A 72,089-nucleotide genomic window follows, 5' to 3' on the forward strand; every position below is an offset into this window, starting at 1 on the left:
GAAGCAGCCGCGAAGCTGCCTGGCTGCCCTAGCTTGAAAAGCATATGCGTGTGTTGCTGAAATTCGCATGCTCTCGAGGAAGACGATCGAGCGGTCAAATTGCCGATACAATGGTCGATCACATCCATGGCCCATGGGTGGCAAGGTTATGTGTAACCGTATGAAGAGATATTTCCATGGCGTAGCGCCGTAGCATGAGCTTTTTGAGGAACAAGATTGCAGAGAGACTCTCTCGAACCTGCAGCAGCACTGAATGTCCGCATCACTGAGGTCTGCAAGCTGATCTCGCTGATTTTAGTTCGTAGGTCCCGATTAGGTTTATATACTACTGCCGCTAGATTAATGAATATAATGGCATAGTACGGGTTACCTAAATAGAATAGTAAAGCACATATATATCAGTACCATTTTCGGTCTTACTGCTTAATTTCACTCTTCAGAAGTGATACACTGTATTTCTTTCAGGAAAAAGAAGAACTGATATCTGTATGTAAGTACGTATGACCACTAAAATTAAGTTTAGTGCATGCCAACCACATTGCGAGTACTGCTTAGTGATCGAATACAACTGGCTCTATGCAGGAATGAGATTGACAAATAGAGAGATGAATGTACGTCTCAATATTTTTTTTATGAAGTTGATAGTCTTCTTCTATTTGGATCACTTAACGTATCTTAAAACTCAAGTGAAAACAAAAATAGAGAGAAATTTTAACAAAAAAAAATTAAGGCAACACGACTCCAGAGATAATATATAAACCACATGTTTCATTTAAGATCAATCCATGTATCTTAACACTCGAAAGATCATAACTTAAAAAAATAAAAAGAAGATGAACACCGAGCAACGAAACTCTCTAAGTTGATTGTCAAGAGGCAGGGAATTCAAGATCTCATCATATAAACGTGTATATGCAAATTTTATGTCTCTAGTAATAAGAACAATGACTTTATAAGGTGCTGAAATTTTAGCCCAAAAATCAAAACGAAAATCAAATCCGAATACCGAAAAATTTGTAAGGGAACCAATAAAGAAAAACTAAAAGGAGATGAGTACAATAACATGAAAAAAATAAACTTAATTACAACAGAGGTTAGTCGTCATATTTTAGACAGATTACAACGATTTTTTCTTACAAAGCTCTTACCTAATACATAATCTAATCACTCATTTTCCTCTCATCTAAAATTCTAACACAAGACTCTCATGTGGATGACACAAGAGAATTAAAAAAGCTAGTTTATCTCCTCCTATAGTCGTACCCATCTATTTATAAGTCTAGAATCATCTATTTATTAGTCATACCTCCATGTGTTTAACTAGGATCATCTTTGACTCTGCTCTGCCTCTTTGATCGTCCGACACCAAGTACTCCGTTTGGTCCCGATCAACCCGACATCGACTATCAAATTACATCTATCATCTGCGTACCATGAGACAAGCAAACATATATCTCCAACTCTAATTTCAATTAGTCAATAATCAATATGCTCAAATAAAATTCCAAATCAATTTTAAAGCTTATGCAAAACCGAAGATCATCAAACTAAATAAATACTAGTATCAATTACTAATCACAAATAAATCAAAACATATTTCAATTTAATTTCTCACCGTACCTCTTTTCGCCATATGTATTCTGCTGGCACGCATCAACATATCTGGATATAGTGGATAATATCACCCATAAGGCAAATTTAAGGTAACCATAAGGCTCGAGTACAACGTGTCGCTTTGACTAGGCACTCGCGATCGATCGCGTGAAGGAGCGAGGCCACCAAAAAATCAGGAGAGATCCGCAGTGCAACTTGCTCCACGAATTGTCGATTACACAACCTCACGGCGACTTTGCACCGATTTGTTGCGGACAACCATTGGACTTTCCCGTTTTTTCTTCCCCTTTCTTCTGTGCTTTCTGAAGTCTTTCAGTTTGCGAGGCAGACCCCTTTGTATTGACAGGGCAACACACTTTTTCTACTGGTGGAAGCCGATGGCCACAGCTCCTTAGGCAGTGCTAGCTATGAAACTGGCCGCTAGACCCCCACCCCAAATGGAAGATGTGATCTAGATGATTGTGAAATGTATGGTGCAGAAACACTAGCCCTATTGACATGCAAGGTCACACATATCGGCTAGCTAGGTCTCAATTTAATTAGGCTGCCGATTAGCAAATGGCGCCAACTGATGGCGATTAGACATATAAGATCATGCAGCGTGCTCTTTGTTTAGTGCTTCGCATGATTTCATGGCTGAAATTTGAGGGATCGCCGTGCTCTTTTAATCCGTAGCAACTAATATCTGGTATGGACGTATGGTACATGCGCTTTTCTGCTTTCTGATGCCACTGGCATTCACATAAGTAGGTTGCCTAGTGACTAATGTGCACTTACCACTGATGCCACTTTAAGCCAATCAAAACTCTCTGTTAAGCTTGAGAAGGAACTTTCAGTTATCTGTTTGGCTCTTTCGGTCTCCCTAAAACCTATAATTGCCTCATGCAATTTTGCGTCCAATCCGACTAACCAAGCTAGGCTTAATACCTGCAGTTTTCAGTGTTTGTGGACAATTGAGCAGTGTTACTGGGACACAACTGCGGGTGTTAGAGTCTGACTCGGGTGTGGGTGTTCGATTCGGCAAACTCTAGAAAAATAATTCGCGGATTCATCTAATTTAAATTAATTTTATATTAAAAAGTACATATGTGTAATTTTTAGTACTAAATAATATCAGTATATCTTAAATAACACATGTATTTATAGTTAAAATGTCTCAAAAGTCTAAAAAATATTTGAGTATCACTTAGTAGCACCATGCACCTTTCATCTAGAGATGATTAGAGAAGAAATAAGAAACAAAAAAGAGCTAAGCGAGGCGGGGAAAGGATGACTACTTAGGTCATCTAGCCTATAAAAATCCATCAACACGGAAGCCCAAGACAACCAACGCCTCTCCTTCCTCGCCACTACCTTCTCTCCTTTGACGCGGCCTGAGGTATCCGATCCACGTCGTACCATGTCGAACACAAGTCAACTCGTGAATACGTGTCAACAAACTGAATTTGGACACGTATGTCCAGGTAACACTGTAATTGAGTAGTGTGGTCTTGTTTAGCTTAGGGCTCACAACCCATAGATCACGGATTCACATCATAGATTTTGTTTATTTTCTATAATAATGATCGACCAAATTCATCTTGTCATGTAGAGACCGGTATATTTTCATTAGCTTAATGGAATAAACTCCATTTTATCTAACAAAACATCACATATTTTAACCACAGACATTAACCACAGAACATGGGCGCTTAACCAGCGGTAAGTGGGAATCAAACTCTTATCATTAGCTGGGGCAATCAAGGTGACACACTTGCATGTAAAGCTATGCAACAGTTGGCTTAAAAGACGTTTCTGTTTGACGCATAAGGACTAAAAGGCAAACGGGTAAGGTAACACTGCAATGGAGTAGCGTGGTTTCGTTTAGATTGGCTCACAGCCCGTAGGTCACGGGTTCACATCACAGAATTTTAACCACAGAACATGGGCCCTTAACCAGCGGTAAGTGGGAATCAAACTCTTGTCATTAGCTGGGGCAGTCAAGGTGTCACATTTGCATGTTGAGCTATGCAACAGTTGGCTTCAAAGACGTTTCTGTTTGACGCATAAGGACTAAAGCAAACGGGTAAGGTAATCGACACTCAGAAAGCGTGTTTACGTCAGAATTATCTCTCTAACTATAATGAACTACTAAAGTGGTTGCATCAAAATTGTGCATGCTTAGCAACAAATCTGATGGGCTGGGTTCAAGACTCTACTGTGTCATTGTCCTAAGCAAGCAAGCAAGCAAAAGCACCGTCAAAGTCCTCACAAGATGTACAGTACGGTACAGGTACCGGAGGTTACTGCCGTAGTCCAGCCGACGAGCACCAACCAGTCGCTAGCTAGCCAGCCAGGCGGCCAGCCACTGGGCAGAAGCGGAACAGGAGCACTTGGTGTTGGCGACGTTGGCGTCCACGAGCGACGAGAGGGTGGCGGTCCGGCCAGTAGGAACACGGGAGAAAACATAGAGCAGCAGTGTGAAGACCGCAAGGAGAAAAGGCGTCCCAGATCGGCACGAGGGTCTTGCGCGAGTCCACCCGCGCCGTTGACCCGTTCACAACCCGCGGCCTGGTCTCGGCCGCGGCGCTGGACCGACGTGGCACGAGGGCCCGCACGCACGCCACCGCGTCGTGCTCGCCAGCCTATCATCACAGCGGCTGCGGCGGCGGTGTGCGGATCCAATGCTCCCCGTGACCCTGTATCCATATCTAGGGTTGTAAAAAAAACTCTAGGCTCGCGAGCTACTTGAATTTGAACCACTGTAGGTTTGAGTTAAGTTCAATGGAAGAACTTAACCAGTCAAGCTCAAGTTTAGCTACAAGCTCAAGAGCCAGACGAGCTCGAATAGTTTGTCAAAAACTCGGCTAACTCTAACTACTGTCCGTCGAGATAAATCCGGTGTCCATTCACTTTAACCAAGTTTATTTTTTTAACCTCACTATCTAACCAAAAATTCAATCGTCCAACCTCAATACCACGTGACTATATACACATATGACTCATAGATAGGGCTATAAAAAAAACTCGAGACTCACGAACTACTCAAACTCAACTCACTCTAGGTTCTAGGCTTGACCAGATCTTTAATTCAGACTGAACTCGACTCGAGTTTCTATCAAACTCAAACTTGAGATGATGAGCTCGCTCGAGCTCAGCTCGTTGACAGCTAGTCCATCTCCCACGTACGTACACCGCACCGAGTCCCCCCTCCCCTTGCCGAGCACCGCACTGCATCGCGGTGCTACTTCCTTAACCGCATTAGAGTCCCCCTGTTTTACCGTTTCAGCGAGCGATCAGCGTGGTTATAGAGAAAATAGTCATATTAGACCATGATTGTGATTTTGATGTTTAACGATAATATAGTCTTTGAGACTGTCATGTTTATCAAAAGTATATATTAGTAGATCTCATGGATGTAATACATCAATAAGCCACCGCAGTCGGGACAAATTTTGATTGAAATGGAGAAGTTATAGGAGAATTGACCTCATCGGATAGTCTGGTGTTCAGAGGTTGAACTCACTAGAGTATTTTGTCTAGAGGCAAAGTGAAGACTAATGACTTCACCAGATGGTCCGGTATTCCATATGTTAAACTCACTGAAGTATTTCTGACAAAGTGGAGAAGGCTGAGGGCCTCACCCGATAGTCCGGTGATCTGCACTAGGTAACACCGGAGTATTTCCTGCAGAGAAGAATGCAAGCAGAAGATTGAAGATCAACCCACCGGATGGTCCGGTTCTTGGTTGTGCACATCGGATTATAGCACCGAGCATTTCTTGCAGAGGCGATTGCAAACGTGGAATAATGAAGAAAAACCCACTAGAAGGTTTGGTGATCTGAGGATAAATACACCTGAGCATTTTATACATAGAGGTTACAAAAGGCTCAGATGACTTAAGATAACTAACTAGAAGATCTGGTGATAGATTTGAAGGTACATTGGAGTGTCCAGTGTTCACAAAAGTATTAAGTGGAGTTCCAACGGCTAGTTTATAAGGTTGTACTTACTAGATGATCTGATATTAGTACTACTGTTTCACCAGATCATTCGATGTTAACAGCTTTTCTGAGTCATTAGAAAAATAGCTAGTTGACAAGTTTGAGGCTACGAATACCACTCTACTCAGTCATTTGAATGTTTGGCATGCTGCTGGAGTCTAGGGAATCTCATAGCCACCAAAGTTCTTAGAGTGATCATCCAAGGTAATTAAGCATAAGATTAGTACGTGATTAATGCTTATATGCCTAGAGAGTGTTGTTAGGTGATGGCTGCATAGAGAGTAGATCAATGAGTGATCCGAGCTTGTATTGATAGGTACGCTGACACCTTAGGGTCTTTGTGACTCATCAGCATCTTAGGTCTTGGTGTAGAGCAGTGGCAAGACATGTATACGGGGACGCAGAGACCCTTGCCTTAGTGGCTCATGCTCTGAAGTGATCACGGTGGTAATGATTGGAAGAGAGACTAATGGTGAGATCTTGACTTGGTGGCTTGGTAGCTAATACGAGCATATCTTTGGTGGAGCTCCAACATGGACTAGAGATTACATTCATGTCATCAATACCACGGGATAAAGATCTCTTGTACCAAGTTGTCTCTCTACCTTATTTACGTTTTCGCATTTACATACTTGCAATTTACCTTACTAGAGTAGATTGCAATCCTCTTAACGGTAAAGTAAACACACCAAATAAATCTAGAGCACATTTAGATAGAAATTAAGATAGGTTTATCTTGTGAAATTTTTGAAGCTATTAATTTCTAAGTGTTCTAATTTACTCCCTCTTAGGACGTTAGCGTTCCTCACAATGGTGCGCCAACTTCAGGATTAGGGAGTAGGGAAAATATTGGCGCAAGCGCTCAGCAAATCACCGATGAAAACCGGTAGTCACGAGTGGAGCTCGGCCATGTTGGCCGAGGCACGACAATAGCGCGAGAGGGCGGGACGGGCGGGAGGGGGGGCGCTTTTCTCAAGAGATGTCTTTACGTCCTCCTTGTCTGTTACATATATGAAAGGTCAAGAATTAGAGCAATTCTAGAGGTCAAGTTACTATAGTATTGTTTATATGAGTCTCACTTACGTGTATGTATATATATGGCTGTGTGCATATATATATATATATATATGTATACATAATTTTTTTTTGAAATTTCAGAAAAATAGCAAAAGGAATAATAGTGATATTAATAAATCAGCTAAAATAATCTAAAATACATAGAAAAATATCTAAAACTCAAAAAAAACAAATTAAGTTAAATTCGTATTACTGTCGTCTACATATTAAAATTATGCATGCATGAAAGTATTACTTTTTTCTATAATTAAATAAATATATTAAATATTAATAAATTCATAAATAAATATTGAAATGTCAAAAATGATGAATCTAATTTTCTAGTCTTTTTTTATCATGCTCTATGTAAAAAAAAAATATGCCACTTAGACGCACCACTCCGCCTATTTTTCATCAAGAAAGAGAGGGAAAATACAGTGTGAAAACAAGGCCTCGGAGGTAGAGAAACGTGGCTCCTCCTGAAAGAGGAACGCCATGCCTGCCCGGGCCGAGGGGCCCGAGCCCTATTCTTTTCACTTCCGCTGCTTCTGCTCTTTTCTTTACAGTATCTACTATCATTCAAGGCGATGCAGAGCACGGGCCCACTCCGCAGTTGCATGCAAGCGTTAGCAGTGGTGTTGCAGCAGTACCACGCTCGTCGTTCATACGCGCGCCATGCCCGTTAGTGCTGCAATTTAAAAGCATATCTGCTGGGCGTCCACTTCAAACTCACCAGGTTTTGCTGTTTGCTCTGCTTTGCTGCTCTCCGATCCAAATTATGCGAGCCTGACGAGTTGCGAAAACTACAAGTGTAATTCCGCGGGCTCGCAGATCACATCCGGGAACTGTTCGTGCTGACGCGACGGCGTTGCTCGCTCGCTCCATCGATCTGCGGGCGCTTAATAAACATCCATGTCGGCATAAACAAATCGATCAGTCAGGGTCGCCATCAGTATAATCATGACGATAACCAACCACTGCGACAGAAACAGAAAAAAAAAAAAGAATCGGCACTGAGAGGCGCACGAGGATCACAATTAGCGGCGAGAAATTGGCGGGGCGTACGTATGCTGGACCCTGGAGTAGTACTTGTAGACTACTTGATTGACGTCGGAGCTCCCTTGCTTTTATTACCGCTTCTAGAAGTACAATCCTGTATGTATGTATGTATGAACTTGAAACTACAACGGCTAAGCTTGTTAAACTTTTTGAGGGAAACTAAGCTTGTTAAACTTGTACATATATACCCTAGCAAATTAAAACGAGAAAAATAAATTAAGAAACGGAGAAGAACTGGAGTAGAATAGCCCCGGAGGAGTCCAAAAACTGCATCTTGAGCGGAATAATTAGTTCTTTCTTCTTCTAATCCTCCAAATATTCTCCTTCAAAGCCGTTCCTTAGCTCTTCTCTGCTGTGTGCGTCCCCGGCGGTTGATTGCGTCGATCCGCGGGTGTCCACCGCCGATGCCGTGGATTTCCATGCCGCCGTAATGACGTTCACAGGCCCTGCGTCTGCGTGTACCACAAGTTTTCGTCCATGCTCCAGATGCTCTCGACGTCGAAGCTGCCGATCTCGAAGTCAGCAACGCCGAGCTCCGGGAGCTCGGACGTCGACGTCTCTCCGAGCAGGTACGGTTGCTGCTGCTGCTGCTGGGCGATGAGGCCCGTGTCGTGCATGGCGGCGGCGCTGGAGGCGTCGCAGGCGGTGGTGAACCACTCGGCGCCGTGGGCCGGGGCGGGCCGGGGCTGTGCCCCCGCGCCAGAGTCCGAGGACGGAGAGGATGATCCGGCCGTGGTGCTCGACAGCTCCGGGAGGGCGGGGTTTGCCAGCTGCCCGGCGGCGGTTGCGCTGAACTCGGCGGGCCAGCAGGCGTCGGCGGGCAGTTCGGGCGACGCGTAGAGGCCGTCGTCGGCGCTGTTCTGCCACGACGACAGGGGCGTGTCTGCGGCGGCGAGCTGCATCTCCCCCGCAGCGGCGGAGGAGGCGGCGGCCTGGATGCGCTCGACGAGGCGGGGCATCCAGAGGTAGCGCATGACATCCTTGAACTGCTGGCTGTTGACGTCGCACTTGAGCTGCTTGGCGTGCTTCTGCACGCGCGTGCGCCAGTAGTTCTTGATCTCGTTGTCGGTGCGGCCCGGGAGGTGCTGCGCGATCTTGGACCAGCGGTTGCCCCACCTCGAGTGCAGCTCGAGGATGAGAAGCTGCTCCTGCGGCGTGATGTTGCCGCGCCGGAGGTCGGGGCGGAGGTAGTTGAGCCACCGGAGGCGGCAGCTCTTGCCGGTGCGCTTCAGCCCTGCATGACAGGAACACACAAAATTAATCCTCACGTCACATCACTCCATTGATAGCTGCTAATACATATACATATCAGTATATCACCAACTATTAATTAGGTATGCAGATACGAGTATATGATGACAGGATGCATGATGTAATGGAAGGGAGTAAGTAAATATCCCTACGGCTGGGAATGATGCTAACCACGAGAAATTCTCTTTCTCTCTTCCTCACTGTAGCCTCTGGTTAGCTGGATGGCTCCTAGCCTCCTAGGCACCTAGCTAGTCAGCTATCTGTTTCCATATTACTAGTAGCATGTAGATGCAAAGCGACAAGTTTGTCAAGGTTTCGCGTTCCGCAGTTGGGCAGGCTTGTACGGCACGCGGATAGAAAACGAAGCAAGCATCTGGCGATTAGAAGGTGATGTGATAGAATTCATTAATTGTGCCGATACTAAATGATGCGATTTTAAGACGTAATTGGCCCTTAATGGGATCCTATATATCCTACCTGCTGATCGGGCGAGCGAGTTCCAGCGGCCCTCGCCGTGCGTGGCGACGTAGTTGACCAGCAGGAGGTCCTCCTCCACCGTCCACGGCCCGCGCCGCAGCTCGCCGGCCATCACCTCCTCCTCGCTGCTCGCCTCTCTCTCGTGCGCCATGTCCATCAAATCAATCTCTTCTCTCCTGACTACCCCCCTTGATCCGACCAATCGATCGACCAAGCAGCTGGATCGTTGAACTGGTGTGTGCAAGCTTCAAACTGGATCGATCAGCGTGCGTGGAAGGATCGATTGAAGAGGAGGCAGCAACTTGGAGAGGAGAAGAGAAGGCAGGAAAATGAAGAAGAGTGTGATGAAGTGAGCGGGAGAGGAGGGGGGCGGGTTTATATAGACGGAGCCAGGAGTGGGGAGAGGTAGGCTGGTGGACTCGGAAAGAAAGAGGCATGTGGAGACATTAGTTTATGCCTTTTGATTTCTTTCCCTTTTAAAGCCAAAAGTTTAGGGCGTGCTGGGGTCAATCGAGGGCGATTAAGATTTTTTTCCGATTGGGGCGAGGTGGATTAATTACTGGATTAACGGCTAATTAACCAGCGTACACGGATTGGGGGTTCCGGCGAGTTTGACCAGTTGACTCCATCGCGCCTAGCTCACTCGCACTCGCACTCGCACCGCACCGCACCGCACCGAACCGCGGAGCTCGCTTGGCACGCGCTCGCCGCTAGCGATGTGGACCTCGCTTGACGAAAGCAGATCTCTTGATTCCAGCGTAGAAAATACGATCCAGCTAGTGTGGATGCATGCAAGGGACAGCTCTCCAATGCACGTGCAGAGGAGAGAGAGGGCGAAAAAGGGCCAGTACTAGCGTACTACTAGCGTGTGCAGGAGCGTTAGTCTCGCACGCGTCCCAAAACCAACCACAGGACCCACCACGCCCCTCCTATGAGACAGATGATCAGATACGGATGAGTAAAAAAAAATTACATGCGGGATCGTAGCAAAATGTTAAAAGTTGAATTGCTGAATATATAAATTTTTGTGCTATCTTTTAAATGAGGTGGCAGTGAGATGACACGTTATAGCTAACAGCTAACAGCTAGCAGATAGTTATAACTGTTGCAGATACTCTAGTGTGGAGCAATAGAAGCTGGGGATCAGTGGGTTTCTTGGTTGTATTCGTTGTACCCAAATGAAGCACATGAAAACATAGCCAAACCTAGCGAGAAGTATTGGAGCAACTCGGATGGAAGGGCACATTTATATATTTCTCTAGAAATCTGGCTCTACTTTAGTCGTATAATTTTGCGGAGATACACAATTGACAACAATAATATATACAGAAATAGTATACGAGAAGTATACTTAGTTGCAGTAGCAAACTATATGGAAGAGAACGGTTGGGATGAGAATAGAAATACCGGTACGGCGGTACCGGTGATCCAAGGAACGAACTTGGCATTGTATTCTTCCCGAAAATGTTTGGAACATGTTCATTTCAAAACCACCGTCAGTTTGGAGTTTTTCCAGGTCCTCTCCGCCAAATCATCACTGGTAAGATCCCGACAGATCTTATGAAAAGGCCCGCATACGATTCTTGAAAAAAATGAGCGAACGTACACCAGTAGCTGTTTCCTTGATCACCGGGACAGCGACTTGTAGCCCCTCGATCTGCATCACTGCATGCCAACGTCCAAGCACACTGTCCAATCTGTGCACCTGGCGGCAGCACCCGAGTCTGCTCTACGGTGTGAATCTGCCCGTGCAGCTATGGTCGAAAGGTACCTGCGTTGTTGTCTACCGAAGTAATTCTACTCCAAGCATACAGTGTGGTCTACAAACAGCAGCACGTACGCCGCCCGTCCGCTGAAACGCTCGCCCACATCGCGCGGCGAAACCGGGCAAAATTTGACCTTTTTGCTCGGATGTTTAGCTCCGACAGGTTACCCGGTCACCGCGTGATCGAGCTCACCAGCGTGCCTGCACGGCAAAAATGACAGACCCCGCAGGAACTACCAATTTCGTCACGGTAGGAAAGCGAACACTACGTTTTTATATTTTTCAACAAACGTTTTTCTAAACTAAAAAAAAGAGCCAGACGCTTATCTATATCTATACTCATATAAAATACAAGTTATAATAGATCTTAACGATCTTTACTGTTCACCCTATTAAATGAGCATGATACAAAATAGGATCATATTCATCTTTTCAAAAATATTTTGAACCTTCTTACCCACGAATCAAAGGATTAAATACACAATTACTCACATAATTAATCATTACCTTTCATATTTAGACATATATTATTTGTCTTACATACCTACATAGTCAGATTTCTCATGAATTTTCATGTGTGTAAAACACATGTGAACTTACTAGTGTATAAGTGTGGTATTATTAATTGGGGGAGTTGCCTCTAATTATTATTGGATGGATTTTTGCTCGAGTCAACTCCCAAGTGAGTGAGTTGAAACAGCGCTGCCAAGTCCTCTGCTGAACTCGAACTGTGTGAAATAGTTTAAAATCGCCAAGTTGACGCTTGTATATGCCGGAAAAAACATTTGGTTGCAGGAGAGGAGGGCGGTGTGGTCGGATTCCACGCCGGGAGTTGAAAATCTCGGCCACTTCGGCTGGATTCTTATGCGCTAGTTTTTCAAGACATGCTGGGCTGGGTGTTCATTTCTTCACCGATATGACATCTCTCCAGCTCGATTAGTACTAATTTATATCGTTTGCTTGCCTACTTGCCTGAGAATTTGATTTGATTCTTCAGCTCAGTTGACAGGCTGCTGCATTGTATTGTTGCTCGGGATTTGGATATGTCCAGGTTGACGAAGTGTAGAGGCAGTTTTGTATTGTTGCTCTGGATTTGGATTTGTCCGTGCCGTCAATTGGAATTGAATTTTTTTGAACGGATAATTGGAATTGGATTTAAACAAACCGGATGCGGTCAGCTGGAGTCCATGGTTTGGTTCGTGGCCAGCTTGGCGAGGTTTTTGTAATTGCAGAGCTGTGCTTGTTGGCTAGCGTCGTGCAACGAAAGGTCAAAGTGTTGACTGAGTTGGAGTGGCGTGCTCGTTGACCCCCGACTGCATGCGGCTGAGGCAGCCACTTGCATGCAGCGGCCTCTAAATTATGCGAGAGTTGTATGTCGATCGCTGTCTTCATGCGAACCCAAGCGCAGATGCATACAACAGTTCGTGTCCACTGATCAGTACACTGAACGTTGCTCATTTTTGCGGTTTATTCTCGTACAGCCATTCTATATATATTATATATAGCTAGTTTTGATTTTTTTCCCTTCCCCCAATCAGTTTCCATTCCAAGACTCAAAACAGTACTAGTAAATTAAAGATAACGAAAATATATATCTTGGAAATATTTTCATGTACTCTTTAATATATCAGTCGTCAAAGCTTTAGTATTTTGATTGGGTCGATCACGTCGACCTGCGTTCAGTGTAAGAAACGTTCAGTGTAAGAAAGAGTCTTTCAAAAATTGTAATGCAATATTTGAACCGGTGGCACTCCAGCCCAATACCCTTCACCACGGTTCAGGCTCTCGCGCCGCGCGCGTACGCACGTAGGAAAGCTGACACGAACGTAGAACCACGACGACGGCATCCGCCGCGCCCGGGGAGACGACGCCCCCTGTGCCTGCGAGGATTGTGGCGGCGTACGTGGTTTTGGGCTGCTTTCTTGGCTCCAGCCGTCCAGCGTGTGGAAGCCGCCGGTGGCTATCATTCCTTGCCGCCATGGGGTGGTGCTGATGTACTAGTTTGCTGGTGGTTTTGTTTTGTTTTGGCGCTGTCGTTTTTTTGGGCCAGATTGAATGATGGGTTTCACGACTTTGACTACGATAAGTGGCAACCGTCCGCAAGCTGTGCACGATGGTGAAACATTCGTTCTATATGGTCACGTGCAAAATCTGCGGAGAAAGAACATTAGTTAATCATTATATATGCATCAGTAGTTTGTTAAATTATACTCGTGATGCCTAAGTTCTCTAATTCTGTTTCCTCTCCGTTTTTCGGCATGGAGCACATCTTTCTGTTGGGTACGTGTGACTAGCGGGAATGATTACGCAATTGCGCGGCTATAATCATCTAAATGTGCATGTATCATTATATCATTCTAGAGTGTTTTTATTTTCTTAGGTCATCTCCAATAGAGATGGCATTTTTGCCGTATCTCTGTTCGGCCATACTTTTGCTGATCACATGCGCTAAACAACTCCAATAGAATCGACATTTTTGCTTTTTCCTGTGCTACAGGGAAGCAGGAGGAGGCATTGATCGGCAAGTTTGCCGATGGATACAAGAGTCGTATCACTGTTCCTTGAGTATGCATGTGGATCTGAGGAGAGGAGAAGAGTAATGGAATGTAGGAAATATGGTACCTGTTGGTATCTGTTGGAGATGGCCATAGACTGTCTTGGCAGATGCCTATAATCTTAATAGGAAGCATGTTTGGTTGGTGTTTGATTGTCTGTATATATTTTTTTCTGTCTGCATGAGCGGATGTAAATATATGATCTCATCCTAGATGAGTGGATCGCTCTGCATCCGCTCATGTAGGCGGATCCACTTATCAGTGTCACAAAATTATCTCAATGTAAGTAATCAGTCACAATCTCAACTCTTCCACCCGCTCATCAACCTCAAATTCAGTCAACCAAACAGAAAATCAGCTTAGCCTGTTCAGACAGGTACAACCAACCAAGCACTCCTCTTTTCAATACATATAACTCCACTCAATATGTTTCCCCTCAGCCTGTTTATACGATGCAGCTCTACAAAACTCTGTTCGAGTAACCAAACACACCCCTAGTTTTATCACTAATTTATTCTTTATCTTACCATTGCTTGTCATTCTACCACTATTATGCTTCCTCCTTGATAGATATAATTCGAATATGAAGCGATCATAATAATATTTTCATCTATTCGAGCACTATCGTTATCATTTTGCACTATTTCATGTAGATTCTGCTTCCACATATACTTATTCTCATTTTTCTTTGATATTCCAATCAGATAACTTTTGTTTTGGTTGGGACATCAAACTTCATCATCTACGTGGTCTGCAGACTACGCCTTTCCCTATCGTCTTCTTAATGTTGCAACCTTGAGCTACATGGTTGAAGCCTAGTGCAACATAACCCGTACCTTCCTTTACTGTTTCACTCTAGCGTATTCCAGCGTACTGCTTTACCAATGTTCTGTGTCGCTACCAGAGGTTGTGGTTTCACCATCAGTAATATGTAGGCTACGTCTTACTCTGGCACCTGACTAAAATCGTGACCTCGAGCTATGGGCTCCAAGACCGGTGTAGTTATGCATGTATCCTCCCCTACCGATGATGTCAGTGGCTGTACGAGTCGATGAGCTTCTCTCTTTTCGTTGCATCTGCCACGGTCATTCGCCATTGGATATGTGGTCTAAGTTCGTCTCTCGCTAAGCTTTGTGACATTCTTAGCGTCAACATCCTCCCACTCGATACCGCACTTATCCCCTTCGTTGTTGCAGAGCGGGCAATGGCGTCGGCCAGTAGAACAGCCAGTTTGTCTACGTCATCTAGGATTCTCCGGGTTCTGTACAGAAATGAACTCGAAACTGAATGTAAAGTACGCCTAAAGAGTTCTAGCTCAAACCAAATGATATCGTGTGTTCCAAGTGATGATTTCGAGTAGATCTACGGAGAACCTACAATCAAATACACACGAACAAGTAGATCGAGCAAAATGCACAAGAATTAAGCAAGAAATCAAATGAAAGGGAACAAGAGAGGAGACGCAAGATTTGTTTCTCGAAATTCGGATTCACCACCGTGAATCCTACGTATCCGTTGAGGAAGCTCCAATGAGCCAGGTCTCTTTCAACTACTCTCCTCTCCAAGCTTGGTCACACTTGATCTTGACTTTCACTCTTGATTTCTTCCCTTGCAGAGGCGAAATCGAAGTCTTCATAAACTTTCCCGTGGCTCATCACAAGCACGGGAGCTCACCGGCGACACCTAACTGGTTAGGAGCTCAAAGCTCCAAGAGTAACAAACACAATCGAACTTCTTGCCGATGAACTCAAGTGCTCAAGATTGGATTTAGCTCACTTGTACTCAATCTTTCAATCTGACAATCCAACTCACTTTTCTTCTCAAATCACACACTAGATTGGAGTGAAAATGAGTTCTTTTGGCTCTAAAAATATTTTCTTTCGTGCCCTTGCAGCAGCTCCACTGATGGGGGTGAGGGTATAAATAGCCCACATAAAAAAACTAGCCGTTACAACACTTTTTTTTACTGACCTCGAGTATCCGGGTAAGATAAAGAAGGCAAAACCGAGCACCCAGACTCGGAACCTCACCCGGGATATCCGGATTCACCAGAACTGCCCACTGAAAACGATGATAACTTTTAATCATGAAGTCCAATTTCGATAATTTTAGACTCTATGAAAAGATTATTCAGAGGGCTACACATCCCAACCGAATTCATGACCTAAAACATGTAGGGTCAAATTAGGAACACTCCGAAACCTAATTCGGATAATTCTACACTTTTCGCTCCAGATTTCTAAAAAGAAACTCTCACATGGGTTTGGTTAGAAACTCTTGAGCATTGAGACACGACAATTAGCTCACGTTGTATCCCTCTTAATAGTACGGCATACCTATACTCAAATTCAAAGATAAAACTCATTTGAATCACTTTGAGCATTTGAATACTTTCAAGTACCACTTCTTTCATTCAAACATTGAGAGTTGCCAACTTTCATATATTCTTCACTCCATCTTTTCTTGATTCTTCACATGATTAATGTGAATCACTCATAGCTTCCCATAGCCTCATACGGTTCATTGGCGTAAAGCCTTCACTCGTTCTTCACCACCACCTTGGTCCTTCGGCGTCAAGCTATTTGCTTGCCCTTCACCATGGATGATCCATCGTAGCCGAGTCTTGCTTTTCCTTCACCGTCTTGCCATAGAAAACCACTTTGTATTTGATATCTTCAAGGAATTCATTTTATCAAATATGAAGTCCACTTTTATTCTTCACTCTTGGCATATATGATTTCAATTCAACTTATGCATTCTTATAGATCCTAATCCTATCTCACTCTCAAGCACAGAACATATGAGTTAGTCCATAAAACCTAATTGACAACTTTTGTACCTTAAGTTACTTGAACTCCACACGTAATTTATTAGCCTTCATGTTTATTATCAATCTTATTGAGTTTTTTCTTCTCCTTGTGAGCATCATCTAGAGATCATTCATCTTGATGCATTTTCAATCTCCCCATACACCTAGAGCTCATGCATATATCTCAATGCATTACCTATAGAATAACATACTAACAAACTCAGCACCATTGTTAGTCCATAGATATTATCATTAATTATCAAAACCATACATAAGTGTTAGATGCACTTTCAGAACAACCGATGGTTGGTTCGTGAAACCTTATCGGGTGTAAATGAGGTAGTTGCAAGGGTAGATATGTTCTTATCAAGAAAAAGTGGAGCTCGGATAAGAAATATTTAATAGCAAGGAATATTAATAATTGAAATCAGAATAGCAAAGATGAATAAAAGTCCACAATACTCATCACATTTGCTAGACTGAACATGTTCCTAGAACTAGCTCAAGCAAGCTAAAAATAAAAAAGACACAAACACAATGGAACAAAACTCACAATACAGACTGAATTCTCTTTCTTGTTTTTTCTTTTTTTTGTCCTCTTTGGCACTTTTGCTTCTTGTTTTCTTCTCTTTCTCTTTCCCATGAATGTGACACAAACTCAAAACTCTTCTGCTACCTTTTCTAGGTCCAAAGAGGTGAGTGGGTCACAAACTTTTTCCGAAGGGCAAGGGTATAAAGGTAATAAAAATATACTCTCTCTGAACTTTGGCTAGCTCTGTAAGTGATTGAATTCGAGTGGATGGTCGAACCCGAGTAGATGGTCGAGGCAACTAGTGATCGAACCCGAGAGGTGGTTGAGGCGACTAGTGATCGAACCTGAGTGGATGGTCGAGGCGACTAATGATCAAACCAGAGGTGGTTGAAGTGATTAGTAGTCGAACTTGAGATGTGGTCGAAACGACTAGTGGTCGAACCAGAGTGGATGGTCGAATCTGGCTGGTGATCAAACCCGAGTAGGTGGTCAAACATAACTAGTGGTCGAACCCAAGTACGTGGCTGAACACGACTAGTTGTCGAACCCGAGTTGATGGTCGAATACGACGAGTGGTCGAAGCAGCTGGTTACACAATCTTGGCTATAGCAGACAAGGACAAGCTAAGATACTCAACGATTAAACTAGCAAAGACTCGACACTAGAAATTAGATCACGATGACTAAGACCAGCAACAAAGATACTGATAATGGACACAAACTCAATAACACGAAAGCTGAAAACAAAATTACGAAAGGCACAAAGTGGTTTCGATAGTGGAAAAAGTAAAATCTAAATCTTTTTGTGGGACAATTTTCTAGACTCTAGGTAATAGAACTTAACTAAACAAAAGGGATAACTGAGATTACCTAACGGGCAATCGAGGCTCTGATACCACTTGATGGGGGTGTGTCCGATCTTTTCATGCAAGATCATCAACGTCTTAGCACAGAAAGCTTTGTGGTTACCAACTGTACTAAGACGCGATTGACCTTGCCAAGAAAGCTTTTCATGCAATCAAATCGAGAACACAAATAAGAACATGTAGATATAATTTGAATATTACTAATTACCAATGAAGTATTCGGGTTGAGGTTCTACAAACCGATATATGACAAAATTGTCTAAAACAGAATAATATAAGAAAAATCTAAGCCTAAACTATGACGACTACTGTATATATATAGGTGAATGTGAGGAGGTTCACCTAGGGTTGTGCAGCCATGGATAGAGAGGTACACAACCTGAACTCTGACCCTGACACAATTACAAGACCCGACAAGGCACAAAACGGTGACACAACACCTTATTTTATCGACTCTAACTTAACTATAAGGAATATTTGGTCGATACTAGATCCATGGGAAAGGACTCGTCATACGCTTTCCAGCAAGTCCAAGAACGCCTCAAATGGACTTCGTATGCGAGAATTATGCCTATTTTATTGTCATGATATCTTGAGACTCCAAGTAGAATTTGAAGTTCGACTAGGGCTCAACTTTGAGTCCGAGTAAACTTGGTCTTCAAGTGTTGATATTCAGTGAGCTTGTGATGCTTCTCTCATATTCCTAAGCATTAAAACATCATAAGATTTTAGTAGTAATCCATTCAAGAAAATATAAACATTGAGGAACAAGTTTACCTGGTAGTTTAATTATCGCGCACGTGCTCGTGTAATTGGCCCTTATATGATTCAAGGATTATCAGCAGTGTTGCTTGTATCCGAAGGAGTGATGTCCTCATCGGAAATTTTAGAACATCCGATATCCACTTTGAAACATCTGATGTCACTAAGAAGGATTCAACTCGGTATTCAAGTTGTGAACTTATGTCGATTTTTAGACTTAGTGTAGATCTTTTTGAGCACTAAGATTAAAATCAAACCACATCATTGCACACCTTTTAATAGTACGGTGATCCTATACTCAATTTAAAAAACAAGAGAGTACTTTAAAGAGTAAATTGTTCGTCATATTCTTTCTTCAATTTTTGGAGGTTGCCAATGTCGTGTTGCTTCAAATAATAGGACTTTTACTTATTCAAATATTTATTGAATACATTAGTCTCTTAATCGTTCGTCAATCATCAAAACTCATATAGAAGGTCTATATGCACTTTCAATCTCTCGCATGGAGCTATGCTTCTATTTTTTCTTCTTCTTTTTTTTCCTATTAAAAGATTATTTGATTTGTAACTTTGATCTCTTAAATACATGTAGGGCACAACGAACTTATGCATCAACTAAATTATGTTGTTTTTTTTTATCCAGCACTTGGATTTCTTTTTTAATAATAGCATATGTGGGTAATAGAGAAGTATTTATAGGGGTATTTTGGGTTACTTTTTTTAATGCCAATGGTGGGTAATTTATAAACATGTATATAGACATTTTGTTTTCTTTTTTCTCTAATTAACATGGTAATTTCTATGCCTTGAGAGCAAAAGAAGATGCTCTTTTATTGGTTAATTACTAAGATAATAGATAGATAGATCACTGATTAGCCATTGCATCAGGGATCAGCATGGAAATTCAGGGGTTTTCTCTCTCTAAAAACACTGTTAGATAAACAAAATTATACGAAACAGGGCAAAGAATAAGATATTTCCAATCTACCATTCCAGCAGTGAATAACAACTCTCCACTCACCCTATTTTTTTGAGACAACTCTCCACTCACCTTTTTTTAGACAACTCTCCACACACCTAGTTGGTGTTACAATGAAGACGGCAATTTAAGGGAGTGGTTCTGACATGCGATCCACATTTAACCATAGTGGTGGTGAGGGGCTAGTGCTAGGTAGACCTGAGCATTTTGCGGGTTAGCCTGACCCTGTGAAAATCCTAAATCTTTTCCGTGCCTAAAATCTATACCTAGGCCTGCTTAGTAAACCCATCATGCTAGCAACAGGCGGGCCTAAATCGGACTGTGCCGCCTTTTTCAATTTAAAAATAATTAAAAATATTTTTTGGGCCTAGCTTGGGATGGCCTGGGCTTGATCTGCTCAAGTCTAGACTAGTGTACGTGCATAGCAAAAGTGGAGGTAGGGAATTGGTTGCGTGATGACGTTTTGATAATGTCACCGGCTGCCAATGATGGAAGAAGAGGCGATGGCGTGGTTGGCATCCAGTGGTGGGAGGCTGATGGTGGAGGGGGTTGTCGATGCTAAAGGAGAAAGGAGGGCGAGTAGGGGCAAGAAGAGAGGAAGGTGAACCACTCTAAGTGGTGAATAGGAAAGCTCAAAGGAACTTGCTATTTTTGAAACCTATATCGCTATGTTGTTACACGTTTTATATACTCTACAACGATTGCTAAAATATGACACATAACATAGCATCAAGAGATCTCCAATTCGCCATAATGTTCACAGGTCCAAGCTATTACTGCTAGACTTGTAACCTTAAACTAAGGGATGTATCATGTATGGCCTGCCTTTTGCACAACCTAGCTACTTGTTCCATAGGCAAGGAGGCAGCTCTTATCCCAAAAGCGCCCTCCAAAGAGGGGCACTGGTGTCTCTTCAAAAAAGAGAGAGAGGAGGGGCACTGGCCATCGAATAGGACATATCAAGCCATTAAAGTACTCCTACCACCATAACAAAAACCTAAGTAAATTTAACCATTCATATCAATCGCAACTGCACGTTTTCGAATCCAAGTATTCGCGAAAAGGCGCACCACACAGCAGGAAAAAATTAAAAAAACAATTAGTCATCGTCGTGGCCTCGTATAAATCAGACACGATCACGTTGGCGACGAGTAAAATAAGGTTGGTTGCATGGCTTTTCCATCGCCGTTGCGATTATGTTAGGACAACGAAACGCTAATGGCTGAGTGGGAGACACATAGGTTTGGTGTGCGAGGCGTGAGTGTAAAAGCGAAGGTATAAGCGTGTTAATGTTCGATCAGGGAAGCACTAGACGTGGGTCAGTATTTGTAGGCTTCAGAGGGCTCAGGGTACAAAAAGCTACCAGTATAATAACTTGTTTCAGATGGTTTCGGCCAAGTACTTTACGTGTTCCAATCCAGGAGGCGGCTGATTGAGCCAAAGTAGTAGTAGAACCAACCTGAGAGATGTCATAAGAAAATTCATGGTGCCTGTTATCGTTTCGACTTATATGTTTGGTATTCTGCATGAGCTGCAGCACCGTATATGAGTGCTAAATTCTGGTTTGAGATTTAAGAGTGTAGATCAGGATTAGGTGGTACGGTGCAAATTACGATAGAGCATATCCTAATTTTGGGCACTATATTTATAGGTAGAGCTTTATGGATGCTGAAATAAGGTTGATAGAAACAAAAAAGAAATCTAGATGAAAGGAACATCCCTGGGCTTAAGGACAGGCTCGGGAATATGTCCCTTAAAGCAAGCACCACTTGTTTGATACGCTTAACATCAGGTATGACATTAAGCTTTTAGAAAAGGGTTTCTATATGGGCATCAACATGGCTGTTCTGTCCATTTTTCCAGTTGACGTATAGTGTAACACCAACAAAATTGATCATACCATTTCTTTTCCTTGCTAGTTCCTTGATTCGAGCATTTTATATCATTGCAGTGAAACTAAGCAACCGTGTCGTCCGCGTCTAGCGCAGTACTATATGCAACAACTTTGTTGAAATCTAGAAGTTGTATCTCAAAGTCAGTACAGAACAAATTCCAAACTTTACAACACCGCTTTGGTGATGTGGAAATTGAACTTGAGCTTTGTTTTGTTTAGAGCTTCATTGCGTCGTCGTTGTTGTTGCAATGTGTCAGAATCATCAGAGCATCGGCCAAAAGAATTACTAAACAGAAGAATAAGAACATGGTGCGATGACTTTTATCCCTGCTGCTTGTACTAAATTGCTCCATCGAGCTATGTGACTTTATCAATCACAAAGCTGAACTGAACTTTGCATTGCATGGAACTTGCTGTTGCTACTTTTCAAGTTTTCAGCAGCAGTTCTACCACTGTTGGCGCCGATGGTATGTAAAGAAAGCTTAGAAAATTAGGGCTTCTCTTATCATGATGCCCAAGTTCAGATAAACAAGAAAAAAATTTACAACATGTGGTTGGATTAAATTCATACTTATTTGGATGAAGCATCTGGGACGTGGCTCTTTTCCTCTAGAGCTAAGCTGCTTGAGCTGTATAATGATTGGATATTCTGTACTAATTTTATCAATATTAACTGGGAAAAGAAAGTAGAGAGTTTGTGTACGTACAAAAGTATTAGTAAAATAGTTTAGCCGGCACTAACTTGAGCTGATTTTTTAAAACAAATTTGTATGGAAAGGTCTACTGTTTGCAGCAAACTTACAAGGTACTGGACAGTTATGCTGCAAGTATGATTAAAGAACCCCAATTTGGACATAATTTTGTGCCAGGAGGGAGGGTCCATCAAGAACCGTACATTACAATATTGTGTGAACAATAATCACTACCTACATGTTATAATATGTCGGCGTGATGACAAGTCAGCACAATATATAGGAAACTGGAACAAGAGAGGTGGCTATTAGCATAGTGACAAAAAGTTCCACAAAGGTCTTACCTAAATAAATCTTTGATGAACTCTCTAATTTAAATTATCATGAAGAATTCACAACTGAACAAAAACGTGTATGTATTCATTAGCTAATAACTTTATTTAATTCTAGCTGAATATGACAGAGATATTTCATCCATAAACCCGGCTTGCACCTTAGTGAGGAACACTCGGATGCACACCACGATTCACATCATTATTACAGTTACCAAATGCACAAGTGATTTCTTATTATATATGCTATATAGTCAAGCATGGGTTTCCCCTAACCTGGTGGATTAAAATGGATCAGAGCCGTGCCATAGGAAAAGGATATCACAAACACAAAGTTCTTATCCACTCGTCGTCAAGTTACGTACATGATCATTCTGCCCGCACTGCTGAAAATTACAGCCTTTCAAGTAAGTTACCAACTACCAACACCAAGGATATTTGCATCCTCCTCTTAGATGGCTGATGTATTTACTTTTACAAGTCGACGTCACCGTAGAAAGATCCACACATAGCAGTAATTTTTACTACTAACCTAGTTGGTTCCCTATCATGATGAGCACTTCATCTAGATCTTTAATTATTTTAATTAGGACTTTAGTAGATGCTATGCATGCTAATGCTCCTTAATCGATTTAGGATTATTTTAGTGTTTTTTTTTTTGCTGTGCATGCTAATGCTTGCCACGCCATTACCCAGGGCACTTCATCTACTTAATTAGTACGATTTCTCTCTTAAATTATTTCTTCCAAGTATGTCTGCAAATGGCCATATGGTCCATTGGTCCCTACAGCCTCAGGTTAATTAAGTGATCAACTGATAATGAGTTATTAAGATCCAAGGGCACGAGCGACCAAGTCTATGAGTTCTAGAAGCGCGCTGTTCTCATGGTGCGGGCGCGTGCAGCAGGCGGACAACGACGATCAAACCTCGTCGAACGCTGCTCGCCGGAGGCCGGCCGGCGGCTATGCGTGTGAGTGTTTCGTTGCTGAACTTTTGAACAAGTCAAACTGCATCGTCGACGGACGAGACACTGATAAGTGGGGCCGTGGGGGCATACGGAAAAACGGAAGGGAAGACTGTCAGTTTTGTTGACGGCGTATGAGCTTGTTTAGCTGGCAAACACAGTTCAAAAAAAAAAACTTTGGCAAAACATACAAATTACAGTTTTTACGACGAAGAAATTTCCAGTTACGCTAGCCTTGCTGTGATATTTTATCATGATAATAATTGATTAAAAATTAGTATTTTATTTTTTAGCTAGTTATTTAGTTACAAAACACATAAAATTAGAAGAAGAAATAAAAATTATATTAGTGAAAAAGAAAACTATTTATGCTCTAAACTTATACCTAAATCTTATACACGTATTGGTTCAATTCTAATACATTTTGATCAACCGCTAAAATCATATGTTAGGTGTAGGCAGTCCAACCAAAATCAAAATATATTTGCCTTACATGCGTGTTGTGCTTTGCCTGTTGTCTACTTGATGCGACGAACTTAAGCTACACAGTGCTTCTTAATCTATTATCTTAGTAAGATTTTTAAATTTTTTCATCATGTTTTATTATGAATTTTAGCTATTGAATAATTATATTTTACATGAACTCTTTATTTAGATATTTGATTTTTATAATAATTTAATTTTTTATAAGACTAAATTTGATATAGATCTTTATTTTTTTTTCTATTCTAGCCCTAATTTTAATTATTATTTATTTTATTTTATTTAGACTTTTTATTTAGATATTTTTCTTCTTAAATCGTATGGAAATCGACCCTTACCGCAAATAGTCATTTTGGTTAGCTGAGACAATGCAAATGCAATATTTCAGACACTCTGGAAGGAGACGATCCTTACCGCAAATGGAGCCAGCACAAACATCCCTCATTTTCGCCCAACTTTGTACCAAAATTGCCCACCAATTCACCATTTCAGGCTCGCACCGTCGCACGCCATTGAGCTAGCTCCATCGTTTGTTGGCATTTACACTTCCAATTGGTTGCAGTACCAACGCGGTCTAGGTAAATCTGTGTAACAATTCGGCATTGCACGCATGAACTCAACAGCACGCACTTCGCAACCTTTAGAAAAATACAAATAAACCTGTCAATAGGCAATAGGTGAACTGATAATTAAGACGCAGAAGAAACAGTCGTCTTGCTGCTCCATTCTAGCTAGTTCGCCTCACGGTCACGGACCCTTCCAGAGTTGCGGTTCCGGCCGTCAGGCGGAGACGCTGCCTCAGGCCCGTAACCATCGGACTCCAACTCCATTGCCGTGGAAGGCCGGCCGCGCATCGAGAAGAACAGCAACCGCTCGCACACAAACTGCGGCGACTTACCGGGAGGACTACTTACGGCTGGCATGTCGTCAACGACTCATGCATCAACGCTCGTGGTCGTCGCGATTCACCCCGTTCTGAACGGCGGGTGCCGGTAAGAAGTAAGAACACGCCGCGGATTACGTGGCCGATGTCGGTGGACATTTCAGCCTTCGATGTCGGTACCGGGAGAGCAAGATCGAGGAGTCTGTAGTTCCACATATTCATACGAGGTTTACCAGTCTCCCAACTTGCCGATTGTATTGTTTTCTGAGGTGAACGTGGCTTCGTCGTAGATCCAGACGTGAGTTCTCACTTAGAGGTCGGAGCCCGGCGAGAAGGTCGGTATGTCGAACGCGAAATTGCAGTCTTTGATAGAAGGATAATGACGCAAGGGATTAACGGTGAAACATTAGTTACATATATAGCCCAAAGGGTTACCATATCAACCAACACGCTTCTGCATGCATGCATCGAGCGAACCCGTAGTTACTGTCCGTTTGGTTATCCGTATGGTTTAGTCTGGCTGTATCACGTGAGTGAGACGGTTGTATGTAGTGTTATTTATTTGGTTAACTGTACGTGTTCAACTTAGTTAAGAAGATATTATGTTTATTTTTCCGTATAAGTATATATTATATAAGATTAAAATAAAAAAGCAAGTATCAATATGATATTTATTTTGTATAAATACACTTTATAATATTTAATTTATCATATTAAACTTTAATCTAATTTAAAATATATTAATATTAGTTAATACCTACTAATTATACACTAATTGCGTCATTAGCTGACCTCCCACCGGTTTGGCCCGTGGAAGCGGATTTCGAATCTGTTTTTGCTGGGCTAGGCTCGCTCACTGATTTTGCACGCACAGGACCAGACCTGCTCCAGCGCACAGGCAACCAAACGCGTCGGGCCTACACGTGATGGCCAGGCCAGCGCTAGAGCAACCAACCAAACAACGGGTAAATCGTTTCGTAGCGGGAGCTGAAAGCATGTGGTTATCCTGTTCGTTGGTGCACTTCGAGATTCGTGCGCACTCAGAAATTAGAGCCATACTCTCTCACCATTAAATGTCTGTGCAAATCTTCAAGCATCCATCGATGGTCACGATAAAGCCCTGAACTCAGGCCCCCTGCAAAAATCCACATTGCCAAACAACCCCTTAATACCTCCCCGCAACGCGGTGTGGAATGGGCCACCACGTGGGGAGGGGACAGCCGTATGTACTGTGCTCTGCACCGCATCACGTCCGGCGTGGGGCTGGGAAACGGCCGATGGATCAAGTGGTCTCTTTCGGGAAAGCAGTATGCGTCAATGTTTTAGGAGTCGGGACTCACTCGGTCACTCAGCAGGAACAACGTAGCGGCATTGCACGATTAAGCCTGGGCCCTAATTTATAATTCCAAAATTTAGATATTAATTAATCCTATCTGATAGGATTCTTTGTTTCCAAATTTACCTATTTATTAATCATATTTAATATGTGCATTTTGATTTCATCTGGATGTCAGATGTTTATAATAATAAGGGATCTAGATCATTTTTTTAGATTAATATGATAATTTCATAATCTTAAGAGTCAATGTGATGGTTTTTTTCTCCTCAAATAATAATATAATAGATGAGTACGGGCATGGTGAGTGCATGGATAAGAAAGTGTGGCATATCCCAACTATGTTGATAAGACGTGTCAACGAATGAAGTAAGATATACAACTAACCCTACATCATTCACGCGCAACTTTTCCTAGTCTTTGTCGAGGTGTAAATTTCAGCGCATGCATGCATGAACTCTCCACTGATTATACACGTAATGCAGAATCAACGATGGCTAATGCATGCAGTGTGGTCTGCTAATTGCTCGCTAGCTCTAGAGCTGAAGCGTCTTTGACCCAACTTGCTTTCTCCTAAGTATACTACCACTATGGTCCAAAAAAGAGAGTATACTACCACTAGTGGCACCAATCTTTAGACCCTTCAAATGCGTAGAGCCATGAGCGACTCAACCGTAGTTTAATACTCGTCGCATGTACCAGCCTGACGCAGCTTTTGGACCGGACGCGGAGCCCACAGCTTGGTCCTGCAGACCCTGGTCGATCGATGGCTTGAGAAGTTTCCAAGTTCCAAGCTAAGCGACCACTGGTCAAATGCAAAGCCATTATCCAAAGCTGCAACGATCAAAATTAATCGATCAATGTTTCAAGTTTTTATTCATGGCGAGAGAGACAAAAATGTTAGGACTGCATGTGGGCCCACAGTGAGCATTGGCACAGGGGCGATGTGCTGACTTTTGGAGGGGAGTTAGGTGCCAGCCGATGGATCCAGCCGATGGTGCTACAAAGTAAAAGACACGGCTGACACTTTGGTTTTGTTTGATGGTCGGAGCACACGCTCAATCATGCGCCGATTTTATGTTCTTTGGAGAGTGTTTTGTGCCAAAGCAAGTGGTCTAGAAAATAGAGACATGCTGGGAGCATGCATGGGCTTCCAGAAGATCAGGTAAGGTTTCTCTAAAATAAATAATTAACCAATAAGACTTAGGCTCTGTGTAGCATAATTTACGCTGGTGCAAAAACGGCTTGTGTAAGAAGCTGGTGGGAGGCAGCTTTTGCTCTCCAGTCCTATCTCAGCCTCTACTTACTTATAAGCTGCTGTAAAATACTAAGTTTTAGCATAGTTGAAGCTATATAAAACAAAACTTTATACATATGCCAGGGGTGTAAGATACAAGAGGTGAAATCAGACTCTTTTTGAGACTAAGTAGCATACATATTTCACACATGTAAAATCAATTTAGGATATAGCAATTTGAAAAAGTTAAAAAAAAAACATATCAGAAGAGAGATTTGTATATCGGACTTTCTAAAAACACACGAACCTAGTTGTTAAAAACATAGCACAATCACTATTAATTTATTGATTCGTGAGCAGTGAGATTGAAAGTATTTTTAGAAGAAGAAATATGGTCTAACTTTGTACAATGAACATTTGATTAATTTAGGTGGATGATAGATATCGTTTGGATCTGTTACAACTCGTTTATTTTATAGTAGTATAGAAGTATAGATAGAGATGTAGAAAACTGATTTTTTTTTAAAGGGGAAAAAACCGATGGATCTCTAAAGGAATCGTACATCTTCCTTTAAAATCCGTGGCTTCCAAACACGCCCTATATCAATAATTGGCGGTTGATCTGAGCCATTCAACAGGTTGATGGATGGATGGCACGGCAATAGTATTCACCTTATGAAGACATTATCACACAATATTTCTTTTTTCACATGGAACAGCCAAGCTTGCCATGATAGTATCACTACGTATAACCGCCATTTGAAAATAAATGTCACGAAATGTGTTCACTCAAATTTGTTTATACTTTGGGCAGTAGTAGCCGTAACAAGTTTCAGATTTAATTAACATCACATTGCAATGCGATTAGAGTTATTACACTACTACAATATCTATTATCACATAATTAGAAAATTATGGCCAAATTTGGAACCATGCTGGTATCAAAAGGATATCCATTTCTGACTGAGGCAGTATAGAAGATTTAAGGATTTCATTGGAACTGATTTGACTCGGGACAAAAAAGTTCAGACAAAACCTAGTTGATACTTGACACATCAGGTTGACTATTCTTCCTCAAGATCAAAGTATACAGAAGTACAGAAAAAGGTGAAAATTCTAGAAGTGTCAAATTACGAGGACATTATTAGTGGCAGCTTTGTCACTAAGTGATACCAATATTATATGGTATGACTAAAAAATTATTTATTTATTTTACTATTTAAATTTAAGATACTATTCACAATTAAAATAATGAGAAGCAATATTTATCGTAAACGCGAGACGGTGTAAGATATAAAACTAACTCGTCCTTAAAAATTACTATTCAGATACTATTCTACGTATAATTTTATATGCAAGAATTACTATTCAGATACTATTTTGATACTATTTAGTACTGTTTGCACACCGTGTAAACAGTAAAGACTTAATTTAATATTATTAAAATACTATTTTGAACAGTAACAATAATAATAAAATATTCAATATTGAAAGTGACTTTTTTTTATTCAGTGTTATTTAGTGATACTATTCAGGATCTTTGCAAGTCGGTGAAACTAATAATTCACTAAATATTTATTATTATTGTTACAGTTTAAAATAGCGTTTTAATAATATCAAATCAACTCTTTACTGTTCACACGGTATGCAAACAATACTAAATAGTATTATAATAGTACTAAATAGTAATTCTTAATATAGAATTGCACGGAGAATAATATCTTAATAGTAATTCTTGAGAACGAGTTAGTTTTATATCCTTCACCGTCTCGTGCTTACGATAAATATTGCTTATCATTATCTTAATTGTGAATAGTAACTCATATATATATATATGAGAGAGAGAGAGAGAGAGAGAGAGAGAGAGAGAGAGAGAGAGAGAGAGAGAGAGAGAGAGAGAGAGAGAGAGAGAGAATCCCAATTGCATCATTCTGGTCAAACTCGACAGTGCATACAACAAGCTGCAATAACTGACCGTTGATTAAGAATCGCCCGACCAATGTTCAATTGATAGCAGCAGTTAATTAGATTATCAGCTGGAAGAGAAGGAATGGGAGGATTAGATTTCTCTCCGGCCCGATCGAAGCAAACACTGACGACGCCACTCCCCTTTCATTCCCTGGAAGTATCCAGAAAGGTTGCAAACGTACCCAGGGTCAAATCTTCTTTATTTTGATGCAAGTTTTTAAAGTTTTCAAAGGTGCTTATTAAGTGACTGTTTAAAAAAACTCTGAAGAAACATGCTTTTGATTGCTAGAACTTTACTTCTGAAGGTTTCGAAACTTACGAGTTCGGATTAAACTGTTACAGACTTGCACAGTTGCATGAGGAGATAGTTACATTCCATTACGCAAATAGCCATGCAAAGTGTAGACTGAACAAACGCGAAGAAGAAAAACAAGAATTACGTCAGCAGCCTGCCTTGAAGCATAGCACTTACGATGGTGTTTCAGATCAGAATCACCCTCAAAGTGCGATAATCTCAACTTTCTGAGGTGCCCAATCGCATGTACGACGACGATCGTATCAACCATCATCCTTCAAATCACACACCACTACGAGTGAATGCTGGCAGCAGCAGAGAGCTAGTGTTCCTTGATCAAACATTAAAATAAATGAGATCTTTAGCATACCTATCAAACAGTTAGGATCACTAATAAGATATTTCCCGCGCGCTTGAATAACACAAACAGTTCATACCCTGCAGATACGCCCCTTTTGTCGCTCAACATGTACAAATATCTCTAAAAGCGTCATAGTACATGTACAAATATCTTGAGCGCAGTAGGATAAAAATGGGCAACTAAACACTACTGCTGCACTAGTAGCTGCTAGCACCTCATTTGTTCTCTCACAAAAAGCTAGCTATACCTCACTTCAGCCGCTGTCTTATCCGCTTACGCGAAATCCGGTTGCCGTCACTCATGACACAACGGATCAAGATCGGGTCACTAATTAGCTAGGGTTCAGTATCGCCCAAGCTAGGATTCTAGTAGATGCAAAGCCGCCGGCCGATCGAGAAGAGAAAATGAAACAGGGGACCTATCTACCTACTATAAGCCCGGGCACTGACTGATCCATCGAACCACGACGAACATAAAGCTAGCGGTGGAGGAATAATATATTAACATCGATCACAAAAAAGATGGTCGAGCAAGCTTGTGATCGATGCATGAACGGAACCATTGGCCAGAGCGATGCCCGGCCGGCCCCGGCATGTAGGCAGCAGCTAGGAAGCCAGGCTTGCCCATCCACTCGGATGAGACGCGCGTCGTCGTGCTTGCCGCTGTCTCTGCCTCTAGCTACCTGCAGGAAAGCGCAGGCGAGCGCGACCGTTTGGGCCGGCTGCCTGCGTGCCCCTGCTCTGGCCGGGCAGTGCTCGTAGGCGCCACTCACAATCGCAGCGCTTTCCTGCCGGGGCAAAAAAGCCCATATCTTGCTGCACCACCACTATGTGTGTCAGTGTGTCACTATGCCTTGGCACGGCGTGGCATGGCAGGAGCTGTCACGATCACTGGTTTTCCACAAGCTAGCTGTTGTTGTTTTGTGTTAGTAGTGTTATGCTAGCTGCTAGTACTGTTGCCTATGGCTATGGCTACAAACCGTTTAATTTGGACGGGCGTAATGGCTAAAGTGCAGGCGCGCACACGGCCGGGCACGGACCGTGTCCCGCGTTGCTCGTGTCACTCTCGTCTCGTGCGTCATGCACTAGCGTAGTAGCGTGTGCATGCGCGATCGAGCACTAGTGCACTAGCAGCTAGCTGCCTGGCGGCTTACTCGACGAATCTTGTCTCGGATTGCCCCGGACCGAACTGAACTTTCTGCTGCAACTTGAACGACGCGCGCGCGGTCGTGCGCTCGCGTACGCAGACAGGCGCGTGACCCGTGTTGCGATCAGACGTCGTACGCCGCAGCCCGCACGAACGTACGATCGATCGGCCGTTCGAGCTAGTTGCATGCCTCTCGATCGGTGCAGCGTCAAGCTGCTGGTGCATGATGGGTAGAAAGGCAACGAAGCAGGTAGCACGTGCTAGATAAATATGGCATGCGCCTATGTTTAGTCTGCATATCACGCCGGCCTCACCACTTTCCATCATCCTGGTAATTGTTTCTATAAACAGGATTGGATGGATACGTGTGTGCTTAGCCTATATATATGTACCCTTGTGTTACATCAAATTCATTGTGTGATTAAACCCAAATCCTACGCTTTCATGGTATCATGAGATGTCGCTCCTGTGACCTACCCTTCCGCAAACCCTAACCCTAGACACCCTAGTCGCCGCCGCCGCCGCCATCCATGGCAAGCCCTGAGAGCCCATCCACCGCCGCTGCACACCGCAAAGCCAAGGCCGCCGCCGTCCGCCGTGACGATGATGCCGCCGCCGCCCTGCGCATCGAGCAGGAGGCCGCTGCTCGTCGTGAGCAGGAGGCAGCCCTCGCCGCGCACTGCGAGCAGGAGGCACGCTTTGCCGAGGCCCGCCGTTGCCGGCACCCCTGGCGCCCTCGGCGCCCCCAGCGCCCTCGATGCTCCCGCACCTCTGGTGACCGACGCGGGTTGCCATGATGTGCGCCTGGAGGACGACGTGCGCGTCGCCGTGCTCCATGATCAGGAGACAGCTCGCGCCCTGGCCTTCTTCGAAGCCGTCGCGATCGCCTCCCTCCACGCGTAGGCGTACAACGTCCTCAACATTCAGACACTTGTTCTTGTCGTCCTCAACCGCGCCTCGTCGAACTTCACCAAGTGGCGTGGCCTCTTCCTCATCACCCTGGGCAAAGTATGCCTTGTCGGATCACGTGCTCGCCGACGCTACGTACCCCGACGTCCCTTCGTGGCTGCGCATGGAGTGCCTTGTCCTCTCTTGGCTGTTCGGCACCATCATTGCCGAGCTCCACGAGATCGTGTACAGCCCCAACTCCACCGCACGCCGCGTTTGGCTGGCCCTCGAACATCAGTTCATTGGCAACAAGGAGACGCGCGTGCTCTACCTCGACGCCAAGTTCCGCAACTTCGCGCAAGGTGATCTCTCCATCTCCGATTATTGTCGCAAATTAAAGGCCATGGCGGACGCTCTCGGTGATCTCGGTGAGCCCATGCACGATCGCACAGTCGTCTTGTCCGTCTTGCGTGGGCTCAACGAGAAGTTCTCCTACATGGCGGCACTCCTCAAGCGGCAGAAGCCATTTTTGTCGTTCATCGACATCCGCTCCGACCTGCTGTTGGAAGAGCTCACCATGGGGCCCTGATCGTCGACTCCTTCCACAGTCCTCATCGCCACCGCGCCCGCTACACCCAGGGGCTCCGGCGCTGGCACACCCTCTCCCTTGGGTGTGGGTGGTGTCAGCGGCAGCAGCTCCTCCCGCTGTCATCGCCGCAACGGCGGCGGCAATGGCTCCACCAACACCACCGGCGTGTCCCTTAGCTCCTCCGCCAACACAGTCGAGGCGCCCCTTGCCTAGCCACCCACGGTCTACAACCCGTGGATAGGAACTATTCAGCTGTGGCCCGCCAGCTTCACTCGAGCCAAGTGCCCCGCATGTGCCCACCTCAGCGCCAGGGCGCCGAGCCACTAGGAGGCGCGCCCTAGCCCCATGCGCTGACCGCGGCACACACCTACGGTGGCCTGCAGCAGCCCGCACTGCCTGCTGGTTACGCACCCCCACAGGCATGGTACCTAGCGCCTGGCGCTCTTGTTGCTCCGGTGGCACCATGCCCCATGCCAGCCCCGATGGCGGCCTCCTAGGATCAGCAGGCATTGGCCAACGCTTTCAGCACGATGACCCTCGCACCCCCATCGACGACGGATTAGTACATGGACTCGGGTGCCTCCTCATATATGACATCCGACACCGGTAACCTCTCACGTTCTCTCCCATCGACAACATCTACTCCTTCATCTATCGTTGTAGGTGACGGGTCACTGCTACATGTTGTCTCCACAGGCTCTACTTGTTTTGGTTCCCTTAACCTTAACAATGTCCTTGTCACTCCTAAATTGATTAAGAATCTTATTTCTGCGCGCCAATTTACTATTGATAACTCCGTTTCCGTCGAGTTTGACCCTTTTGGCCTCTCTGTGAAGGACCTCACCTCCAGGAACGAGATTGTTAGGTGCAATAGCTCCGAGCCGCTTTACCCTTTGCACCTTCCGGCGTCAGCGCCTCGCTTCACCGCTCTTCTCGCCGATGCCTCCTCGCTTTGGCATCGATGTCTCGGTCACCTCGGTCACGAGGCTCTTTCTAGGCTTGCTAGTGCTTCTGCTATTTCCTGTAATAAAAACACCAGTAGCACTATTTGTCATGCTTGCCAGCTAGGACTCCATGTGCACTTACCTTTTGGTACTTCCCAGTCGCGTGCTCTCAAGAATTTTGATTTAATTCACTGTGATCTTTGGACATCTTTCGTGCCTAGTGTGTCCGGTTAAAAGTATTATCTTGTCATTCTTGATGATTACTCGCATTACCTATGGATGTTTCCATTGCACCTTAAGTCCGATACTTTTGCAACTATCTCACACTTTTTCTCTTATGTTGCAACCCAGTTCGGCACCACCATCAAATGTGTCCAAAGCGACAACGGGTGTGAGTTTGACAACTCCAGCGCACACTCCTTCTTTCTCACCCATGGCGTTGTTCTTCACATGTCATGTCCATACACCTACCAACAGAACGGCAAGGCCGAACGCATTATTCGCTCCACCAACAATGTTGTTTGCTCTCTTATGTTTCAGGCGAGTCTTCCTTCATCCTATTGGGTTGAGGCGCTACACACTGCCACTTATCTCCTCAACCGCCAACCCTCCAAGACCCTGAATTTTGCCACGCCGTTCTTTGCTGTCTACGGAGTCAATCCCTCATACTCGCACCTACGGGTTTTTGGGTGTAAGTGCTACCCCAATCTTTCCGCCACCGCACCTCACAATCTTGCTCCTCCCTTCACCTTGTGCGTGTTCCTTGGCTACCCGTCGGAGCACAAGGGTTATCGATGCCTCGACCTCGCCACAAATAGAGTCATCATCTCCCGCCATGTCACTTTCAATGAGTCATCCTTTTCGTTCGCTGAACGTGATACCCCCGTCCCCTCAACTAACCTTGATTTTTTGATGGAGCTTGACTATGCACCAACGCCCATTGGGCCTGTGCGTCTTGCAGGTACAGGCAGTCCACCTGGCGCCCCTGTCGCATCCATTGTGCCCGCGCCCCTGGCCGTGCACCTGCCAGCAGCGTCTCGACGACGTGCTCGGTTCAGGCCGTGCCACGCACGCCTGTGGTCGTGGACCACGATGCCTCGTCACCCGGTGCGCCTGGTTCCCTACTGACCAGTGCTGGCTGTGATAGCCTCGTGTGCTCCAGCCGCAGGTCCTGCGCCTGCACTGGCCTCCCCTGCGGCTGTGGTAGCACCGTATGCTCCAGCCATAGGTCCTGTACCGGCGTCTCCCGTGCCCATGGCTGTGGCAGCTTCGGCTCTAGCTGCGGGTCTTCCTACTAGCACCGTGCCCATACCCCCTGTGACCAACAGCCACACTATGGTCACACGGGGTAAGCGTGGCTTTCAGCAGCCACTCAATAGACTCAACCTACATGTTGCCACCCTCTCGCCAGTACCCACGACTTATCGTGGGGCCCTTGCGGACCCCAACTGGCGAAAGGCTATGGAAGAGGAATTTCTGGCTCTGCAGTCCAACAACACTTTGACACTTGTTCCCCGACCACCCAATGCCAAGATCGCTACTAGCAAGTGGATTTTTTAGCACAAGCTCAACTCTGATGGCACCCTCGATCGCTACAAGGCCCACTGAGTTCTCTGGGGTTTCACTCAGCAACCGGGTGTTGATTTTGATGAGACTTTCAGTCCAGTTGTGAAGCCCACCACAGTCCGCACAGTCCTCACTTTGGCACTCTCCCAGGACTAGCCTATTCATCAACTGGATGTGAAAAATGCATTTCTTCATGGGACCTTGACTGAGACTGTTTACTGCTCACAGCCATCTGCTTTTGTTGATTCTTCCAAGTGAGAGTTTGTCTGCCGCCTCAACAAGTTTCTCTATGATCTGAAATAGGCGCCTTGTGCATGGTATAGCCGCTTCGCCTCCTACCTGCTGCAGCTTGGTTTTGTTGAAGCCAAGTCCAACACCTCACCGTTCATCTACCGCCATGAGGGTGAGACGATCTACTTGCTTCTCTATGTTGACTACATTGTGTTTACTGCCTCCTCCACCAGAGTTCTCTGCCGCACCATTGACGCACTGCAGTGTGAGTTCTCGATGAAGGACCTTGGCCCTTTGGAGCATTTTCTCGGCATCTCTGTCACTCGCAGTTCGGGTAGCATGTTTCTCTCTCAGCGGCAGTACACTCTTGAGATCTTGGAGCGTGCGGGCATGACTGCTTGCAAGCCGTGTAGCACTCTAGTTGACACTCAGTCCAAGGTCTTGTCTGATGGCGCTCCTGTTGAGGATGTGACTTTCTACCAGAGTTTGGTTGGCGCTCTCCAGTACCTCACGTTCATGAGATCTAACATTGCTTATGCTGTCCAGCAGGTCTGCCTCTACATGCACGATCCCAGGGAGCCGCACCTTGATGCTGTTAAGCGCATTATGCGCTACTTGTGCGGCACTGTTGACTACGGCCTTCGTCTTCACCGCGCCCCCGTGTCCGACTTAGTGGTCTACTCCGACGCCGGCTGGGTGGGTTGCCCCGATACACTCAAGTCCACCTCGGGCTATGCTGTGTTTCTAGGCGACAACCTCGTCTCCTGGTCCTCCAAGCGCTAACACACGGTATCACGTTCGAGTGTGGAGGCTGAATACCGGGCGGTGGCCAATGCCGTGGCCGAAGCCTCCTGGCTCCGACAGCTGCTACAGGAGCTCTATAGTCCCCTCCGCTGAGTCACTCTCGTTTATTGTGACAACATGAGTACAATCTACCTCTCGACAAACCCGGTGTAGCATCAACACACCAAATATGTTGAGATCTACTTGCATTTCTTCCGGGAACGAGTTGCTCTTGGCGAGGTTTGGGTTCTTCATGTTCATCTAATCCATTGCGTGATTAAGCCCAAATCCTACGCTTTCAGCACGAAGCAGTGGAAAGGCAGGTGGCACGAAGCAGCAAGGTGCCAGCAGCGCGCGCTGGCTGCTCCTCTTCCATGCGTAGAACGAGCTCGATGTCATCTCCGCGCGCGCACGTCGCCGTGAACTCGCTCGTGATCATCTGCCATATCCATCAATCCGTGTACCTTAATTCACGTGTCATGTCCACCGTCACAGACGCGGCCAGATCGGTCGTGGGATCGGCGGCCGGCGGCGCGGCCTCGATCGTGGCGTTCGTCTCCGGCCGAAATGTGGCGGCTAGCTTGGCGCATGCGTATGCCTATCCATCCGCCTGTATCTGTGTACCGGTCAGTGGAGGCAGAAAGCCATCGACCGGTGCCCGCGCGCGTACGCTGTTTGTGTTTGACATTTGAGTTCAAAAGGCGATCACAAAGGGATCCAAAAAGAAACAACTCTTGCAGCGAGAGGACTCGTACGTGCTGTTTAATTGGTCGACCTCGTGTCTCACCTCTCAACACGTACTTGTCTAGGTGCACCGGTTTAATTAACTCTCTGGAAGTCGGCAGCGTGACTGACTCTCGCGTCCTGCTTTTTTGAACTACTAATCTACTGTATAAGCATGCGTGTAAAATGGAGGAAAGGAAAAGACAGCTTGCCTTGAAAGTGTGTTGTGAGTGTGATTAATAACCTGCAAAGACTGTATTGCAATATTGTACAGTTGTACATGCCTCTGCATGCATGGTGCATGTACTGTCTTGTTATGCCATGCTACCTAATCCTCGATCTTCAGCTGCCGGCCGGTCACCGTACACTACATTTGTTCAAATGCTAATCATTTAGCGAGCAAGACGCAGTGAGCTATCCAAGTAGGCGGGGCCAGGCTAGATGCATGTTCATGGTCAAACACCACGCACCTAGCAGCACAGTGACCCCTGATGATGGCAACGAGATCAAGCAACAAGAAGTATACGTGCTGGATGAATTACGTACATGGGATTTCAGCTGATGATGGATCGATGCAGCTTGTGCTGACAGCTACATTGCGATGCAGAGCTCCACAACGACCGCTTTCCGCGCTGGTTCGGCGCGCGTCGTCGCCAACTTCTTTGCCCCCGTTGCAAGTTGCAGGGACGGGATGCTTATCCGCACTTGCGCCGAGACTGATCGGCGCACCGGCGGGCGAGCGATCGGTCGACGTGCATGAACAGTCGGTCCACCTGAAGATACCATACTGGGGAGAAAGCACTTGAGGCTAGCATTGTTCCGAAACTGGATTTGCATTTTGCAGTGGGTACAAGGGTTCAGAAAAAAACAAGTTATTGGAAAGGGACTGACACTAGCTGTTGACTCTTCTGCCTTGTTAGTTTGGTAGCTCTTCAGGTCTCTCTGCAGATGCCTAGATAGGTGACTCGATTCGATACGCGTGACTGAGCATCAGCAAAGCTAATCGACCCGGTAATTCAATGAATATGATCCAAATTAGCACAATGTGAAAGCCTTTTTTGAAGGAAATACTAAGCAGAGTTGACATGCACTGAAGGAGAAAAGGACCCATTCGATATATGTTTGGTATGTGAAAATAGTGGATGGCGCTATCAGTGAAACTAGTAAGGTTTGGCAGCTTGATATGTTTGAACGGAAGGAAAAGGGGAGCACAGTTGTAATGTACGATCAAACTATTTAAAAACCGTTTTCATCTGTCTAGTGGTCATGAGGAGGAACACTTCAGCTGCTCCAGGCACAATTGACTTCGATAGAAAAATAAGTTCATCCATTGTCAACCTGCGAAGTTGCAAAAATGACTTTGGCTCCCTCGTCTTTCTGGCACTGTTTCGGTGAAACAGCATAAACCATCTCTTATGGACACGTGTGGTGATCGACGCTGTGTTGATGGGGTTGTAGACAATTCAAACAAGTTTTCGATCTTTTTTACTATTTGCCTAGTGTTGTAAAACCATCCGATCCACCAAAGAGCAACAGCAAATTTGGCTTTCGTATGTTCATTTGCTGTTGACACATGTTTCCTCTTGGTTTTGAGTAAAACATGATGCCTAATTCGCAACACTTTTGCGTGTCCCCTGTTGAATACGCAGGAAATAGACAAATATAAGCTCACAGCCAAACTATACTTTGGGCCTTTGGGGAGTGGCTATACATACATGCACACCCTTTTCTGCAACAGTTGGATAGCTTCACAAGGGAGGTAAATTCCATTTCTTTTCGGCGTCCTCGGTACCTTACATTTCCAGATTTCCTACACAATGAGACAAGCACAACTGAAATGGAAAAAAATGATCTGAACTGAACAGGCCATTGTCATGCCTTCGCCCAAACAAAATGAGTATGATAAGCTGCGATTACGTCTGTCTACCGCTTCTATTCATTTGTCAATTCTTCTCCAGAATCCTCCGAAGGTGTGTCCGACGACAACGGTCCTAAGATTCCCTCTGAACTGAGGGTCAATCCACTCTGTGAATAGAAGACACGGGAAGACAATTCAATTAGCTCAGCAACATATCACTCATGAGCCGTGATTTACGCATAGTTGAAGTTAGATTAAATGTGTTTTGATATGGCGCTCTTAACAAGGTGATGCTAGCAATACCTCTGGCTGGAATCTCAACATGTCAGCACGTGCCATTGCCTCTGCTTGAGCTATTCTCTGCCTGAATATCTGGGCCATTTCATCAGCCTGATTTGAGCCAAAGAAACCAATTGTCAGTTTGATTGCTAAAGCATATTCAGCACATGAGAGAATACTGTTTTTTACTACTTACCTTCTCAAAAACAAGCTTGGGATTGCGGATCATGTCACCAGGTGTTGGCTCAAGTTTCTTTGTAGAAAGGCTAACCCGGCCTCTTTCACGGTCATGGCTCAGTATCATAACCTAAAAGCATCAAAACGCACTGGTGTTAGTTCTATAAAGTATAGATATAACATAATTCCCAAGTACCACAATGGCAATACCTTGAGGGTATCTCCTGGTTGCAGAACTGTTGAAATATCTGCAACACGGTCATGACTAATCTGGCTAACATGAAGAAGGCCATTGATTCCACCGATGTCAATAAAGGCACCATAAGGTTTTAGGCTCTCAACAGTTCCCAAGACAACAGAACCAATACCCAGCTGGGCTTGACTGTCTGCCATTGCCTTGCGATTACTGAGGACAAGCCTGCCTTGTTCCTCATCGACCTCTACAAACTTCAGAGGTAGTTCTTTTCCAAGCAGCTCTTCGGCAGTTGATTTCTGACCAAGATCAAGTGAAAATTTATCAAATAAGGAACAGTTACACCAATGTATAAATGTGATGAGTAGATGAAAGGCAGCTCATGCCATGCACCGAGCCATAGAATATAACAAACTTTTGTATCAAGGTCAAGAACCAACCGATGACACTTGCGAAAAAGGAACAAATGCCTTAAGCCCTTCTACAAGAGCTACCACACCTCCTTTGTTTCCGCTAATCACCTGCAGGCAACATTGCAAAATGAATAAGAGAAGGCAAATGACTAAAGCTACAGAAACCAAATTAACCCTACAAAGCTAAAAAATGGCATCAAGATGTCCCAAGGGAGATCAGCCATGCATAGAATAGTATCGACAGTAAACACAAATAGACAACAGAGACGAAGGGACTTGAAGCTCGACAATAACACCTTGAGACATGTTACCAGGAAAGTGGCTGATCTTAACTTCATAAATCATAAGTTCAATAGAGTGGTAGCACAGGAACAAACTAGAAAACAATGTAATAAGAATATGAACTAATGTGTTAGCAATTAATTTCAGAGAAAATCTACGATTTGCCATTGAATAAGTCTATGTTCTATGATTCGCCATCGAATAACTTCAATTTTCTTTTGTACCATTGAATAAGTCGTTTTTGTCTAAGTTATGCCATCGCTGTTAGTTTAGCTCGGTTAACAACATTTATTTTTCTCAATTGACAAGACTACCCCTAAGACTCCATCGAAGCAAGCCCCAATCTCGCTAGCTACTCTATCTCCTAGATTATACTAGACATCAGATCATGCTCGTTCCAGCAGTACAGCTGTCCCGCAGCCTCGTTGCCCCGGGCCAGAAGTTTGCGCACCCAGCGGCACGCATGGACATCGTTGTCTCGTCCACGTGTGTCCAACGTTCGCCATGGTATGGCCCAGCATGCACCCACCCAGCTCGAAGCGTCCCTACACTTGCATGACCGCCCAGCGCGCACACCCATGCCGCGCGCACGCTTGTTTGGCCATGTCCGAGATGCACCACCACGTCAGGCAGCCTAGAAGTGTGTTGGACACGTGCGCAGCAACGCCAGTTGCTAGACCATCACACTGTACGGGGAGGAGGAGGAGCAGAGGAGAGGGCGCACACGGAGACCAAGATGTAGAGAAACAGGGGCGTACCTGTCCTTTCACATGCTTTAACAGAGCTAAGCCGATGGCAATGGTATATCGTAGACAAAATGAGTTGTTCAATGGAATAAAAAGAAAGAGAACTTATTTGATGCCGAATCGTAGAACGAAGACTTATTTGGTGGCAAATCGTAGATTTTCTCTTTATTTCAATACCTGATAAGTAAGCCATAGCAAGTTAACTGGGAAAACACAGGAATTGTCACCAAAGGTAATATTCAAAGTGGATATACACCACAAAATACAGCTGCACCGGTATTATCTTTCTAAAGATTAAAGAACATGGCTGCTGTTATCAAGTAGGCATTAGAAAGGGAAAAATCTGATTGGTTCAACACAAACAAGGGGAAACAAGAGCCAATGCTCAACAAATAATTCAGTCCAGAGGTCAAAAATAGCAAGTTGTTTAAGGAGCATCAAAACTCAAAAAGCAATAGTAAGAACATGAAAAGAAATAGATGCTTCTGTAGGTCCTTTACTCACTTTACCCGTGACGACGACATCTTCTGCCTGAAGTTGTCGGCACCTTTCCCATGCAATATCTTGCTGAATTGCTTGCAAACTCAGAATCAAAGTTTCATCGCCAGGGTTCTCATCAATTATCATGAATTCTTCAACTAAACCCGGGCGGATTCCCACCTCTTCGACATTGCCAATATCAAGGAGGCATGCCTCATCTAAAGGCAAGAAGGCAGTAGACTTTGATTGAATATCAACATATGCACCATTTGAAGTAGTCATGAATATTGTTCCCTTAATCTGTAGATATCACAAGCAAGTAAAAAAAAAAGATGTTAAGAATACAAAAATAATAAAGCTTAGGGCATGTTTGTATAGGCTTCTGCTTTTGGGCTTTTCTAAAAAGCTGTGCTTTTGGCTTGTCTGAAAAACTGCTTTTGAAAATAGACTGTTGGTTTCTACAACAAATTTTTGGCTTCTCAGCACATAGCTTCTCAAAAAAACATCTCGCAGCAAGCTTCTCAGCTTTAATTCATTTTCCTCAGAAGCAAGCTTCTGGCTTCTCCAAAACCCTGTTTGTTCTGACTTCTTACAGCAGCAGAAGCAGAACCAAAAGCAGTAAACAAACAGGGCCTTAATGAGATCATTTGTCGTAATGTGACCGTAACCAAAACACCATAAAGAATTGAAATTCAAAAGCAAATAACAGTTGCAATAATACATAGATTCTAGAAAGGAGATTAGGAGTCATGCAAATACTGGTGACAAATGACAACCAAACCAAGATTGTGTACGCACATGTGCATTTGTAACAAATGATAGGTTGATAGCTCATTGTTGAACGTAATGGGGGCATAGTACGGATGTAACTGATTCATATACACATCTAATTAAAAGAAACAAAGTTTAGGGAAAACCAGCAGCAATCACAGTTACTGAAAATCCTTGTCAGGGCCATAACTATACCCTGCTTCCACTCCAGGCACACTGGGGGCAGCAGCCACCACGCTTCCTCCAGAACCTGACCAGGCTTATAACTATTTGAGATATTTTGTTTAGTTAAAAATAAGGTTAGTTTAAAGACTCCAGATTCTATTAGATACTGTGTCAGGGCCTATCTCATATTTAAGAGATAAGGTAATTCACACAATGAAGCAAGGGAGAAGTTAGCAATCCCTCTTCACTACCACATTCCGACCGAGACAAATAGAGTGGCAAGGTCTGGGTCCAGGACCTCCCATTACCCACTACTAGCAACAGTTCTAGCCAGATTAATCCAGGTTGCACTCGACAGTCAATTCTAGGCTTCTAGCTGATTCTACAACTTTCTCTTTGTTCTTTGATGTAAGAATGGTATTTCAATAATTTCGTCTTTAAGCATTTAGAAGCAACTGAAATGGTGATTACTATGTTATTTCAGTATGGTCCACATAAGTTACGACTAAAAGGAGGTTGGGAAAAGGAAAGAGATAAAATGGCCCGTTCAGGCAGCACATTGCACATATTCCGTGCAATACGAGAATAATGCTTCATTACGGGAATCATGAGGAACATAGCACAGTCCAATATTCTAAGATTGGCTCCTGTTTCGTACCAAGTCACAATCTGGGAGACTAACACTCCCTGAAAACCAAAATATAGCAGCCGTACGCAAAGCAAGTGTCATACAGAGAAACCAATTCCGCCGAAATCTCGCGAGATTCGGTTATTCTGCTGACTTCGAAAAAAATGGAGACGAGATTAATTTCCATGGTGTCAAACAGTCACACCCTACGCTACAGTTATCCAATTGAGTACCGAGTAGACTCTGGTGACTTAGTATACGAGGAACCTAAGCACCACTTAGTGGCATCTAATTTCAGACAACAAACAGCATCTTGTCCGCAGCAATTGCTACTGGAGTATCTATTTCTCATCAAATGGGCAAGCAAGGACAACAGGGTGGGGGACTGGGGGCGAGGGCGGGGGATTACGAGGGAGCCGATATCGGTGTCGATGTCGGTGGTTTCGACCGCGGTGTCGAGGTCCTCGGGGGAGAAGGCGACGCCCTCCATAGGCGCGGTGCGGCAGCGCTCGGAGGCCTCGTCGAACAGCTGCCGCATCCGCTCCCGCTCCCGCTCGTCCTTGGTCAGCGCGTATGTGCCGCACACCAGCGCCGACGGCGGCCGCCTCGGCGCCGCGGGGCGGCGGCGCGACGCGCCGGACAGCGGCGGGCACGCGAGCCCTGCGACGTGCTGCGCCAGGGACGCCATCCTCTCGCTCTCGCTCCTGTCCTGGGCTGGGTGCCGCCGCTTCGGTGTGTTCCACAGTTCGAGTGAGGACTGAGAAGACGGTGGGGATGGCGCTGTGTTATCCGGTGGGGTTTAGGATAGGCCGTCGGAGATGGTTGGTTTTGGGCCAGGCCAGGCCAGGTCAGAAACCTGGTTCCACTTCAACACTTCCAGGCTCTTCAGTATGTCAGGTTTTGGTCAGAAACGGTCAATCACGTTTGCAAATAAGCGGTGAATTTTGGGTGCCCCAAGCAGGCTTGTGACTTTAAGTTCATATTTGGTTTACTTTCACATAAGTTTTTAATTTTTTAAGGTCACTGGATCGATCCAAAATTTAAAAAAATTAACTATAGATCACCTCACCCGATTAAGTAATAAATAAATAAATTATGTATTGATCTAAGAACTACCTATTGAGTACCTATTTGCATCCCTCCATTTTTTCATACCATTTTGAGATGGGAATCAACTTAACTGCATGTTAACATAGATAAAGTTACAAGTTTGCTAAAGCTCCGTTGCCTGAACATTTTTGCTCGCATCTGAATCAGTCGGAGATTAAAAGTTTGGCTCGGGGAAGAGAAGATGTCATGGGTAGGCTTGGTTAAGCTTAGGGTTAAGGAAGGTCCTTTTTTAGATAATGTAGGGTTAAGGAAGCCACACATGTTATAGATTCATCATACCTTTGACAAACATTAGTCGCCACACAGGCAACTGAGCACTAGCAAATTCGTGTTACCATGCAGTTACTCTAATTCACATCTCCAAAATAAAAGGAAGTGGCCCATTTCATGAGCCAGGCTGCCCAGGCATATCAGCTTATGCCGTGCTTCGTGAAAAGAATATATAGAACGAGCGAACTTTTTTATTTTTTTATTTCTTAAATTACAAAAATAGGTATTTATTTTGAAAAATTGTATATCCTATTGTTACCTGTTGGAAGAGTGACAGGTACCTATCACCCTTCTAACGGGTGACAAAATTAAAAAATAAAACATGTCCCCTTCCAATGGACGATAAATTTTAAAATAAAAAAAAGTTGTGTTCCATTGTCTCAAAATTCAAAACACTATTAAAATTGTTATAAAAAATTATAAAAAAATATGCTGCAGAAGATGCTATAATCTATCTTAAAAATCAACTAAAACAATTACTTATACAATGAGAAACAAAGAAGACAAGTTTCATTGTACAGATTATGCTTATACATATCATATTTTTGTCTTAATTTTTTTAGCTAGATTATATCATCATCTACATCATACATTGTTTTTATAATTTTTCATGACTATTTTAATAGTATTTTGAATTTTGAGAGCAATAGAACATATCATTTTTTATTTTTAAACCTGTCACCAGTTGGAAGGGCGATGTCGCACTTCCAACGGGCGCTGTCGCACTTCCAACGGGCGCTGGTAGTTTAGATGTGCGATTTTTTTAAAACAGATATCCAATTTTGTAATTTTTTATTTAAGAAATATAAAAAGATCAAGCATACTGGGCTAACGACTTCCATTTTTCAGACAGAGAGGCCCACTGGATATTGAGCATACTAACGAGCACAAAAGCCGAAATAGTAACTTATCAGCCCACTTTACTTTTGAGATAAACCAGCCCACTTCATTAATAGGTGGGCTCGGGCCTTTGCTGTCTCCAAGTCTAACCGCCTGCCGCGGGCTCGGGCGTGGGATTTTTTTAATATATTATTTATTTTTAATATTTGCAATACTATATGCCTGTTTCAAAAATGGTAGGAATAGATCATCATCCTCCGTTTATGGGATGAGAATAAGATGTCACTCGATAAACGGGTGAGATCATGTAGGCTACAGAGATCAAGCGTTAAAAAAATCAGGCAACATGTTGTTTTGGTCGAATTAATTTTATCTGCGACATCTTTGCTTTGGCCGATTTAATTTAATTTGTGGTATAATAGATAGTGGGGTCTCCTCGCGGGTGGACCTATGCCAGTAAGATAACAGCAGGTGGTGTATGTCACGTTTTGTCCGGAACCATGGTCCTCCCACACGACCAGCCAGCAACCACACGATCAGCCAGCGATCATGCAACCAGGCTCTTCGACCGAGCTCCGTGATCAGTCCCCAGTCGCAGGAGCAAACCCCGCGACCAGTCTCCTCTGGTCGTGGGGCAGGTATATGTCTAAGTAATCTAATCACAATAAATGCTCTTTCACTTAAGTATTTTCCTTCCCCAGGTCCTCTTTCGGTCAGCCACGACGTGATCGGTATAGAGCGGCCGTGACCCTCGGGCGCAGGCGTGGTAGGAGTTCTTTTGCAGGTGCGCAGGCGGCGCGTGGGGACGGGACAGGGTAGTCCGAACGACCGGGATTGTATAGACGGTGGAGCGATGAGGCTGTAGAGCAAATAGGATACGTCTGCTCTTAGTAATGATGGGTCTAGGTGGGAGGCTCTAGCTAGGCCTGGGTCTATTTCTTGACTCACGTGTAAGTCCTCTCTCCCTCTGATATATAAAGGGAGGAGTACCAGGCTTGTAAAGGCGGGTTTTTCAGGCCAAACGAGGAGAAGACTGGGCAAGAACATCATCTGTACCTAATTTAGACCACAAGAAAAGAATACACAGTATGTAGGGCTATTACCCTGAGGGGGCCTGAACCTGGATAAACTCCGGTGTTCTTGAGTTGCACATACACAGCCAGATTCAGCAGACGCATTCCGAAAAAAGATCACGCACCCACTGTCCAATATTCCTCAGAATCACTGTCAGGGATTTACCCTTGACATTTGATGCACCAGGTAGAGGGGGCGCATTTCCGAGTTCGGGATTCAAATTGCTGTAAGGTGTTCTTCGTTGGGTATGACCCAAACGGAGCCAATATGTCCCAAACTCAGGACATCAGATCAGGATCCGAAGGCTCCGGGATGCAGCGGAGGCATCCATGCTCCCGGTGCCAAGGAGAGCTCACGGACCGCAAGCTTTGGGGGAACGGGTTTCTTCGGTGGCAGCCCCACTCGGAGGATTGCTCACCGTGCAAGGACTGCCACCCCCAGCCCCGTGATGTGAACCGAAACCATCGGGCAGGTATGATTCGATCCAAAAAAAGAATATCGGAGAACTAATCGTGTGTGTCGTTTCTCCGAGCAGGTTTAACCCCAGGATGAATTGAAGGGTCTACACCTCGAGCTTTGGGCACGAGTAACGACCACTCTCCATAGGGTACTAGTAAGGAAGGTAGCCTACCAGAGTCTCAGAAAGGTAACCCTCTCCTTTTCCCGATACTGACCACCCTTCGATCAGAAGGGATAATCCTTGTTCTACCTTGCAGGATTTCAAAGGGTCATGGACGCGGTACTGGTCACTAAGCGGGGCATGCTTCCCCCCCCCCGACCAGGAAGGAGCAAACATAGAACCATGCATCGTCACGTACATGGTTCAATTCCATTTTTTTCAGTTATTAAATATGAAGCGGAGTATGAGAGCCTCTTAACCGGAACACGAGCATCACCCACACGGGGAGAAACACCTAATAGCAATGAGGGACTTAGTACTAGGTGTAACCCCGTCACCAAGAGGTCTTCAGTGCTCGGACTGGATGATGGCGACATACCTCTCGGAAGTGAGAAAGCTAGAGCAACGCTCCATCGACCGGGAAGTCACACACATCCCTCACAAGGATTTATTACCTAGCCGATGGGCTAGCCCGTCTAGCCTCTTTTTGTGAACCAGTCCCGGTCGGAGTCTTTGAGAAAAAGATTCACATGGCCACCCGCTGCGGTCTCGGCCCGAAGCGGAAGGGATGCTCCACTTAGAAATGGAACACCAGAGGCAACACATTTTGAGGCAATGCCTCCCTCGGTGTCATCGACCTCGGGTGGCAATTATATGGTCACCCTACTCGATTCGGGTACGACCTGGATGAATCAGATCTCGAACTACCTTTAGAATCAAGCAACCCCTGACGATGATGAGTCGGCAGAAAAGGTCACGCGGGCTAACCGCGAGAATCCTCCTTAGTAGAGAGACGTCTCTATCACCAAGGGAGAAACAATCCTTTACTGAAGTACATCGCTCAGGATGGGGGAGCACAGCGCTCCCTAACATCCTCGGAGGTAGACGTGGAGGCCAGACCTCCCACCACCCTCCAAGATGCTCGCGAGCAGATGAAAAGGTGCGAGTCGTGCCAGCACCACGACCAGAATACCAACCTATCAGCCTGGGCACTGCAAACCATACCATTCTCTCAGCTTTTCGCTGTCTGGGGGCTGGACATCGTGGGACCATTCTCTAGAGCCCAGATCGCCCTAAATTCCTAACCTTCGGCACAGCCGTGACCACCACACACGAAATTGGTTGCAGGTCACTGATGACCTCCAGTTTCCCGGCCTCACACTATCGGGTTGGCCGGGGTGGTCGGCCGCCAATCATACAGCTCGCGGTGCACCAGCTCTATGTATGAGGCTACTCGAAGACGAGCCTGTTTGACTATTTTGCAGGACCTTTCGGACGAGCGTGGACATGACTTGTAGGTTTTTCCAAATTAAAGTAACCAAGCTCTTTATGTTGCAGGACTCCATGGACAAACGTGGTTTCCCGCCAAGTTCTGAGATTTGTTTAGCCCGCTCGCTTGTGTTAATTGGATGAGATCCAAAGCTAACACGCTCGCACGATGACAGGGTAAAGATGCCCGAGGGTTAACGAATTCATTGCTGCAAGTCCTAAATCGGGTCGTGCGCTGGCCGCCACCAAAAGACTCATCGTGCTAAGGGTCTCCCTCAGCACAAGGAATGTTGCTCACGAGCGGCTTAATGCGATCCTCCCTAAGCGATACAGGCACTCCGAAGGCTATTCATCATCCAAACACGGAGAAGACCCACATAAGGGCTAAATGCATGTCATTACAAAGCCCAGGGGCTGGTTCCAGAAAAGTCTACGACATTCCTCCTAGGACCCAAAAATACCACAGAGAGGGTTGAACCGGACGGCCAAAGACAGGAACGAACGGCATACAAAAATGAATCAGCTCGAGCGCCGAGTTCCTCCGCGGTCATCCGAGTACCTTCAAAACCGGCGCCAACTACCGGCAAGAGGTCCAGGTCGGGGAAGTGGTCGCTGACGTAGGCAAGGGTCAGGCAGGCACCGGAGACTCCGACCTCAAAAAGATGGTCTCCGACGGTCTCGTGAATCCTTTGCTCAAGGCCACCTGCCTCCTCAGAGGCTGCTAGAAACCACTCGTCATGACCGGTCACGGTGTTCCTAGGGGTTGGATGGACCTGGATGCCGGCGGACCTAAGCAACGAGTCGAAGGGGGTAAAAGCTCGGCTGAGTTAGTTGTAGAATGCCACTTGTCGCTCTCCTTGGTCAGTCGCTCGAGTTCCTTTTGCACCGCATGGAAATCTTCTCGGTAGTGGCAAAGGCGGTCGTATAACTCCTCCCTCTGCTGGGCGCTTTTCCCTGGTTGCCCGTTCCAGATCCCTATGCACCCCGAGTAACTCCTCCCGGCAGGCTAGTAAAAAAAACAGAGCGTAAGCCACACCAGTGTCAGCCGGTCGAACCCTACTTGTGTAACCTAGGACCATCACGCGGTGCGAGTGGTCGGTGCAACGCACCTTGAAGATCGCTCAAAGTACTCGCCCGCTCGGCCACAGACCCCCGCACACGTCTGGCCACCACCTCTAAGGATTGTCGGTCGGAAGGGTGGTCGACAGATATGGTCGGGGATTCGATGAGGGATGGGGGGCCAATCAGCGTGGGCGGCGGGTCAGTTCGGGCGGAAAGGCTTGGACACTCCAGGAACTCTACGACCACAACGACACAATCTTGTCAGGAAACGAAGGCGTAGGGGCTCCATTCAGAAAAAAATGTTACATAACAAAGGTTATAATTGAGTTTTTTACTCCTCGGCGGCCTTCACCTGGAAGATGGACATCAAGTAACCCACCGCCCCCGGCACTCCCGCCAAAGTCTCTCCTCGGCTTCTGGACTGGCAACCGAGACCCCTTCCCAGACCAAGTTTAGGTTGAAGTTAGGGTCACGACTGCGGTAGCACCAGAAGATATACTCCGCGGTTGCCCTCACCGCTTGCAAAACATCCTCCGCCCCCCTTAACGCCAGGGTGGCAGGGAGCTCAGAGAAGTTCTCCACAAGGACCCAGAGGGCGTAGGACCTGGCTCGGGTGGTGCGGCCATCCTTCGGCTTGATCACCCCCATCCCGAGGCTACCCAGCGGATCCGTCAGCGCTCCGAAGGCTTCCCGAAGGATGTTGAGTGTAGTGCGCTCTTCCTCCTTGAGCTGGGAGCGCTCGGCGGCTAGCACGACTTTCTCTTGGGAGAGTTCACCGCACCTCCTCCGCATCTTGGCCAGCTGCTTCTCCAGCTCGTCGCATCTGCTGGTCGCTGTCTCCTTCTCTTCGACCAGCTGGTGGACAGTGGCCAGGAAATGGCTGACCCACGAGAGCAAGTCAGGAGTGGAAATAGACTCCTCGGCCAAGCCCGTGGGGCCTGAAAAGCTGTCGTCGATACGCCGAGGGGTAAAGCCAACGCTGGCAGGGGCGTCAGGGCATCAGGCCGGGGCACCGTCGGGGGGGGGGGGTGGTCATGGTGGTCACCGAGGGCCTACGACAAACCAACAAAGTTATGGAATCAAGAAAAAAAGAGCAGTTCAAAGTATCTACAACTGCCAAAAAAACTTACCTCACAAACCCGCCAGATCGGTCGGTCGAAGAGGACAACCCCGTGAGTGGGCCGCTGGTGCTCGGGGTCTCGCAGGGACGTTTTGACACCCCCGCATCCAACGATCTTTCCGCCTCCCTCTTCTCGCATCGTACAGATGCTAGGTCCCCAGCGGCGGGGTTGGACTGTGCTTGGCCAGGGCGGATCTGGTCGCGTTGCACCGGGTCGGTCCCGGACTGGTTGCGAGGCACCGAGTCGCTCTTGGACTGGTCGCGGGGTGCCAGATCGGTCCTGGTCTGGCCACGGAGCGCCGGGTTGGTCTCGGTCGGGCCGCGGGACGTCGGGTCAGTCCCGGTCTGGTCGCAGGACGCCAGGTCAGTCCCAGATCAGTCGCGGGGAGCCTGGTTGGCCTCTTGCTAACCGACATCACTCACGGGGCCACCACCGAACCTTGCGGAGGTTGCCCGCCTACTGGCCCAGTTGGGTGCGATGCGCAACTAGGACGAGGACGTTTGGGGCGAGGGCATACGCTTTCTGGTCGATCTCTCGAAGGGCCTCATCGACCTCATCGGTTATTGTTCTCAGGGCATCGACCTCGGGAAGATGTTGAAGATAGCGTGAAAAATAAAACTCTGGCCCAGAAGGAAAACTTGGAAAAGGGAAGTCGGGGAAATATCAAGCATACCAGCCTAACCTGCGCCCTCTCCACCGAAGGGAGCTCGCATAGAGGGATGCACGGAGGGCCTCCTTTCCTGGCGACTGCCACCATCAGCTATCTGACACGCAGATCGATGACCTCGTTAGGAAGATCTGAAGACAATAATAGTAAACCACTACTCGATCAAGCCTCTCGAGGCAAGTTGACGGTTGTAGCATTGCCTGCGGAACTCTCCCGGGTATCATCGTTGCTCCCGGTGTATAGGTAGGCCGGGTGTGCCCTTCGATGTAAGGGGTAGAGCCGGCGCTTGATGAAGTTGCGCACAACATCTGACCCCGACAGACCGGCTTTCGCTAGCCCCCTGAGGAGGTTGGCAAGGGATAGTAGCTTGGCGGTCAGCGTGGGAGAGCTCGCCTAGTTCTCTGCAAGTTGTGCCGGCACTTCGGGCACGCGAAGGTTGTCGAGGGAGTCGTCAGTCGTGAGGTTGAACCACTTCTCCCTCCAGCCCGACCACGATGATTTTAGGTTCATCTCCAAGTAGGAGCTGACGACACCGTCTCGGAGACGGAAACCGCAGCTCCTAGTGGCCAGCCCTGGTTGTAGTCGGGCCACATAAAAAATCTGAAGAGATCGAGACATGGCTCAACCCCTATGAAGTTCTCGCACATGTGAGCAAAGATGCTCAACATAATGATGGAGTTGGGGTTCAGATGAAGATGGAAGATGTCATAAAAGGAGATGACGGTGTAGGAGAACTCGGAGAAAGAGGGGACGAGACCAACCAAGAAAAATGAAGCAAATATTATGATCTCCCCCTGGCGGGGAGCAGGAACATCTCCCCCAGGGTGGTACCCGGAGGACAAATAGCACGGAAGTAAACTATTCTCGTACATCTACTTCAGCTTCGCAGCGGTGCACTTGGACTTGGGGAAGTCAGCCTCCTTTCCAGTGCGCTGCACTATGAGGATGCAGTGGTGGTTGTTTGAAAGGCTCTGGTGGGGGCTGAGGACGAGGGTCTCTAGCACAAGAGCTCGGGTGGCGAAGAGATTTCTGGGGCCTTTCGTCCTCCCATTTATAGGATCGGCTCGGTTCCGCCGCCCCAGCTCCTGAGGATCCGTCTAGGGAACCAAAATTCCCTCGAAATCTAGCATCTATTAAGGTTTCTCTCTCCCACTATCCTTTTCCTACGGGCGATTAACCTCCCATTGGGATGCGATTTTCTGGGGTGACCACGAAAATAGACCGTATTGCTGATCACTCCCCAGGTGAACTCATGTTCACCTAGGGCCCAAGTGGTTCGACTAAGTCTAGTCACGACCATCTGGCAGACTGTTCCATCCACCGCATCCTCGAAGGAGCTTGGGGGCTACTGTCGGTGTAAATAATAGCGGGGTCCCCTCGTAGGCGGACCCATACCGATAAGATACTAGCAGGTGCCACATGCCACATTTTGTCTGGAACCATGGTCCTCCCGCACGACCAGTCAGCAATCGCGTGACCAGCCAGTGACCATGCAGCCAGGCTCTCCAACCGAGCTCCGAGACCAGTCCCCAGTTGTAGGAGCAAACCCCTCGACTAGTCTCCTCTGGTCATGGGGCAAGTATGTGTCTAAGTAACTAATCACAATAAATGCTCTTTCACTTAAGTATTTCCCTTCCCCAAGTCCTCTTTCCGGTGGTCCACGGTGTGGTCGGCGCAGAGCGATCGTGACCCATCCCATAGCATTAAACGCTACGGGACGGCCTAGCAGGCGTGGCAGGAGTTCTTTTGCAAGTGCGCAGGAGGTGTGTGGGGACGGGACAGGGCAGTCTAGGCGACCAGGATGGTGCAGGCAGTGGAGCGATGGGACAGGCTCTGTAGTGCTGTAGAGCAAATGGGATACATCCGCTCTTAGTAATGATTGGCCTAGGTGGGAAGCTCTTGCTAGGCCTGGGTCTATGCCTTGACTCACGTGTAAGTTCTCTCTCCCTTTGATATATAAAGGGAGGAGTACCAGGCATGTAAAGGCGGGTTTTTCAGGCCAAACAAGGAGAAGGCTGGGCAAGAACATCATCTGTACCCAACTTAGACTACAAGAAAAGAATACACATGATATAGGGCTATTACCCTGAGGGGGACCTGAACATGGATAAACCCCAGTGTTCTTGAGTTGCACATACACAGCCAGATTCAGCAGACACATTCCGAACAAAGATCACGTACTCGCTGTCCAACATACCCCGGAATCACTGTCAGAGATTTACCCTCGACAAGATTTTTTTTTGTCGAATCGTCCAGTGCCATTAGATGTTTGTGTGATATTTTGGATAATCGAATTTGACGTAAACATATAGTTGAACATGGTGATTTTAATTGGAAACGCGATATACATGGATGTTGGCATATACGGTACATGATCATTATAATCTAAACCAGTATCGTGTCTAAACCTAACATGTCTTAGGGAATATAAACAACAGGATTATAATATCTGATCTATTGAGTGCAACGTTGATACTTTCTCTTCCTCGCCACTTGCGGTCCTGCCTCACGCGCTTCAACTCCCTCTCCACCTCACGAGTCTTCACCATTATACGGTTACGCTCTTCCATCATCTTATCATGCTCCTTCTAAATGAGCTTGCACGTAACATCCCTCTTCTCGTCAGCTTTCATCTCATAAAAGTGTCTCAAAGAGATGTGATACTTAGTGTGAAAAAGGAACACATCTGGTTTGTACTGCTCAGTATCTAGCTACTGTAAGAAGTCATACAATGGTGGTGACGACTGCAATAAGGAATGAAATGTTAGATGGTAAATCTTAGTTGTTTCTGAAGAGTTTGGCTAGAAGTTATTACCTGACAGTGGGAGCTAACATTAATGCGTCCTTAGAGTGGATAATACTCGTAATTGTGGCACATAAAGAACCTCCTTTCGTAGGTGTAGGAGAACTCGGATTTCATCACCCTTCAAAGGTCTCCACACTGGCACATGGGGACTTTGACCCCATCAAGCGTAATATCCAGTATATATTTATTTGGGAATGGATTGAACGCTATTCTCGTCAGAGTTTTGGAGATTGAGGCTACCGGCGTGGTTCTATATGTGGGCAGGAGATCATCTGTTTATACAACAGATTTATCCGGGCTCATGGACTAAGTCCACGAAAATTAACCTTGCAAAGCAGTTGATTTTGCAGTAAGGTGTGGTCTGGAGATACCCTTGTTTATTGATTGAAATACGGATAATACTACTTTTTTCGGACCATATAATATTTCACTCTCCCCATAAAAAATTCTAAACTACCACTTGTCAGACATACTCGACAACCATGAACAAAAATCCTAACATTATTGCGATATAACATAAAGATTTATGTAAAATAACATTTACAATAATGCAAAATTCATTACATACATGATCTAACATGTAATCTATACTGCAACAAAATATTTCCATATCGTTATATCAAACACCTCTAAATTTTACATTTACTACCTCAATTTTGGCTATACTATATCTAAATTCTACATCTAATGCCTAATCTATGTCTAAACTATAGCTAATTGCTAAAATATATGTACAAACATGATCTATTTACTAAACTACTCACTCCGTTCAGAAATAGTATTTGCATTTCTTTTAGACTCACTTTTCAAAGTTAAATTTTGCCTAAAATTTTCTCACAAAATATATCATTTATAGCTACAAAACCTATATAGTGTAAAATTATTTTGAATTATAAATATAATTGTATATTTTTATACACTAGACATTGTTATAATTTGACTAAATGTTAGTCAAAGTACATAAAATTTGATTTTTCTGAAAAGAAATATCCATACTATTTTTGAACAGAGGGAGTATATGTAACACCAATTTTAAACTTAGATTTACATTCTAACATCTAGTGTCTATTTTACCAGATTTATAAAAAACTTCTAAATCTAACATCTAACTTATATAGAAACATATTATTATTGGCTATCCTACCGTTTTTTAAGAAAAATAGAGAAAACAAACATACCTCCCTATTTTGACAGGACTTCGTCACAAATTTTCTCCTCCCCTCCCGTCTCCTCTCCCCCTCTCCTCCTTTCCTCTCTCTTGGCTGAGTTCGAAGCAAATGGGGGTGTTGACGTCGGGAGAGCCGTGCCGACTGAATTATATACCTAAAAGATCTCACTCACTATTCGGATGAGACCTTTTAGGTGGGCCCACGGCCATCGCAGCAATGAAGAACTCGTTCGCTGATAAGGCGAGATTTTGGGAAAAGCCATTTAATATGCTCTGATCGTCGGCTGAGACATCGTCCATTGATCTCACCTGATGAACAGACGATGATAATCCATTTCTGTAATTTCTTAAAACAGACTAGTAGTTTGCAAATATTAAATTAAATATATATATAAATTATCGGGCGTGGCCCGCTGCCGTGCGCGCCAGCGGGTGCCGCGCGGCAGATGGAGCCCCGGTGCCTTGCACCGCAGGTTTACCACCGTTTCCCAACTACTAACCGACCACACGCGTACAAACCGACCAACCAACCACCGTAACTGCCCTGATTTCGCCACGGAGAGCGACGCGAAGCCCCCCCCCCCCCAAAAAAAAGCCGGCCACACGGTACGCGGCCGGGAGCGTTTTCAAAGTAAACACGCCAGTCCCGCGCGGGCGGTCCGCGGCCGACCTTTCGCCGAGGTGTCCACCCCAACGTCGACGAGCGTTCGCACGTATAGCCCAGTCTCCTCACGTAAACCCCGCGCGGCGGAGGCGGCCACGTACGTCGCCCGAGCCCGGCCGGGTGGAAGCGACGGCCGATCGATCACGCGAGCGAGCGCGTCCCCGTCAGGTCACCCACCGGCCACCCTGCGCAGATAAACCGGGGACTCCGGGAGAATGACTAGTGTTATGCGGATAAGACCGCACGGCGCGTACGCGGCAACGTTGCGGGCTTGCGGCCGGTGACGGTGTCCGGGGTGTTGAGAAGTCGGTAGCTGTCTCTTACTATACTAGCTAAGTCCGGTACATTACCATAAAACTATAAATATTAAATATAATAATATTAAATATAAATTTAAGTACATAAATGTTAATGTATCGTGAAAGTAACATCGAATGAATATATTAGGATCGGTATCGTAATTTGATTTCAGATATAATTTAAAAAATGACTAGAAGATTATCTACTAATTTGCTTCTAATTTATTTATTTATTTTTATTAGTAAAACAGAGGAGGACGAATGATAAAATAAAGAAAAGATATAACATATAAACCACTCATATCTTATATTTTATATAATAGAGATTACGTATATCCAGTCTAGATGACTTTAGCCTATTGGTCAGGTTATCGGATCAGGAAACAGCCATTACCCGTTCGAATGTTGAAAGCGTGCCAACGAAAGTTCGTGAAACCTTTGCAGGTTCTTGGCTAATGTGTGGCTGAACTGTTGAATCAGTCTGTTCGCTATAATACACAGTTCATCAGTACGAGCTTACCGGTCACCAATTCAACGTAGTCCATTGTTCTCTTATTCTAGTATTCGCAGAGAATCGACGCCAGAAACGCGCGATTGTTAATTTAAACTCTGTTTATCCGAAGCGATATCCGGATAAAGTACAGCGTTGGGTTCTACTCGCATTTCCAGGGCAGTTTGAGGGAATAGTCCATCTGTTATAGCAGGGTTCACAAATGAGTTTGAGCACCAAAATACGTTTTCCAGCGCATTCTTTAAATATCATGAATATCAATCGAAATTCGTAAGGTTCTTTTGATTTTTTGAATTTAAATTCAAATTCAATCGATAAACGTTGGCTTTCTTAATACGACTGAGCATGAATATCGTTCGAATTTCCGAACCTGGTTGTACCTCGACTATTTGTAGTCCCTCAAAAGCCGAGGAAGAAAAAGATGTCCTCAACTCTAGAAACAGTTTAGATATCGTCGTTTCAAGAAGCAGAAAGGTGATTTTGACAAAATTTGACCCACGTGTCATGGTTGCTATGACCTAGAGGCACTTACGTGTGAGCCCAACTTCATTTTTATATTAAGAAGTTGAACAGAAAATTGTTCAAATGACACATGGGCCCAACGTACCCTACAAGCCGTTCATGGGCTTGGTCCACCATGGACATGCGGGCCCACCTTGCTATTACCAGCTGTTTATCCAATGTGTCATGGAACGTGGGTTAAACTCGTTTATAACTGCCTTTTGGTACCATAAGTGGCTAGTTTGAATGGCTTTGAGCGTTGAAGGTATGTTTTTTCCTTGTTTAGATCAAAGGCAAAAAAAAAAAGGACCATAAGACTATTTGAATAGGGTTGGTAATTGGATTCGTGGTTCTAAGTACCTGTGGGTTCGTATTCGGGTCTAAATTTTCATCCACAGATCTAGTAGGTTGGGTATTCGAAATGAATCGGGTCAGACTCGAGTTTCTGAACTCGTCCACAGGTCAGGTTGAGTACCGATAAAATCTTGTACGGATCATTCAATTTTCACTTTCCACCCAGTTGGTCAGCACATCTGGGCCATCTACCACTACGAGCCCAACATGCTAACACCCTCTCCATCTATTTTTCTCTCCCCGGTTTAGACTCTCGGCCAGATGGGCGTCGGACCCCTACGCTGCTACGAGCCACTATCGCCCCTCGCCGGCACCTCCCCACGCAACCACAGCCACCACGCACCCCCTATCTGCACCCCGTGCTGCCGTCACGTGTCCCGCGTAGCCCCACGCTACCGTCACCACCACACGTTGTCAACACCATCATGTGTCTTCGTCACCGCCATCACACGTCGTCGTCGTCGCCGTTGCCTCCCTACATGCCAGTGTTGCCACACGCATATGCAACCATCGCCTCGCGCCACCACGAGGCGGCGCGTCGTCACTGCCACTGCTATCCCACTCCGCTGTGCGCCAGCATTGCCACAGGACGCCGCCACGCGCAGATGTAGCCATCGCCCCGCGCCGCCTCCCTGCCCAGCCGCATCCTCCACGTGCTCCTGTCTCCATCCCGCACAACCTCTGCCGCCCTGTGTAGTCATCACCGCCCTTGTCTTCACCAACATACTGCTCAGAGATTGAAAACCCGATGGGCACCCACGGGTGCGGATTCGGATGCCATTTTCACCCGTTTTTTGTAGTAGGTTTAGGTCGGATCGAGACTGACGGGTTTCAGGTCGAACATAGTTTTGCTCTACCCAAATCTGATCCAACCCATTTTCAGCCCTATATTTGAGGGATAACAAATAGGGTTCTTTTTCTCTTTTTTTGTTTACTAGGGATCTACTTGGTCGAAATCAAGACTAGTTAATTAGCAGGGGAATTGTAAATTGATAAGAAGTGTATGGTATATTTACGAAAACATAGCACCAAGATAGCTATGACCAACAGTCGATGGTCGACTAGAGTAGTATTTTCTTTTGCAGTTTTGGAAACAACGCACCAAACTCATTTGCACTGCAAAATAACACAAATTTCTACGACACCAACTTGAGGTTTACAGCAATTAAAGTTCGCATAAACAAAAATAAAACACAACGCGCTACATTCTATTAGAGATGATCCACTGTTTGCTGCACTATGCGAAACCATGCATGGTCGACTTGTATTTCTATATTGTACCTTTGTTTTTGTTTAAAGGTGGTATATATAGGTATGTGTATTGCACTCTCGGACATATTAGTATATTACTAACCCTGCCGAAGAAAACACGCACTATTCCGTAACTCAAAGGGTCGAGATAGATGTATTTGTCATGGACCAGAAGCCCCTGATATTTTTTATCAATTGTAAAATATACGCACACCCACACACAACAATACAAACGCCGTGCATACGTGAGTCTGTCTCCTGTGACATGCCCTAAAGACATACGTGCATTAACGCACCCACGCGTGTGTAAACATACGTGGGCATCAAAATTTGAAGCCAAACGAGCGGCGTCGTATTCGCACAACTCCACCACAACACCAAGGTGGTTCTACGCTTGAAAATACCACTAATCATGTGATTGTGTTATTAAATAGACCCTTGATGATGGCATATTGTCTGACTTCAAGAGCATACTTGGTTGAGCTGAGTTTTTTTTAAAAGTTATTTTTAAAAACTATTTATAGAAAATCTGTTTTTAGTTGGTTTTAATGTTGATGAAATGTATAATATATGTAAAATACTTCTCAGAACATAATCACTCAGAAGCTATAAAAGTTCATCAAAAATAGCTTTTGGCTTCTATTAATAATAACAGTTTTTACCAGCTTTTACTTCTCAGAAGTATCATTTTCAGAAGCGAACTGTTTTGTTAAGTTTTCTGATTCTGAGTAGCAAAACCAGCAGAAACAGAACCAAACAAGATATAAGAGTCTATTTGTTTTAACTTTAGATTGTGAGAATACAGTCCAGTCTGTAGAATCCATAAAAGCTCCTTTCCACCATATTACGAATTGTATGATTTTGTAGTATAACTTGGCTTGTAAGTTGTGAGAATCAGCTTTTATATTATAATTGTTTATTTTTTATTTTTACTTTTTTTTGGCTAAAATTCATAATTAAAACAAAAAATAAACAGGGGCGTAAGTGCTACTTAGAAGACTTCTTTTTTACATTTCCCTAAAAATACCTTTTCACATTAAAGACACTATTATAAATGTTATTTTGGTTGCCAAGTTCGAGTACCCTCTTGGTAGTCCGGAAAAAAATTACCTATTATTTTTAAGACATGGCAGGGGTTTCCCCTCCGATTTCTGTGAGTAAAAACCAAGGTTCATTACTTAAGAGCATTTTTTTTTAAATGGAGGTTCCGCATAAATTGAAAGAAATTCTTCCTGCATTCCTGAGAAGTCTAACATCGTGAAATCGCTGTAGTTGGACATAAAAACATGTTTGATAGAGCTTTAACTCGTAGCTCCATATTAGATCTAACGTTTGTAGGCTAAGATTAAGTAGTTTTAAGTCAATATTTTTAGACTAAAATAGAAATAAAAAGGCTCACCTAAATATCCTTGTGTATCCATATCTCCAGCTCCACGAATTTTTGAAGTATAAATAACCAGCTAGAGTTTTGCCAAATAGACCCTAAATATTCGGATTTTGGAGCCTCTCTAACAATGTAGCTAGTTGTTATCTATTATTTCTTCCACGTCATTTACAGATGATGCAAAAATTTACCTCTCCAATGATTGGTCTATAGCACAATTAAAGTTTTAATCAGTCCACCAACCTTTATTCTCTATCAACCAATCACATGTATTGTCGAGGATTTAATACTCAATTATTTATTATTACAATATTGAAAATAAGGATACATTTGAAGTTGATGAAGTGTACCACAAATAGAGACATAAAATTTATACAAGTTCAAGCTTCTGAGTTAAGTAATAGCTCTACGTCATGTCTTACCTTAATTATTTATAGATCACAGAGTACAATGCAGATGTGGATGAGTCTAATTATTAAAATTATGTGAATCTTGGTGTGTCTAAGGCTTAAGACCTAGTTGACTAGGTGTCGAGGGATAATCCCTGATAATGAAGTTGGGTTATATTAGACGACGGATGCGTTGATCTACGTTTTCTTAGTCTATATCGTACTGGACTCAAGAACACCAAGATTTATCTAGGTCCAACCCTTCCGTAGGATAACAACTCTATGTCCAGTGTATTTTCTCATAATTTGGATAAACTTGTTTCCGAGAGTCCCCTTACAAGCAAAGTCTTGACCCCTTTATATACCAGGGGCAAAGACGCACAGACAAATATACCATGCCAACTTTATGGTAGACCTACCCCTGATGGAGCAAACTACCCCTAGCCCATCATGACGTCAGATAGGCATGTCTGCTTTGCTTTGGTCGTCCTATATCATTGCCGAACATCATCACGCTCTAGACCCATCCCACAACATTAATTGTTATGGAACGGGTCACTACACTCCACGCTGCCCCATAACCACGCCTCATCAAAAGCAAGTGCCTGCGGAAGGGAAAACCACTCGAGTATGTAGCATTAAATGAGACTTGATGGGGGGTATGTGAGTACCTGCTCTGTGACCAGCAAGGGTTGGTCGCAGGACCTCGCTTCGTGACCAGGGGGCTGGTCACGCGAGCCTCGTCCTAGTCGCGTGAGGCGGTTGTGGTCTTGATAATACCCGTTACTGACCAACATTTGGCGGTGCGGGACCCGCCACATGGGGCACCCCTTAGCTATCACACCGATAGTAGCCCCTAAGCTCCCTTGTGGATATGGTGGACTGAGTGGTTCACCACGGGGGTACGTGGTCATTGCATGCCATGTAGTCGTGGACGGGTCTGGTCCCATATCCTGGCCCCAGGTGATCATAAGTTTACCCAGGGAGTGGTCGCCGCATGCCACGTAGCCGTGGATGGGTCTGGTCGCACCACCTGGGTCCCAGGTGACCATAGGTTTGCCTAGGGAGTGGTCGCCGATGTAGTCCACATTAATGATCGACTTAGGAAATTGTATCCCGAGGGAGGTTGTGTCCAGAGAGAGAGACAAATGTGGGAGAGAGAGATGAAAAAGACATGGGAGAGAGAAACACTAATTGCCGACATGCCCGAGGGAATTTTGGTTCCCCACACACATCCTTTTAAATTTCGCACAAATCTGACACCATGACAGTTGAGGTACTATGATGGCCCTTTAAATTGGAGTACCCACAACTCCCCACGAATCATTTCGCCGTCTTCCATCGCCCCCAATCCTCTATGCGCTCAGAGCTCTTCGTCTCATCTACCATCTCTGTCTCTATCCTTGCCCTCACAGCATCTTCCACCACAATCCGATGGCACGTATCGGTAGCGATTCCACCTTCCCCATATCCAAGTGCAACATGGAGAGGCTAAAGATGTTGCACCAAATTAGCTTGTTCACCCTCCGTCTTTCCACTAGGTACCACGCTAGGGAGAGAGTGCCTGCCCCCCTCCCCGTCAAGGGGAGATCATGCTGTTTGTCTCGTTCTTCTTAGCTGGCCTTGTGCCACCACTCTTTGAGTTCTTTACCACCATCATCTTATTTTATGACATCTGCCACCTCCATCTCAATCCCAACTCCATTTCATGTTGAGCATTTTTTCCCATCTATGTGAGAACTTTGTTGGGGTCAAGCCATGCCTCAACCTCTTTCAGTTCTTCTACATAGCTCGGTCGCTGACCGAGCTGGCCACATGAGCTACGGGTTTCGCTCCGTGATGGCGCTGCAGAGTCCTACATCGAGGTGGGCCTCAAGTCATCGTGGTTAGCTTAGAGGGAGGATTGGTTCTACCTCACGTCCGATGATTCCTTGGACAACCTTTGCGTGCCAAGTGAGCTAGCGCAGGTCACAAAAAACTGGGGGAATTCACCCGCGATTCCCTAAGAGCTACTGACCCTAGCCAAACGGGTTGGCCAGCTTCGAAAAGCCAGACTGACAGGGCTAGACATCATCAGCGACTACATCAAGCGCCAGTTGTGTCCTATGCTGAAGTGAGCGCACCCGACGTTTATGTACTCTAGGTCGAATGATGAAACCCGGCCGAGCTTCATAGGTTACCCTACCGTCAATTCCCCGGTACCACCCTTTTTTCCAAAATGTGTGCGACCTCTCACACATCTTCTGTTATTCAGATCTTACTGACGATGTCGTCGACTCACGGGTTCGAATCCTAATGCTGGGCTCCCTGAGGCCAGACAGTCCTTCGGTCAGCACCCTTCTGTTGTGTGATCTCACCCCTCTAGATAGAGCACAACTTAGGAGGGAAAGTGGCATTTTCAAAATTCTCACCCTCGAGCCTTCCTTTGACTCGGACTTTCATATTTGATGCCATTGCAGGGTCTTTTAGAGGTCAGTCATCGACAAGATCCTAGAGGGCTTCGGTCAGGCCACCCCAGGGAGTGGAGTTGATCGGGATCTCCACCCGGGCACCCAACAGGGCACGACCCCACCTCCTCATGATCGATTTGGTCGCTCCTCTGACCCATCTGGTCATAGAGGCATCCAGACAGCCTTGGGCCAGATGTTGACCATAGGTGGAGATCTTACGCGTAGTACTAGTTAGCAGAGGGGTGATCATCCTCACCCTGAGCTAGCTGGGGATTAGACTGCCCCCAGTCAAAAGTCAACCATGGGCAGAGGTACGACGAGTAGTACCGACCATCAGGGGAGTGATCCGTCACTCCCCGAGTCAGCTAGGGCCAACCACTCTACTCGTCGAGTCTCCGCACAAGGGGAGAAAAGGCTAGCATAGGATTTGGCTTCCGTGGAAGCGTCCAAACGCGTATTTGAGGCGCCATCTACCCATGGCATGACGACAGATGTGGCCTACCCATCGAATCAACTTAGTGGTTTTACGAGGTCGAGAGTTGTGCTCACCCCTCCGACCACACAGTAAGTCCCCAATTTAAGTTTTGAGTTCTTTTCTTGACTCCACAACTTGTTGTCGCTACAAGTCCTCCATGCGGACAACGACTCCGGTAGACACTCCTCCGGTGCCTTAGCCGGACATTCTAGCCCATGAGCCAACTACGGTCCCAATGTCGCTTGAAGTGCTTGCCGTGATCCATGTGCCTTTAGAGCCTATTAGGGGCTCGCTTCGGGCTCCGACCTGCTCTCCCTGGTCGCTAGCCTCCCCACCTCCATCAGCCAGCGGATCACTGAGAAGGAGGCAACAGATCATAGATGCACCAAGCTAGAGAGGCTGGTGGCCGAAGAAAAGGAGGTGAAGCTCTCACTTCGGTGGGAGAATGCCACACTTCAAAGGAGAAAACTACATCTCAAGAGGAGAGGGCCGCACTCATCGCTCAATATTCCAAGCTGATGGAGGATGAGCAGACAACTTGTGGAATTCTTTGGACTGCCTTTATGGAGATGCAAGGGCCTCTGAGGAGCGTCGAGTTGGAATCCAATGAGCCGAAGGAAGCATCTGCGCAGAGTTGAGCCTACTCCATCAATGTCATGGTGGAGAAGTTCACCCAGCTCCCGGGCACACTAACAGTTAGGATAGCGGAGGATGTGGTGAAGACGGCTAAGACGATGGCAGGGTATGTTCTCTGATGCTACTGCAACCGCGACCTTGATTTCAACCTTGAGATAGTTCGGGAGGGGGTCGTGGCTGCCGGCCCTGAAGCTGAGGCAAAGTTGGAGGCGGAGTGCCAAGGGCCGCTGGAGTTCATAGGGTCTCTCTTCTAGGTGGAGACCGAGGAAGAGTAAACACTAGTTTGTAATTTAAGTTCATATGATATCCGATTGACCTTCTTCATTTCTTTGATAGCCTTGTGCCACTACTGTGTTAGTAGAGTCCCATAAATAACTGAATCACTTGCTCGCTCTGAGCCTCTAACTGCCATCATTGATGACACCAACGACCAGCGCAGTCTGGAGGTGGTGGCCGAGTGCGAGCTTGGGTTTGCAGTTGAGCGATAGATCCTTCATAGCGATCTTCGAGGTGTGCCAGTATTGTCACAGACTAAGCTGCGTGTAGTCTTAGGCTAGCCGAGTAATACCCGACCAGCTGACCCTTGCATTCTCTACGACTTGTTTCCAACCAGCTTATCAGCAGTAATTGCTCACGGTACAAATGGACTTGAAGCAGATGTCGAGGGAGAACAACCAGCGACATGCGTACTTCTATGAATGCCTTAGTCAGGTGTTCACCACTTTGACTCATTGCTCTGGGCTGCCGATGTTCATGTCTGCCCAACTCCTGGGGATAGCATGACCAGCCATATCGACTGGTTTTTGGCGGCCTCCGAGGAGGCATGTGACCTTGAGCAGAGGATTCACGCGACTATCGGTGACCACCTCTTTAAGGTCGGAATCCCCAACACCTGCCTTGCCCTTGCTCGCATCAGTAGTCTTTGCAGGCTTCGGCGGTGTTCAGCGGATCACGACAGAGCTCAGTGACCACGCATACTCATTTCTGTATGCAACATGCTCCCTCTTTGGACCATCTGGTTTGACCCGCTGAGGGGCATCTTTGGATCTTAGGGACACTTGAACCAAAGTCTTTAGAACTAGCCCTCGAGCCTCATCCGAGTGGTCACTTTGTAACCCCAGAACTAGTTTTTATATAACTTTTTCCCGTGTTCATGTGTTGAGTAGGATCTGATTGTTTGTTATCACTAGAGGGAGATGTGGCTATCCATACTGCTTGCTTTCTAGGCTTGTGGTGCCTAGGACAATCATTAGCACAATAAGCCCTTTGGTGGTGACCAGCACTTGACCCGAGCTTGGATTTGTGTCCTCGCCATCATTATCCTTCAGCAACCCATACCTCTGACACTAAGAGAGCGACGACTTTCAATCCTCCCCCAAATGATTTGGTATTCACCTCATGAGAGAATAGGCAACATAAACTAGCAGCATAAAAAAGGAATCCTAAAATGCTCCAGCTCCTGATCGTCTTGCTTGGATCCTGCAAAACAAAGAGTCCAGTTTTTGAATCGGAAAAACTCACATGTTATATTCTACGTTAGTCTGGAAGATCCTACAAAACAAAAAATGGCTCGGTTTTCGAGCAGCCTTACATAGAACTTGCACAACTAGGCTATGTTCTATGAGTTGTGCAATTCACGATCGTCATCTATGGCTAACTTGACCGCACCAGGTCAGGTAACATCGACCACTTTGTATGGCCCCTCCCACTTAGGGGAGAGGTTGTTTCGGCCTGCCTTATTCTGGACCTATCTAAGGATTAGGCCGCCAACAACCAGTGTCCACTCCCACATCTTGCGGTTGCGGTAGCACCTGAGGCTCTGTTTGTAACGGTGGTCTGCTTGAATTAGAGCGTGATCGTAGAACTCTTCGATCATGTTTATGCCATTCTCCCATCGCGCCACCTGGTCGTTGTCCGAGTAGCTGGTCACTCGGGGAGACTGAGGGTGATCTCGGAAGAGAGCATTGCTTAAGTGACGAAGACCAGGAAGACAGGAGTTTAGAACTGCTGGGGGTCTTTCACAATGACTAGAGTACCGTATGGAGTTCGTCCACCCATCGTCTTGAATAATTCTTAAGCCAATGAAAAACCTGGGTTTTGACCCCTTGTAGTATCATCCCATCTGCCCTTTCGATCTGTCGATTGCTTTGTGGGTGTACAACTGACGCGTAACAAACTTTGATCCTGATCTCTTCACAATAGTCTCTGAAAGTGCTGCTGGCGAACTAAACCCCGTTATCTGTAATTATACAGTTTGGACTGCCAAATCACACTACCAACCCTCGTATGATCTTTATCGCCGGTGCGGTGGTGATTTTCCTAACATGCTCGGCTTCGATCCACTTAGTGAACTTGTTAACTGCCACAAACATGAATTCAAAACCCCTGGGAGCCTTAGGGAACGGTCAAGAGAGTAGTATGGTTTGCAGTGCTTGGGATGGTTGGTTGGTCTGTCGGCCATGGTACTGACACAACTCGTACCGTTTCGCCAGCTTGCAAGTATCCTGGAGGGCCATGGGCCAATAGAATTCTTGCTGAAACCCTTTTTTGATCAGAGTGTGATATGAAGCGTGACTACCACATATGCCTCCATGGATATCAGAGAGCACTATACTCCCCTCTTCCTAAGTGATGCATTTCAGTAAAAGGCCATTACTCCCCCCGCGGTAAAGGCGTTCTTCTACCAGGGAGTATCTGCAGGCTTATCGCATCATCCTTTCTGCTAATGCATCATCATCAAGGATCGCTCGATTCTTAAGGTATGCCAAGATCTGATCCATCCAAGTCATAACCAAATCAAGTTGGGTGACCACATGATGGCCGCCGAGGACTGCACCAAGGGAGGCATTGCCTCCAAAGGTGTTACCTCGGGTGCTCCATTTTCAAGCGGAGTATCCCCTTCATGTTGGCCTGATACCACGGTGGATGGTCGTGTAAGTCTTTCTTTAAACACTCTGATCGTGACAAGTGTGCGAGAAGAAGCTAGTCGGGCCAACTCATCGACAAGGACATGCTTGACCTCAAAACTGATGAAGTGTCGCTCCAACTTTCTTACTTCAGCGAGGTATGCCATCATTATCGAGTCAGAGCACTGAAACTCCATTTGCACTTGGTTTATAACCAGTAGCGAGTCCCTTATAGCCGATAAGCGTTTTATACCAAGTGTAGATACTGCTCTGATTTCGGACAAGAGGCCCTCATATTCTGCAATATTGCTAGTAGCAGGAAAACATAATTGAACTACGTACCTGAGGGTGTCACCGGTAGGTAATGTCAGTACCACTCCAGCCCACACTCCCTTCAGTGAACGACCCATTGAAATACATGGTCCAGTGCTCATCTGTTTTTGGTCGCTGTTCCTACTCGGGCTCAACGGACAACCACTCGGTCACAAATCTACCAGTGCCTGAGACTTGATAGCCATTCGGGAGACAAACTAAATATTGAACTCTCGGAGCTCTACTGCCCACTTCACTGTTCTCCCTGCTGCATCCCTGTTGTGTAGGATTGCCCTAATTGAGAGCGAGGAGACTACCTTGACTGTGTGGGCCTGGAAGTAGTGCATGTGGGTACCTCCGCATCATGCAGGACTTCACTGATGTAGTACACTGGTCGCTGAAGCCCCTCACACTTGACGACCAAGACCGCGCTCGTGACTTGTGGAGTGGCTACAACATAGAGCAAGAGCTTGTCTAGTCGAGGTGCGGTTAGTATAGGAGGGGGAGAGGGTACCTTTTAAAATCTTGGAAGACAACCTATGCTTCTAGCATCCTCAGGAAGTGATAACTTTTCTTCAAGAGCTTGAAAAGCGATAGCTCCCTCTCCCCCATCCTTGAGATGAATCTGCTCAAAGCTGCTACACACCCTATTAGTTTCTGGCACTTCTTTAACCTGGTAGGGCATCCCATCTGGTTGATGGCTTTGATCTTGTCTGGGTTTGCCTCTATTCCCTGACTTGACACAAGAAAACCGAGTAATTTTCTTGATGGGACTCTGAACGTGCACTTCTCCGAGTTCAACTTTATGCAATACTTTTGAAGGTTGTCGAATGTTTTCTGGAGGTCTGCGACTAGGTTGTCCTTGGTCATGGTCTTTACGACCATGTCATCAATATTTCTCTCAACATTTCTACCAAGTTGTGGTCGAAGGATAAGCTGAATACATCACCAGTAAGTGGCACTGGCACTTTTTAGGCCAAAATGCATCTTTACATAGCAAAAGACCACAAAGGGTGTTACAAAAGTAGTTTTCTCATCATCTACCCTATTCATACTAATCTGATGTACCTCGAATAGGCATCTAGAAAGCTTAGCAAAATTGCTATCAGCCGTTGAGTCATCAAGCTGGTCGATTCAAGGTAGAAGGAAAAGATCCTTTAGGCATGCCTTGTTGAGGTCGATGAAGTCGACACACATCCTCCACTTACCGTTAGGCTTTCGGACCATGATAGGGTTAGTCAGCCATTCCGGGTATTATACCTCTGGGATGAAGCCCTCTTCTAAGAGCTTGTCAATCTCCCTGTGAAGTGCTTCTTTTTGTCACATGCAAACTGATGCATCTTTTGTTTTACTGGTCACCTTTGAGGTCGCATAAACTACTTGTGCTCGATCACATCCCTAAGGACTCGGGGGCATATCAGGCGGACTCCAAGAAAAGATATCTGCATTTGCCCATAGGAAAGTGATGAGCACGAGTTTCTATTTGGGGTCCAGGCTGGTCCCTATCATGTCTGTCTTGGATGGGTCAATGTTGTCTAGGCATACTACCTTGAACCACTCGTTGGCATTGGCGATGACGTTGACCTTCACTGAGCAACCACTAGGCTCGATGCTATCGGGCTGCGACTCGAGATTTGGATCGACCATGTTGAGGCTACTCTTCTCACAGTGCAGGACCATCTTTGGATTGCCCAAAATAGTGATGGCTCCTTTGGGATCAGGGATCTTAATCGCCTGGTATGCATAGTGGGCAACGACCGTGAACTGGGCCAAGACTGGTCGCCCCAGGATTGCATTATAAGCAATCCCAAAGTCCACCACATCGAGTAGGACCTTCTCGATCCTGAAATTAATCGGTGAGCCGAATGTGACGGGCAGCTCAATCTGCCCCAATGGCTTGGACGAAGAGTAAAGGGTGATTCTGAAGAAGGGAGGAGACAGTTTCAATGCACTCTTCAGGATTTGCAGGGCGTTCAGGGCGTTGGCAAAGAGGAGGTTGATGGAGCTCCCTCCATCAACCAGCATGCGCCCCATTTGGAGATCATACACTGTGGGCTCGACCATGATGGGGTAATGAGTAGGGCGCTTGATGTATGCGGGGTGGTCCGTCTGGCTGAAGGTGAGGTGTATGTTCGACCACTTAAGGGGCAGACTCAGGCTTGATGCGGTCTCACATACTTCACGAACCACTGACTTGTACTCCATATTAGAGGAATACATTATAGCACCCCTAAAGATATAGTGGATCATGTGCTCAGCTTGCTGGAAGCCTAGAGCCAACTGGTCAGGATTGGCCTCGTCCTCACCATCATCGTTGCGCATGGGCTTGCGCTCCCAAGCTCCTGATCGATGATGCCTCACGCGATCTTGTATTTGGTTAAGTCGTGGGTGTCGATACGGTGGATCAAGCAGTAGCCTCTGCCCTTCTTCTCAAAGTGTTAGCGTGGTTGGCTGGTTTTCTCAATAACCATGATGTCGGTAGGTCCATCCTTTCACTTGTTTTTATTTTTCTCCTTTCGGATGACTCCTTTGGAAGAAGCAGGCTGGTCGGAGATTGGCTGCAGCTTCACATCGATCTGGTGCTCTTAGGCCTCAGTGGCTTGTACGCATTTGTCTCTGTGCTTGAAGAGCTCGATTATGCTCCAGACTTCCTTAGTGGCCAGTTTTTTGACCATCTTATAGCATCTTACCCCCCCCCCCCCCTTCAGAACACTACAACCACAAACTCGCCTGTGATACATGGAATAGTATTCTGGCATTCGGTGAAACACCGGATGTAGTCTCACAGCGGCTCGCTATGCCATTGCTTGATCTGATACATGTCATCCTCGACCCTTAGTCAGGCATAGGTCCCCTGAAAGTTGGTGATGAATTGGTCGCACAAATCTTCCCAGGACCGAACTAACACACGGGGGAGATTCATTAGTCAGGACTATGTTGAAACAACTAGGGCGATCGGGAAATAATTTGCCATGACCTTCCCATCGCCTCCCATGACCTACTCCATAGTGGTGTAGATATGTTGGAACTCTCCTGGGTTGGTCGAGCCACCGTATTTTTCGGCTAGAATCTGTCAGAACTTGTCCAGCCAGAGAACCTATCACAGTCGAGTCGATTGTGTTGAGTGCCCTGCTGCTAACCGCACTTGAAGCTCAAGAAAGGACTAAAAGCTCAATTAGTTGACATCCTATCCCAAGTAGAGTTCAAAAAACCTTTTAAAATTTGAGTCGATGGGTATAGGCACATTTAATGCTTTGTAGAAGTTGGACGAGCATGCAGAGATTTGCACAATATCGTCACTCCGCCTTTCACACCAATTGAGGCGTCATAGAGATGTGAATGGTTACCGAAAGACAATAAGTTTTGGGCAATATACCCGTACTAGCTAGAACTATAGCGGTCATTCCTTGCCCTTATCGCCAGCCTTTTCGCACAAGCCTACATCTTTCTCCGCCCATACATTCACCGTCATCGGGAAACCATGGATTCTAGTTCTCCTTCGAAGACTCCCGCTCCCTTGTCACTAGAGGAGGATTCCGACGTGAAGTCTGTCGATGCCTCGCCCAAGTAGCTTGACGAGATAGAGCTCCTAATTGAGACATGGTCAGCCTCCCTGATGCAAGAATGAAGGCTGAGGGAGCTCGAGGCTGAAGGAATAACTTAACTTATCTATGAATGAAACTATCGGAGTTGATCGATGTGCCACGAGTTCTCTATTATCTCACCATTTGGAGTAGATAATCGTACTGATCCAGGTCGAGTAACTTCAACTACTATATAGAGTCCTTCCCACTTAGGTGATAACTTATGGTGTCAAGCCTGTTTCTACACCTTTTGTAGGACAAAACCTCCAGTAGCGAGTCTCCTAGGCTGGACTTTTTGACTATGATATCTACACAACACTTGTAGATACTTAGCCGCTCGAATGAATGCTCGATCATGGAGCTCCTCGAGTAAATTGATGTTGTCTACTCATAGCTGCTCTTACCCCTCCTCCGAGTAATTTTTCACCCGAGGTGATCCAAACTGCAATTTAGTTGGGAGCACTGCTTTTGCTCTGTAGACTGAAAAGAACGGAGTTTCACCAGTGACCCTGTTAGTCGAGGTACAAATGGCCCATAGTACCGAGGCAAGAAATTTCACCCATCGTTTGGAGTAGACCTTTAGCCTATTGAAAACTCAAGTTTTGAGACCCTGCAAGACTATACCATTGGCGCGCTCAATCTAACTGTTGCTCTAGGGGTGAGCTACAGAGGCGAAACAAGTTTTAATACCGAATTCTTTATAGAACACAATAAAAGTCTCGCTTTTGAACTGGCTACCGTTATCTATAATTATCTAATCTAGAATTACGAATTGGGTAATTATGTTCCTCATGAATTTCTTAGCTGCATCTGCGGTTATCTTCCCCACGAGTTTAGCCTCAATCCACTTAGTGAATATGTCGATAGCCATGAATAGGAACTTGTAACCGCCTTGGGCCCTTGGGAACGGTCACAAGATACCAAGCCCTAAATGGAGAAAGGCCAAGAAAGAGGAATTGTTTGCAGAACTTCGACCCATCGAGTGGTCTATCTAATATAAACAAGGGTTCCCGATCTTCCGAAAGGTTCTGGTAACTCTCGATTTGGTGGAAACGAGACACAAGTCGATCCGGCTTCCGAACAACACGATCCGAAACCCCGCAATCGCAGCACCACGTCTCCTCTGGTTATCAACCGGCGTTGCACGGTTGACCTCGCCAAGAAGGCTAAAATCCTTGCCTGCGAATCGAAGAACACAAGCAAGAACAAGGAAGAATGCAACCAAATTGCAGATGAATGATTAATCTCACGAGTTGGGGTCTCACAAACCGACGAAACGGCGAAACTGTTCTTGACAGAATAATCTAAGCAAAACCCAACCCTAATTAGGGCGGCGGCTACTGTATATAAAGGA

General features: G+C 45.6%; 3 protein-coding genes across 4 annotated transcripts; 1 reads left to right on the forward strand and 2 right to left on the reverse strand.

Moving 5' to 3' along the window:
- Nucleotides 1-7,757: 7,757 nt before the first annotated feature.
- On the reverse strand, nt 7,758-9,886 carry LOC133912374 (transcription factor MYB2-like). The gene is made up of 2 exons (XM_062355064.1): nt 9,441-9,886; nt 7,758-8,946 (listed from the first exon to the last, which is right to left on the reverse strand). Exons 1-2 carry the CDS (start codon nt 9,595-9,597, stop codon nt 8,150-8,152), a joined length of 954 nt encoding a protein of 317 aa, XP_062211048.1. The 5' UTR covers nt 9,598-9,886; the 3' UTR covers nt 7,758-8,149.
- Nucleotides 9,887-34,972: 25,086 nt separating this feature from the next.
- On the forward strand, nt 34,973-36,298 carry LOC133910526 (uncharacterized mitochondrial protein AtMg00810-like). Its single transcript, XM_062352894.1, has 3 exons — nt 34,973-35,056; nt 35,513-35,538; nt 35,608-36,298. Exons 1-3 carry the CDS (start codon nt 34,973-34,975, stop codon nt 36,296-36,298), a joined length of 801 nt encoding a protein of 266 aa, XP_062208878.1.
- Nucleotides 36,299-38,764: 2,466 nt separating this feature from the next.
- On the reverse strand, nt 38,765-43,796 carry LOC133912375 (small ribosomal subunit protein bS1c-like). 2 transcript variants are annotated; one of them, XM_062355066.1, is made up of 8 exons: nt 43,423-43,796; nt 41,474-41,749; nt 39,969-40,049; nt 39,546-39,827; nt 39,355-39,465; nt 39,183-39,269; nt 38,939-39,046; nt 38,765-38,831 (listed from the first exon to the last, which is right to left on the reverse strand). In XM_062355066.1, exons 1-7 carry the CDS (start codon nt 43,699-43,701, stop codon nt 38,954-38,956), a joined length of 1,209 nt encoding a protein of 402 aa, XP_062211050.1. In that variant the 5' UTR covers nt 43,702-43,796; the 3' UTR covers nt 38,765-38,831; nt 38,939-38,953. The 2 variants fall into 2 exon arrangements, with proteins under 2 accessions (XP_062211050.1, XP_062211049.1); XM_062355065.1 differs by having other exon boundaries at nt 38,765-39,046; nt 43,423-43,795.
- Nucleotides 43,797-72,089: the final 28,293 nt, after the last annotated feature.

This window comes from Phragmites australis, chromosome 3 (assembly GCF_958298935.1).
Source record: "Phragmites australis chromosome 3, lpPhrAust1.1, whole genome shotgun sequence".
In the NCBI taxonomy this organism is placed as follows: domain Eukaryota; kingdom Viridiplantae; phylum Streptophyta; class Magnoliopsida; order Poales; family Poaceae; genus Phragmites; species Phragmites australis.

Coding starts and splice junctions, on each gene's coding strand:
- LOC133912374 (XM_062355064.1), bottom strand. CDS start 9,597: ATGGACATGGCGCACGAGAGAGAGGCGAGCAGCGAGGAGGAGGTGATG. Junction 8,947..9,440: donor CTCGCTCGCCCGATCAGCAG/GTAGGATATATA, acceptor CCTGTCATGCAG/GGCTGAAGCGCACCGGCAAG.
- LOC133910526 (XM_062352894.1), top strand. CDS start 34,973: ATGGCTGTGGCAGCTTCGGCTCTAGCTGCGGGTCTTCCTACTAGCACC. Junction 35,057..35,512: donor TGACCAACAGCCACACTATG/GTCACACGGGGT, acceptor TACTGCTCACAG/CCATCTGCTTTTGTTGATTC. Junction 35,539..35,607: donor GCTTTTGTTGATTCTTCCAA/GTGAGAGTTTGT, acceptor TGCATGGTATAG/CCGCTTCGCCTCCTACCTGC.
- LOC133912375 (XM_062355066.1), bottom strand. CDS start 43,701: ATGGCGTCCCTGGCGCAGCACGTCGCAGGGCTCGCGTGCCCGCCGCTG. Junction 40,050..41,473: donor ATGTCGTCGTCACGGGTAAA/GTGAGTAAAGGA, acceptor TGTTGCCTGCAG/GTGATTAGCGGAAACAAAGG. Junction 39,270..39,354: donor CCAAGCTTGTTTTTGAGAAG/GTAAGTAGTAAA, acceptor GGCTCAAATCAG/GCTGATGAAATGGCCCAGAT.